The sequence below is a fragment of the Oryx dammah genome, unplaced genomic scaffold (genome assembly GCF_014754425.2).
Source record: "Oryx dammah isolate SB20612 unplaced genomic scaffold, SCBI_Odam_1.1 HiC_scaffold_23, whole genome shotgun sequence".
Classification (NCBI taxonomy): Eukaryota; Metazoa; Chordata; class Mammalia; order Artiodactyla; family Bovidae; genus Oryx; species Oryx dammah.
Window position 1 is genome coordinate 104,615,629 of NW_024070207.1, and position 72,089 is coordinate 104,687,717.

The 72,089-nt window shown below is 38.9% G+C and overlaps 1 protein-coding gene and 1 pseudogene across 1 annotated transcript; both read left to right on the top strand.

The window, feature by feature from the left end:
- The first annotated feature begins 9,351 nt into the window (after positions 1-9,351).
- On the top strand, positions 9,352-11,432 carry LOC120882326 (chromobox protein homolog 1-like). The gene has a single exon (XM_040266302.1). The coding sequence runs from the start codon at positions 9,550-9,552 to the stop codon at positions 10,105-10,107; it is 558 nt and encodes a 185-aa protein (XP_040122236.1). The 5' UTR covers positions 9,352-9,549; the 3' UTR covers positions 10,108-11,432.
- Positions 11,433-29,416: 17,984 nt separating this feature from the next.
- On the top strand, positions 29,417-30,379 carry LOC120881694 (annotated as a pseudogene).
- Positions 30,380-72,089: the final 41,710 nt, after the last annotated feature.

The following is a 72,089-nucleotide window of genomic DNA, read 5'->3' on the forward strand; positions in this document are numbered from 1 at the left end:
ACCATTGGTAATTACTCCCAAACAAGGTGCAAGCAATCTATAATGCACCTTCCCAGCAGAGCATGCAGAAGGTAGTTGAAGCCACTTAGCTCAATGAAAAGTTTCAAATTTTTTATTTCCTTATAGCTTTCAAGTGTTTGGGGTTTCTCAGTTGTTATCATGTTTTTCTATCTCCAAATACATCTTTTTGAAAACAATTTAATTGCACACTACTTGACATGTTGTGGAATCCCACTAAGTAAATATTTGGTTGAAAGAATGAATAGTTGAATGGATAAACAAAGGATACGAACATGGATGGATGGATGGAAAGGTAGACTGGGAACTATGCATTATTAAGTTCTTTCTGCAGGAGAGAAATCATTTATACTATCTTCACAAGCATGCTTTTGCAATTTATAGCAATAGAGAAATTGTCTGAAAGTTTATACCCTATGACCAACATCACCCCATTTTCCTCTTCTTCAAGCTCCTAGAAACTACCATTCTATTTTCAGCTTCCATGGATTTGACTATTTTAGATTCCACATGTCTTTCTGCATCTGCTTTATTTCACTTAGCATAATGTCCTCCAGGTTGTCCCATGTGGTTGCACCTTTTCAAAGGCTGAATATTATTTTTTATTTTGTATGTACTTTTTCTTTATCCATTCATCCACTGATGCACATTAAGATTGTTTCCACATCTTGGCTGTTGTGAATAGTGCTGCAATGAACATGAGAGCGCAGGTATCTCCTTGAGATACTGATTTCAGTTCCTTTGGATATATATGTATATACTCAGAAGTGAAATCGCTGAATCATACAGTAATCCTATTTTTAATTTTTTGAGGAACCTCCAAATTATTTACCATAGCGGCTACAACATTTTATATTCCCACCAACAACGTACAAGTGTTCTGATTTCTCCTTATCTTTGCCAACACTTTCGGTCTCTTGGTTTTATTTTTTTGCTTGTCTGTTTGTTTGGTTTTTTTTTATGCTAGTCACCCTAACAGGTGTGAGGATCTCATTACAGACTTGGTTTGCATTTCCCTGGCAATTGATGATGCTCTCATATAAGCTGTTGGTCATTTGTATGTCATCTAAGAGGAATAATTATTTATGAAATTATGTTATGTTCAAAACTTCTTGAAGTTACATGACTTCAGTTATCTGTAGCCCTTCCCTTTTTAGAAAAAGGGGATCTTGTTGTATCTACCTGTTATTCATTAGAACAACCCTGAATAAGTAGACAAATCAACATCATCACTATTCTCGGAAACATTAGCTTTTAGAAATGGCAAATGTCTGCTATTGTGTACTTTCTATTGTGTACTTTCTATGACTGCTAACATCATTACTAAATAAAACCATCCATGGTTGATGGGTACATCATGTAAGTACAGGTTAGTAAGACTCATGTGTAAGGATCATGAAAACCTCTACCTGTACGTTAGAGTCCCATTTACTTCCTCAAAATCCACATTGCCTTATCCTTTCTGTTTTTAAATCAATAAGGTGGTTTCTTTATTTTTTATTTTTACAAACATGGGGGGTTTTTATCATTGCTTTGGAGCAAGTGCTGCCGTAAAGTTAGTTAAGAAGGATTTTTCAATTGGTGTTTTGTCTCTACATAAACAAGTCCACTGTCTGAAATGTCCTATCTAATTGTTTTAGATTTTTTCCCTCTGTTTTTCTTGCTGCTTCACAAACATTTTGCAGCTCTAAGAAAAATCAATTACAATAGGACTCAGGTTTTCTAGTTTTGCTTCCATTAGGGAAATGCAGATTGTTTAAGGTTTCAGAAAGCAGGATCAACATTGATCTTCAAGCCTTAATGTAGTTACTTGTATCAATAAAATAAAATAAATGCAAAGCAATTCCAGCAACCATAAAATACTTTTCCACAGGAACTTTTTTCTTATGAAGACATGGAGGCCCAAGTGTACAATACACAAGCATGATAATAATTACTAGAGATGCTTAATTCCAGTATATAATGCTTTCACTGTAAAACCTAATCCCTCAAAGACCCACCTTTAACTTCAATCTGATAATTAGATTGGCCAGTGGATGATATGTAATAAGAAGGATGTTGGCTCCCATTAGTGAGCAAACCAGACTAAACAACTGACTAGAATTAGATAAAACCTGAAAAATAAAAGTAGTCATATTAGATTCTGTTCTTTTAAAATTATCCAGTCCTTAATTTCAGTCAATCTGCAAGAAAAGCACTAACAGAGAACCAAAGGATTACAAGTCTCAGCACATTGCATTCGGTCCAAGAGTTAGAATTCCTCAACACAACGTGTATATCCGCCGGGCCCTGATCAGTAAACTGATGATGTAGGAAGTCATTTTCATATTACTTTCTTTCAGATGGACTGCCAAGTCAAAATTTCAAGCAATATTTTCCTTGCCAGCTGAAAAAACAGAAGGGTGCTTTAATCTGATTGTAGCTAGTTTTTGGTTTTTCTATGAGCACCATTCTGCTGCTGTTTGTTATTAGTTTATGATGGATACTATTCCACAGTTGCTCTATGTGCACACAATTTCAGTGAGGAGCAACCTGATCAAGCAGATCTATTAAGGCATCATTTGTTGTTTGTGAAGGTCTACAGGATAGAAGAAGAAAGAGCAGGCATGTTCTGAAACATACCTGTGTACTGCTTCATTATATCATGTATTAAAATAGATATGATAGGGGACTTTCCTGATGGTCCACTGGTTTAAGACTCCATGCTCCCAATGCAGAGGGCACGGGTTTCATCCCTGGTCAGGGAACCAAAATCCCACATGCCACACAGTGCAGCCTAAAAAATAAAAATAAAAAATAATTTAAAATATATATGAAACAGATTATGTGAGGACCCTGTTGGTAAGATCATTGGGGTATAGGCATCAACATATTAGGAAGTAAGGTATATTGATTGTTTATTGAATGAACTGCAATTTCATAAATGCCTTTTGAATCAGTCCTCATGGTAACCCCAGTAGGTAAATATTAACCTAATTTTTAAATGTTTTATAAAAATAAAAATATAGGTAAATGAATACATTTTAATTATATATCCCCATGATTTTCCACAAACTGAACACAACTGTGAAAGTAGCAGTCAGATGAAGAAATAGAATATGATCAGCACTAGATCATAGAGGGTACCATTCTATTTCCTTTCCATCACAAATCCTTCCCCTTCAAGGAGACCAGTGCCCTGACTTCTAACGGTACATATTTGTTTTGCCATTTGTAGAATTTTACAGTAAAAGAATCATTAGAAAATGTACTTTTCTATTTCGACACCAGGTCTGTGAGATTCACTCATAAGATTGACAGTAGTAGTAGGCAGTTTATTCTCATTGTTATCCAGTTTTTCCATTGTATGGATATGGCATGATGTAGAGACAAGGTTTCAATAAAAGCCTAAGTTATGAAATCCACTACTCTACATATTTTAATCTCTAACAATAAAAGAAACATTACGGTCGTTAAATATTTTCTAGTTATAGGTCGCTCTCCACCCAGCATTTTCGAAAGCCTGGTCCAGTTTTCACCTTTTGTTTTAAATGTAGCAAACAATGAATTAATAGGACAATTAATCAATAAAAGAGACACAGAAAAATGGTTGGACAGTGTTTAATTTTTAGGACGAATACTTTATATAACCATACTTACACTAAAAATGAGGAACTGCTATACAAAGATATAGGTCTTAGACTTCAAACTCTGTCTACAGCAATGTGCCCACATATATTTTGGAGGTAATATATCCCAATTACCACAATTCACTCCCAAGTCATACCTGCTTAGGGTAACTAAATTAACTGTTTCCTCATTGCTTGCATATGTAAAGCTATCTATTAGCTGATTAATTTGATAACAAAGAGATGAATAGTGACTAATGAGTCAACTCATTTAACAGTTGGATGCATTTTCATCAAACTATTTATTGCTGCTAAGTCACTTCAGTCGTGTCCAACTCTGTGCGACCCCATAGATGGCAGCCCACCAGGCTCCTCCGTCCCTGGGATTCTCCAGGCAAGAACACTGAAGTGGGTTGCCATTTCCTTCTCCAATGCATGAAAGTGAAAAGTGAAAGTGAAGTCGCTCAGTCGTGTCTGACTCTTCGCAACCCCATGGACTGCAGCCTACCAGGCTCCTCTGTCCATGGGATTTTCCAGGCAAGAGTACTGGAGTGGGGTGCCATTGCCTTCTCTGAACTATTTATTGTGTACCTATCAAAACAATCAATCCTAAAGGAAATCAGTCCTGAATATTCATTGGAAGGATTGATGCTGAAGCTGAAACTCCAATTCTTTGGCCACCTGATGCAAAGAACTGATTCACTGGAAAAGACCCTGATGCTGGAAAAGAGTGAAGGCAGGAGGAGAAGGGGACGACAGAGGATGAGATGATTTGATGGCATCACCGACTTGATGGACATGAGTTTGACCAAGCTCCAGGAGTTGGTGATGGACAGGGAAGCCTGGCTTGCTTGGCTTGGCTTGCAGTCCATGAGGTTGAGAGTCAGACATGACTTAGTAACTGAACAACAACTGAAAATTCAGTGTTGTGAAATGGATCCAAAGAGACTCAAATGAGACTGGGCTAATCAGAAGGAGATCAAGAAGAAAGGAGTATTTTGTGATGAATTATAAGAGCAATCTTATAATTTATAGCTGGAGAGATGCCCAATTTACAGCTGTAGAGAGATGGTCATGAGCAGGAACTAGGGCCCTGCAGAAGCCTTCCCTTCTCTGGTATCCCTAGTCAGCAGCAATTTTCCTTGCTCTTATTTCCTGTAGCACTTGAATTCTGTACATAATTTAGGGCAGTTCTGCTTTGTTTACTAATTGTGTTGAGAATCTTGGTTCTTTAAATAAATCATTATCTCCTTGAGGGCAGAAAATTTTCCATAGCATTCTTTGGTATTTGTGACTCATCCATGTGAGTAGCCAGAACTTGTGATTTGGTCTTTAAGAGGCAACTTGTTTCCCTTAGAAATGGACCTGCTTGTGTTTCACTCTCCTGAGGCTATTAGAGAAGCTATGATGAGAATGTGAGGATACATAAAAGGTCTTAATTTCAACCATCCTGAAAATGCTAGTGACTGAAGTTAAAGTGGCTTTGAGGGGCCATTTTACACACAGAAGTAATAAGTCTCACTTTGACACAATATGCTATCCTGTGTGCTTGAAATATACATTGGTTTCCCCACTAATGAGAAGTTCCCACTAATGAGCAGCTATAGCATGTAAGTAGAGGAAAGATTTTCTGATAGGGCTACAAATTGGACATGCAGCCACCAAATGGGGAATAATGAAGGATAAGCGGGGGTGGGGTGGGGGAGCCAGAAACTATCCATTGCCAGTAATCTGAAACAGGAGACTACAATGGAAGCTTGATTTGCATACGGTGAGTTTATTGTGGTGTATTTGTACAACCAAGGGCCTTGTGAATATTTATAATGGACTTTTCCCCAACTAATGCCAATTTAAGTTAATAAGTATTGTAATGGTTAAACATTTTTTCTAGGATATAAAATAAGCATGCTCTTTCCTTTTATAGGTATTTAATGGACTCCCTGGTGGCTCAGATGGTAAAGAATCTGCCTACAAAGCAGGAGACCTGGGTTTGATCTCTGGGTTGGGAAGATCCCTGGAGAAGGGAATGGCAACCCATGCCAGTAGTCTTGCCTGGAGAATTCCATGGACAGAGGAGCCTGGTGGGCTACAGTCTACAGGACTGCAAAGAGTTAAACACGACTGAGTGACTAACACTTTCACTTTTCCTTTTATAAGCCTTGGTTCATCAATTTACTTCATCCCATTCTAATTCAGTGAAAATCAAATGAATGCTTTCTGTGGGCTAGGAGGTGTGTTTAGCACTGGGAATCCACAGGAGAGTCCTGCTGGAAGAAAATATCTGCTGATTTTATTGTGTAGGATAATTATGAGAAATCACACAAACTAGTATTTTTGAAACATTTTTTCTAAATCTTACACTAGTATAAAAATTTAAAGTTTTTAAGAGTTTATTTTTGTTCTTATTTCTGCCTTCAGACTGTTTCAGCTAGACACGCATCTATTAAAAAAAACACATTTGATTTTTGGAGGATACATTTTATTTGTGGTTTATGGGGAATCAGGTTCTCATACTGAGAAAGATGTGTTAACACAAAATAAGTATAGAATTCAATTCCAATAGTCAAGCTTTTATCAGTAACTAGTCGTTCTGTATCCATAATGTGGTTTTAAAACTGCTATGTTGAGAAAAAGTTGCCTTTTTCTTCATTGTTTTTATTTCAGTTGTATACATCATTTCACACTTTTGAAATGTTCACTAAGATGAAATCTGGCTTCACCATTTTACTGAAGTAGAAAAAGTCAAGTGACCTTGATTTCCTACTTTATGCCAAATGTCTCTCAAAGGTGATCATCACAAAACACCAGTACTTCTGACTCTTTGTAATGCATTATCCTTAATTGACATTGACATTCTATAGAAGAAGTTTATGCTTTCATGATTTCCTGAAAGTAAGTTTGTCATCTGTTTGTAGGCAAAAAGTTCTTCAAATTCCTTGGGTTTTTAAAAGCTACCACCTGAAGGATAGTTTATCAGTTACCTTTTTAACCTAGTAATGTTTATCACTTTCACATCTAAAATGAATTTAAAATATGCTCATTTTTCATATAAGTAGAGAAAGCTCAAGATAAGGAACTTAAAATCACTGACTTGAAACTCACTGTTGGGGGAAAAGCCATACCCATCAAGAAAGCAATTCGTTATCATTTTCAATACCTCTAATTGCCAAACTGGGACCACTGATGCCTTACTGTACCAGTATTTTAACTTTGGCTTTTTGCCTCTGAAAGATGCAGACAAGTCTCTATCACCATAATTACTATTATTTCTTGACAAAGATTATGTCCAAAACCCTCTGCAAGGTACAACCGCCTTTGACCAGCACTGAGGAAGTTATATTACTCAGACAGTCTATCCTTCAGACGCAGAAAGAGATGAAACTGGACTGCAAGGAGATCAAACCAATCATTCCTAAAGGAAATTAGTCCTAAATATTCATTGGAAGGACTGATGCTGAAGCTGAAACTCCAGTACTTTGGCTACCTGATGCGAAGAACTGACTTATTGGAAAAGACCTAGATGTTGGCAAAGACTGAAGGCGGCAGGAGAAGGGGATGATAGAGGATGAGGTGGTTGGATGGCATCACCAACTTGATGGACATGAGTTTGAGCAAGCTCTGGGAATTGGTGATGGACAGGGAAGCCTGGTGTGCTGCAGTCCACGGGGTCGAAAAGAATTGGACATGACTGAGCAACTAAATTGAATTAGAAGCAGCAGCTTATTTGGGATAAGCAAAGGGTTGCCTACCAAAACCAAATTTTTTTAAACAGATCAGTTCTTTCAGAATCTACTTTGACTTACATAAAACTAGCCATCAGACAGCAGATCCCACCCATCTTGGCTTTGATATTTTCCTTGAATAACACCCTCACCCTTCCAAACAGATTTCAATGCTAATTTGGTCTGTTATCAGTATCACTCAGGGTGAGAGAGGGTTTTTTTAAAAACAAAATTTATTTTTAATTGAATGATAATTGCCCTACAATATTGTGTTCAGTTCAGTTCAGTCACTAAGTTGTGTCCAACTCTTTGCGACCCCATGAATCATAGCACGCCAGGCCTCCCTGTCCATCACCAACTCCCGGAGTTGACCCAAACTCATGTCCATCGAGTCGGTGATGCCATCCAGCCATCTCATCCTCTATCTTCCCCTTCTCATTCTGCCCCCAATCCCTCCCAGCATCAGAGCCTTTTCCAATGAGTCAACTCTTCACATGAGGTGGCCAAAGTATTGGAGTTTCAGCCTCAGCATCAGTCCTTCCAATGAATATTCAGGACTGATTTCCTTTAGGAGGGACTGGCTGGATCTCTTCACAGTCCAAGGGACTCGCACAGAAAAACTGTACAAAAAAGATCTTCATGACCCAGATAATCACGATGGTGTGATCACTCACCTAGAGCCAGACATCCTGGAATGTGAAGTCAGTTTTTTGTTGTCTTCTCCAGCACCACAGTTCAAAAGCATCAATTCTTTGGCACTCAGCTTTCTTCACAGTCTAACTGTCACATCCATACATGACTACTGGAAAAACCATAGCCTTGACTAGACGGACCTTGTTGGCAAATAATATCTCTGCTTTTTAATATGCTGTCTAGGTTGCTCATAACTTTCCTTCCAAAGAGTAAGCATCTTTTAATTTCATGGCTGCAATCATCATCTGCAGTGATTTTGGAGCCCCCCAAAATAAAGTCTGACACTGTTTCCACTGTTTCCCCATCTATTTCCCATGAAGTGATGGGACCAGATGACATGATTTTACTTTTCTGGATGTTGAGCTTTAAGCCAACTTTTTCATTCTCCTCTTTCACGTTCATCAAGAGGATTTTTAGTTCTTCTTCACTTTCTGCCATAAGGGTGGTGTCATCTGCATATCTGAGGTTATTGATATTTCTCCCGCAATCTTGATTCCAGCTTGTGTTTCTTCCAGCCCAGCGTTTCTCATGATGTACTCTGCATATAAGTGAAATAAGCAGGGTGACAATATACAGCCTTGACGTACTATTTTCCCTATTTGGAACCAGTCTGTTTTTCCCTGTCCAGTTCTAACTGTTGCTTCCTGGCCTGCATACAGGTTTCTCAAGAGGCAGGTCAGGTGGTCTGGTATTCCCATCTCTTGCACAATTTTCCACAGTTTATTGTGATCCACACAGTCAAAGGCTTTGGCATAATCAATAAAGCAGAAATAGATGTTTTTCTGGAACTTTTTTGCTTTCTTGATGATCCAGCAGATGTTGGCAATTGATCTCTGGTTCCTCTGCCTTTTCTAAATCCAGCTTGAACATCAGGAAGTTCACGGTTCATGTATTGCTGAAACCTGGCTTGGAGAATTTTGAGCATTACTTTACTAGCGTGTGAGATGAGTGCAATTGTGCAGTAGTTTGAGCATTCTTTGGCATTGCCTTTCTTTGGGATTGGAATGAAAACTGACCTTTTCCAGTCCTGTGGCCACTGCTGAGTATTCCATATTTGCCTGGCATATTGAGTGCAGCACTTTCACAGCATCATCTTTCAGGATTTGAAACAGCTCAACTGGAATTCCATCACCTCCACTAGCTTTGTTCGTAGTGATGCTTTCTAAGGCCCACTTGACTTCACATTCCAGGATGTCTGGCTCTAGGTGAGTGATCACACCATCGTGATTATCTGGGTCATGAAGATCTTTTTTGTACAGTTCTTCTGTGTATTCTTGCCACCTCTTCTTAATATCTTCTGCTTCGGAGGGCCGTTGGCAGGGGCCTGCGGTACGCCGCTTCAGTGAGGGGGCTCGACAGTGGTCACTCGGCTTGTTGCTTTTCTGGTCGCCACTCCCCCGGCCGGCCGGACAAAAAGACCCGCCAGTAGCGCGGCACCGATTCCTCTCGGGCTTGTGGGCGCTGCTCTGAGCAGCGTCATCCTTTATATCAGAAAGCTGGCGGGCACTATGGGGAAAAAACAAAACAAGAAGAAAGTGGAGGAAGTGCTAGAAGAAGAGGAAGAAGAATATGTGGTGGAAAAAGTTCTAGACCGTCGAGTGGTAAAGGGCAAAGTGGAGTATCTCCTAAAGTGGAAGGGGTTCTCAGATGAGGATAACACATGGGAGCCAGAAGAGAATCTGGATTGCCCTGACCTTATTGCTGAGTTTCTGCAGTCACAGAAAACAGCACACGAGACAGATAAATCAGAGGGAGGCAAGCACAAAGCTGATTCTGATTCGGAAGATAAGGGGGAGGAGAGCAAACCAAAGAAGAAGAAAGAAGAGTCAGAAAAGCCACGAGGCTTTGCCCGGGGTTTGGAACCAGAGCGGATTATTGGAGCTACGGACTCCAGTGGAGAACTCATGTTCCTAATGAAATGGAAGAACTCTGATGAGGCTGATCTGGTCCCTGCCAAGGAAGCCAACGTCAAGTGCCCGCAGGTTGTCATATCCTTCTATGAGGAAAGGCTGACGTGGCATTCTTACCCCTCAGAGGATGATGACAAAAAAGATGATAAGAATTAACTTTCTTGAATACCAGCCCCTGTCACATCTGACTGTGGGTTTCAAGTGGGGAAAGAAGGAGTTCTCCTTGTCTTGACACCATGAAGGTGGCTTGAGAAGATGTCCTTTGAAGAGCCAGTATAGTTTCTGTGCCCTACAGCAGCCCAGGGCTTCAAAGCCGCTCCATGCTGTACAGTTTGCACACCCGTCCCGGTGGAGGGGAAGGAGGGTCAGTGTTTCAAGGCAACCCGTTCTGAACTTTGCTGAAAAAAAAAGCAAAGGGCCTTCTATGAAGGACAAAACATAGAATGGGATGTGGGAGAGCAAGAGATACTGTAGATCTTCAAAGAGCATCTCCACAACCCACATAGCCTTCTTCCCGATAGTGTTAACTCTGCATTTTTACAGCGTAGCATGTGTGTAGTTTTTGGCTATTACTGGTGTATTATTTGGGGTGGGTGGGGTGGGGTGGGAAAGAAGGGAGATGGGTTAGGATCGTTTTTGTTAAAATTTGGGGAAACGGTGAAACAAAGGAAAGGACAACTAATGATGATTGGGTTCAGTGTCCAGAATATTGTATCCTTTCAAAAAATGTCATTGGCAACCTAAATGAGGACTGAGAGAGACTGTTTAAAAGCTGTGAATGCCTGAAACTTAGAAGCCAAGGTATTCCCCTGCCTGAGCTTAATGCTATTCCCAACAAAGGAATAAGAAGCTACCAAAGCTGCCATTTTGGAGATGGAAACTGGTTGAGGAGGAAAAGTCTTATTGGAGTGTATACACAGGCAGATCATTCTGTCTTAGAGGTGCTACTCATGAAACTGACAAGAAGACCCTTTCTTTTCCTATTGTGAAGTTACAAATATCAGCTTCTCCATCCAAGCCACTGGTGAAATATTTAGGGAAGGGCAGAGAGTGGTATAGGAGCTAAGTGAGTAGGGAAAGACAAGGGCCGGTGCTCATAGGGTGGAAAACTCTTGGAGCCTCTGTTTTTTGAACTTTGAAACCATTGGTGGCAGGGTTCAGTCACTGACAGCACAAGTTCAAGAGTTGAATGATTTCAAAAGCCCTGGTCTCAGGAGAAGGTAAATTTTCATACTGGGGCAGTGGTTCACTTTAAAACAAAACAAGTTTTTTAATCCTAAGAACTAACTAAAATCCAAAACGCTGTCTTGAGTCATGAGATCCATCAGTTGTTGACATCGTCTTGATCTGCATCTAGAACTCCATTGTAATTTTTAGGCGTGTGTTAGGTTTTTGTGGAAACTTTTGTTTAAATGTAAACTTCATATCAACACTGTCAGTTTTTTGTCTTAATAAAACTATATAGATTTATAAAAAAAAAATCTTCTGCTTCTGTTAGGTCCATACCATTTCTGTCCTTTATCGAGCCCATCTTTGCATGAAATGTTCCCTTGGTATCTCTAATTTTCTTGAAGAGATCTCTAGTCCTTCCCATTCTGTTGTTTTCCTCTGTTTCTTTGCATTGATTGCTGAGGAAGGCTTTCTTATCTAGTTTCTGCCAAATATCAACATGAATCAGCCATAGGTATACCTATGTACCCTCCCTTTTGAACCTCCCTTCTACCTCCCACCCCATCCCACCTCTCTAGGTTGTTACAAAGTCCCAGTTTGAGTCCCCTGAGTCACATAGCAAATTCCCACTCTTTACATATGATAATGTATATGTTTTCATTCTAGTCTCTCCATATATCCCTCCCTCTCCTTCCTCCCCCCTACCCCACGTTCATAAGTCTGTTCTCTATGCTGTGAGGTTGAGAGAGGGTTTTGAATGTTGTCAGTTTTTCTCAGTAATTATGAATTACCTCCTACTACAAAAGCAGAAAATCATTCTGTAGGAGAGAAGATTGAGTTAAAAAAACATGTGAAAATATGTATTCCCTTAGTATTTGTGAAGAGAAAATTACTGGCTTTACTTCCTGAACTTATTTAGGCACATGTAAGTCCTGACTTGGAGACAAGCAGAGGGCTTCATGACCATTTCCCATTCTTCAGGCAGCACAGTCATCGAACGAGATATGCACAGCTTCTGCCTCCACTGTTGTCTCACCGAACACAGACCTTTTTTTCCAAGTCTCTAATTTCTTCCCCAACCTCAAACATGCAACACACATGTACTCCAAAACCAATCTCTCTTTCTCTTACTCCCCACTCCCTTCCCACCTCTCTCTCTTTTAAAGTGTTTCCATAGAGGGAGTCCAGTTATAGTGGCATCAAGGGAAGGTGTGAAAGAGTCCAAAATGTTATCATAGGCAGAATTACATCTGGGAAGAAGCAGAAAGTTATGAAAAATTTCCCTTGGGTTGATTGGCTAATTGTGGGGAAATGAGCTTTGCATTTTTAAAAGCATTCCTTGGGAATGCCACTCTTGGTGTATCCCTGACTTTTTTCAAACTTTAAACTTTTTATTTTGTATTGGGGTATAAATGATTAACAATGTTGTGGTAGTTTCAGGTGAACAGTGAAGGGACTCAGTCCTATATATACCATGGACTGTAGCCTGCCAGGCTCCTCTGTCTATAGAATTCTCCAGGCAAGAATATTGGAGTGGGTAGTCAGTCCCTTCTCCAGGGGATCTTCCTGACCCAGGGATAGAACCCAGATCTCATGCATTGCAGGCAGATTCTGTACTGTTTGAGCCACCAGGGAAGCCATACATGTATCCATTCTCCCCCAAACTCCCTTCCCATCTAGTCTGCCACATAACACTGAGCAGAGTTCCCCATGCTATACAGTAGGTTCTTGTTGGGTATCCATTTTGAATATAGCAGTGTGTACATGACTATCCCAAATTCCCTAACTATCCCTTCTCCCTGGCAACTATGTCATCACTGTCAGTTAAGAGGTCTCATTCATTCTAGATAATTAGTGGTTCTGACAACAGTGATCTTTATTTAAAATAATAATGTATTAAGAATGAAGAGAAATAGTATAATTTCAAGGGATTTCTTTGGGTGGGGAGGGTGGAAATCATTCTCCACCTGGGTATATCAGTTCAGTTCAGTTCAGTTGCTCAGTCATGTCTAACTCTTTGCAACCCCATGGACTGCAGCATGGCAGGCCTCCCTGTCCATCACCAATTCCTGGAGTTCACTCAAACTCATGTCCATCGAGTCGGTGATGCCATCCAACCATCTCATCCTCTGTCATTCCCTTCTTCTCCCACCTTCAATCCTTTCCAGCATCAGGGTCTTTTCAAATGAGTCAGTTCTTCACATCAGGTGGCCAAGAGTTAAAAGAAAGTACCAGTTTTTTTTTCTTGCCTTCTACAATCAGGATTTATGCAGACCTTTTATTGGGTGGGATGGTAGGAGTTTAATTCATGACATTTCTTTATTCATCCATACATCATGGATCACTGTCACAGCATTGGAAGTACTTGTGGGAGGGGTGAGCTTCTTGTTCTGAAAATGGAGAAGTGGCTCCTATTGGATCAGCCTTACCACAGAAAACAACTTGAAACTCTGGACATGATAAAAGAAAAATTGACTTAAAGTCAATGGAGAATAACTAAAATCAGGCAAATTTTAAAGGAGAGTATACAATTGAAAGTAGAAAATGGAATAGGGTAAGTTTCCCTTTTTACAGCTTTTTTTTTTTTTTTTTTTTTGCTGAGGGCAGGCTACAGTCAGTCCCAAGTAAGGTGACTAAAACTAGCATCTGGAAAGTACAAGAGAAATATCAAAGAGGAGACACTCAATAAAGGGAACTCCAAATTCTACATATAAACTCCATCCTGAACTATGCCTGTGCAAGACTGAGGCAAAACTAACTGAAGAAAGACTCCAGCTGCTGCTCACTAAGGAGGAGACATGGTTTGGATTTCAAGTCCTGCCAAGTCAACTGCCCATTAAACCCTTTTAAAAAATCAATATTCTCTGAAATAACACAACAGAATCTACAGTCTGAACATCCCATTTTTCATAAAGTCCACAGTACTAGACATGAACGAACAGAAAAATGTGACCCAAACTGAAGTGAAAAAGGCGATGAATGCAGATGGACCACAAGACCAGACACTATACTTAGCAGAGATTTTATTGGACTCTATTATTTAAAATCTGATTTCTTCAGGTATTTTGGGTTTCCAGCATTTTTGTTATTCTCTGCCTTCCCACACTTGTTCAGTCCATTCTGCAACTTCTTGGGAAAGCACTTTAAGATTTTCCTGAAGATGAGCAATTTTGCTCAATCCACACATTATTTGCCTCTTATTCTGAGATGCTTTTAAGATGTCTTTGGTCTCAATAACTTGCAATCGGAGGGATTCTGATGATTCTTGGAGTAACCGTGTCTGTGCTTCAAGGCGAGTTATTATCATGGTATGAAATAAAAGTTTAGGGAACTTACTTTTAGGTTCAAGAGAGTCCCCAGATGAAGAGGTGAAACTCTTCATACCTTTGTGAAATACGGCCAAACACAGAGCTTGTAACTTTAGAGGACTGTCTACCTTTGGAGGTGGCTTCATGGTTTCATAGGCTTGTGTAAACAGGCTAGTCTTCTGACTAAATTTGCCATATTCTTCAGCTTGGTCAGTAAGTTGTTGGGCCGCCTCTGCCGCCTGTTTTTTATTTTTTAGAGTACATAGTCTCTTTACTATAATAACAACCACAGCAGCATACACCAAGATCTCCCAGGAAAACTCCAAGGTTCTTGGAGCTTGGGTCAAATATCTGGAGAACACCATCAAAGCACCATATAGTTGCTCCATTACCAGTTGGAGAAACATGTTTATGACAACCAGCATACCATCCATGGCTCCAGAGGACACTGCAGCTCTATCTCTGACTTCCAGTCTCCTGTGGGCCACAAGTGACCACAGAGATCTTGTAGAATGTTCTGATTCTTACCTAAACAAGTGCCTGGCAACAAGGACAGAGCCAATAGGAGGGGCTGAGAGGAGGAGGCAGCAAGGTTCTATAAAAGAGTACCCTAAGATTGCTCTGCTCTCCAGAAGAAACAGAGTCACATTACTCATACCCTGCACTTAGCATTTGGAAATGTGGAAAGAGCTGATGGTTGCCAGAGGAGGCCAGCCAATGAGTTCCGACCACACTAGTTCCCACCTGACCTTACAACAGACCTGGGTCTAGCCAGTCCCATGCCAACACTCCCTTGAGCATGTTAGGGCATAATGGTGATAGATGCTGTAGTATAGGACTCATGGGCCCACATCTTTGGGTGAGGATCATTGTCCTGATTTAAAGTTTCCTTGGGCAACAAGGAAGTCTGACCTTGCTTAGTCTCATCAAAGATAGTAACTAAGAGAGCTGTTTTTCAGTTGTAAGGACCTGGGAAAAATCAACTGGAACTGGCAATGTCCTAATATTTCAGGATTTTCTGTGGAGCCAGTGTTTTCCTATTTAATCCCAATGTCCTGGAAGACAATGACTCTCCTCTAGTGCTGACTCAGGAATCCCATCTCCACCCCTCACGTGGCCCTGGCTCTCTCCAGCACACGACTCCCAAGGTTGACCTGGAGACAGTCTCTACTCCATTGAGTCATCTTCAGAAGAGAGGCCTTTCTTCCCAAAAGGGAGCTGGTCCTACTTCTAGCTGAATTTGTCATCTTTTATTTTTTTAAAAACTACATCTCACTCTCCCTGTATTTCTCTGGCAAACTCTGCTCCTTGTCCAACACTTGGGATTGCCATGGGTGACTCATCCCTGATATTTTTATTTGTATTATTATTTTTCATCCTCAATAATTTTACTATGAGGAATCAGTAGGCTTGTCAGCCAAATTCTGCTTGGGGGCCTTAGAGGGTGCTGGGCTGCAGGTCTTCCCATGGATGTGGAGAATAGATGTTTTGATCAATGAGGAGAAGGCAGCCAAATGCCTAATGTAGTGATTTTTAAAATTGAGATAATGTTTTATTGGACTTCCCAAGTGGCACTTGTGGTAAAGAACCCACCTGCCAATGCAGGAGATGTAAGAGACTAGGGTTTGATCCCTGGGTCGGGAAGATCCCCTGGAAGAGAGCATGGCAACACACTCCAGTATTCTTGCCTGGAGAATCCCATGGACAGAGGAGCCTGGCGGGCTACAGTTCAATATTATATAAGTTTGGGGTGTACAACATTATATTTCTACTTCTTTATACACTATGGGGTCGCACAGAGTTGGACACGACTGAAGTGACTTAGCAGCAGCAGCAGCAGCATACACACTACAGTGTGCTCACCACCAAAATTTTGATTTCTACCTGTCACTATACAGTACTTTACCCATATCACCTTCCTTCCCTTCCCCGCTAGTAACTACTATTCTGTTCTCTGTGTCCACATGTTTGTTTTTGTTTGGTATGTTCACTTTTTTTGGGGGGGGGTTGCTTTTTTTTTTTAATATTCAACATACGAGAGAGATCATATGGTATTTGTCTTCTCTGATTTATTTCACTCAGCATAATACCCTCAAGGTCCATCCATGTAGTCACAAATGGCAAGATTACATCCTTTTTTATGGCTAAGATAGTTTTTTTAAATATAAATTTATTTATTTTAATTGGAGGCTAATTACTTTACAATATTATATTGGTTTTGCCATACATCAACATGAATTTGCCATGGGTATACACATGTTCCCCATCCTGAACCTCCCTCCCCATACCATCCCTCTGGGTCGTCTCGGTTGCACCAGCCCCAAGCATCCAGTACAGCTAAGATAGTTTTTCCTTGTAATAATTTTAAAAGGAAGTGGTCATTTTAGAGTTAATAACCTGTTTGGGAAGAGAATAAACTCAGTCACTGTTGGGATTTAAAGAGAGGGAGTGATTAGAGAGGATTTTAGACAGAACTCTTTCAGTTGCCAGTTACATGTACACCACTGGAAGTAGCTTAAGTCAAAATAGAAATCTGGGGTGCAAATAGTGGAGGTTCACAGAATGGGAGAACTGTGTGAATCAGGGAATCCTCTGGAGCCTTGAGTCAGAAGCCACTCCTAAGAGTTACTCTGTCTCTTGTTCTTGATTCAGGAAAAAAAGAAAAACCTCTGGGTGTCTGTGGGTTAGCTCTACATTCTCAGGTCTCTATGAGTGGTAGGAACATGGCTGCCAGTATCTCTAGTAGACAAGGAATTTAAATCAGCTATTATAGCTCTGATGAAGGTCACAGGAAGCAGCTGTGGAGGTTTTCCCAAGAAGGCCCCATGTCTATGGGAAGTTATCAAGCACTTCCTCAACTGCCTCCCCCTGTCTTGCTTGAGAATCCAAGGCACTCAGGATTATGACTATAAGCAGAAGCCACGGGATTTACCAATAGCTTCTACAGCAACCACCAATATGTACAGTTCTATTCCTTGGAAGGGGCTCTGCCAAGGGAACTCTAGTGTGTCTGTCTATGCAGTGACATCTCAGCCTGGAATCTATGGACTTGGTAAGTCAGAAGCCATTGTTCTCTGTAACACCGAGGGATTCCTGAGGCCATCTCTGGTATCAGAAGGTAGGTGGTAACCTTGCCTCACAGCTGCAGACTGCTTATCCTTGTACCCACGGCAGGCCGGTATGGTGACTCTGTGATTGAGCATAGACAGTGATACATACAGAGAGGTCAAAGTAGAACAAACATGGTGCACTGATAAGATGGTGGAATAATCAATTTAACTAGGCAGAGATTACTAAGATGTCCATGTAAGCAAGTGTGGCAGCCCATGGGTTTGCTCTCGGAGACAAGAACCACCACATAGACTGAAATAAGCTCACTGGCCTGGGCATACCCTCCAAACCACTGATTTAGGCACATATCAGACACCTGACCCAGAGAAGGCAATGGTACCCCACTCAAGTACTCTTGCCTGGAAAATTCCAAGGATGGAGGAGCCTGGTAGGCTGCAGTCCATGGGGTCGCCAAGAGTCAGACATGACTGAGTGACTTCCCTTTCACTTTTCACTTTCATGCATTGGAGAAGGAACTGGCAACCCACTCCAGTGTTCTTGCCTGGAGAATCCCAGGGACGGGGGAGGCTGGTGGGCTGCCGTCTATGGGGTCGCACAGAGTCGGACACGACTGAAGTGACTTAGCAGCAGCGCAGATGCCTGACCAGATCGGTGCTCGAAAAAAATCTGTCATGTTTCCAGTGAAGATTTAAAGAGTATCTTTGATAATCCAGTGTTTAAGACAGTGCCTAGTACATGGTAGGCACCAATATCTGTGGAATGACTAAGCCAATACTCTAGGGGAAAAAAGTGCTGTCTGAGTGAAGAGATGATGATGACAATCATGGGATCAGCATGCAGCAAGTGTTTGCTCTATGCCAAACATGGAGCTAAACAGTTATATGAATTATCTCACTTAATTTCCCCAGCATGCCTACGAGTTAGGTTCTATTATTGTCTTCATTTTAACATATGAGGACAGTGAGACACAGGAAGTTTCAAGAGATGTATAATCTGTTGTTTCTGCATCCTTTTGGCTACTTGATCCACTAAAGCTGAATAATAAAGAGCATAAACTGGAATCACGGCTCCCAGAGTCTTGCATGGGCGTGTACCTCCAAATGGGACTTTGCAGGTAACCATTCCACTAGGTAAGACTGGAGTCCCCTAAAACTGTGCTCAGTAATAGAAAATGGAATATTCATGAAGACACTGAATGAAAACACAAAAACCACACTCAAATAATAAACCGGGGGACAAGTTATTATACAGCAGAGCTGAGAGCTGCTGGGGTGGGGTGGGATGCTAGTGGGATGCCAGGAGAAACTCTTTTAAATGCCAGGAGAAACTATCATAAAGAATGCTTTTGAAGCAGAAATGAAAGGACACTTCCCTACAAAGGCATTGGAAAGAGCATAAACCAAACAGCTGAGTCACATACTACAAATTCCAACTGCAGCTCTGAAATAAAAAGAAGCTTTCAAAGAGATGGTGGGAAAAGATAGGCCTTTTCTGTCGTATCCAGTGGCAAGTTCAATCAGCAGTAACGTCACAATCAGCCACAGACTCGAGTCTAGAGGCTGAGTGGTCACCGAGGGAGCACCCCAAGGTCGTTCTTGGTACTTTTTATAAACAGAATGCTAAAGCATTGAAAACTAACTTGGCAATAGGGAAGAGAGGACGGAGACCTAGATTTACTTGACTTGAATGATCTGTACTATCAGAGATGGCAGAGATTTAGATGCTTGCATTGAAATCAACACGTGAAACTTCCTGCCATAATAAGTATGACTTTAGTGTTTATTTCTGCCTTTCATACAAGAAAGGCTTTGAAGGCCAATGCAGTACAAATGCGAAGTAGCTTTAGGCAAGCATTGTCCTGTGCGGCTATAGGGTTATAAATCATTTGGCACTGGCTCTCACACTAACCTGGGACAACTCTGATCACTCTAATTTGGCAAAACTTCAGTTTCACACAGCACTCTAGATCAAGGACCAATCATTTTTTTCCTATAAAAAGCCTGTAAAGATAGTAAATAGTTAAGGTTTTTCAAGACTTATATTGTCTATGTTGCATATTCTTCATCATTTCTATTTTTTTTAAACCCTTTAAAGTGAAAGAAATTGAAGTCGCTCAGTCGTGTCTGACTCTTTGCGACTCCATGGACTGTAGCCTACCAGGCTCCTCTGTCCATGGGATTTTCCAGGCAAGAATACTGGAGTGGGTTGCCATGCCCTTCTCCAGGGCATCTTCCCAACCCAGGGATTGAACCCGGGTCTCCCGCACTGTAGGCAGACGCTTTATCGTCTGAGCCACCAGGGAAGTCTAAGTCCCTTTAAAAATATACAAAACATTCTGAGCTCAAGAGCCATACAAAAATAGGTCACTGGCTGGATTTGGTCCTCAGGATACAGTATGCCATCCCTTTACTAAATCACTGAGAAAGTGGATGTGTGGGTGAGAAGTGTGCATTGAGGTATATACATAATATACCTAATTGAAGAGACACATGCTTTCACGTACATGTTAAGTATGTGAATTTTCTTTTTTTCTCTTTTCCTTTAGAAAATAAATTCTTCTGGTGCAGAGACTTCACTAGCATTTTTACAGTTCTCCAAAACAGCAAGAAATGAATTCTACACAAAGCAGATCTCAATAAATACACACTGACAGACTACTATAAAGAAAATAGCCTATGTTAACAGACCATGGCTGGGGAAAATCTCAGTTTTCCTTTTTCAGAAGAAAAAATGCCAAGTTTTCTTTCTACTTAACACCTAAGGATATGTGATGTGTGTTGTTTCAGTATATGTGCACCTAGTAACACTATTATCATCATCAATATCAACAGTACAATTTTAACATCTTATTTCACGTATTATGGTTTTCAAAACACTTTCTATGCATTATCCTATATTAGTCTTGACATCAGAAATACTATGCATTTTCACAGATAAAATTTCCACATTAAGAGAAAATATTAAACAGATTTCAAAACTCCAAATTTCCCAGTGCCAAAATTTAACTAGACTAACAGCTCAAAATCTACTATCTAGCATGATAAAGAACAAAGCAAAGAAATATGAAAGATTTTTTTATGTAATTATCTGAGTATCTAATTTGATCAAGGAAAAGGACTGAAGAGCTCAGAAGACAAACTATATATACGAACTAGAGTCTCACAAACTTTCCATTTTCTAGATCTTTTTTTTTTTTTTGGTTATACTTTTTTTAAAATATAAATTTATTTTAATTGGAGGTTAATTACTTTACAATATTGTATTGGTTTTGCCATACATCAACATGAATCTGCCACAGGTATACACATGTTCCCCATCCTGCAAAATCTGGTTGGGTTTTTCTGCCTCTGGCTTTATTTATTTATTATCACTGCATTGAAGGGCCATGTATTCTCATCATGCATTTTTAAAAACTACTGCTGAGACATTTTCACATTCAGTACTGTAATAAACATTTTATTATTGAACTCCAGTATGTTCTCCTTCCTTCTAAAGATACCTGAAGTTATATATCACTGGGGATAAAAATATAGTCTTCTTGCTGCAGAAAGTTTTTATTTACTAGAGTTCAAAATGCCAGCATTATGAGATAAGCTATTATACAAGATGTTGACAAGAAAAGTCAATATGCACTACCCAGTTTATGCTCCACATTTTTTTGTGCTGTTACCCATAGTTGGGGCATGCGGTTCTCATAAACTTCCCTTCAAATTGCCATCTCATTCCATTTATGGCTTCAGAGGCAATTTTCAAGGTTGAGAAATGAAAGGAATGGGACACAGTGATAGGACAACTCTATCTCATCATTATTCTCACTTTGTGGTAGTTCTTGGTCTTACTCTGGTACTAACTTTACCAATGTATCTTTTTACCCAGTTCTACAGTCCAGAAATTCATGTGTCTCCTTCTTTTCTTCTGTCCCCAAAGGTACATAAGAAGTATGTTTGTAATATATACTTATAAACCTTTTACACAGTAGAAGTTCTCAGTTGCTTCCCAAACTAAATAAATACCCGTTTCTTGTTTTCAACAGTTTTTGTAATTTTTGTTTTAAAAATTGACATACAATTGACACATAACATTATATTAGTTTCCTATACACAACAATATGATTAGATACCTGTATATATTGAGAAATCTCACCACAATGAGTCTAGATAACATCCATTGCTACACAGTTACACAATTTTTTCTTGAGAACTTTCCAGATCTACTCTCTTAGCAATGTTCAAATTTGCAATATAGTGTTCTTATCATGTCTGTATAGTACATCCCATGACTTAATCTTCTTTATATCTTTTAACTACTTTCACCCATTTCACCTAAGCCCCACTCCCTGTCTCTGACAAGGTCTTTCATAACTCAGTGATTCTTGCTATTTAAGTTAGGAAATGGAATGAGATGGCAATTTGAAGGGAAGTTTATGAGAACCGCATGCCCCACTCCAGTACTCTTGCCTGGAGAATCCCATGGAGGGAGGAGCCTGGTAGGCTACAGTCCATGGGGTCATAAAGAGTTGGACACGACTGAGCAACTTCACTTTCATACATAAACCTGGTAAACCTTGTAGATCTTGAAGGTAAAGTTATATCCTGAGAAGAGTCTCACTATCAACTGCTGATAATGGATATAAGTTGAGTTCAGAATCTATTAGAGGAATGAGAACAAATAAACCACCAATAGTCTTTTCCCATGCCATCACCCATTTAGTACAGAAGAGGCATATCTAGGATAAACACCTATGAGATCATTCTCCCTTCTGTCTCTTCTTTTCATTTCTAAAGGTGACCTCAGTCAGGGCTCTGGGTCCATTCCAGAAGCTGTGACTTCAGATCTTCAGAGTGAAACATCCACAAGTCATATCATATTTTTCTTGCCATGACAACTATATAGCTTCATTTTAATGTGCCATTATTCTAACAAAGTCTCTCTTTGTTCTAATAAGTAAAAAAGGTGAAGAACATCTTGCCACATTCATCTCCAAATAACCTTTCCACTTTGTTGGTATGATTACATCATGGGCATCTGAAGGCTTTAGGTTTATTCTTCATTTATCAGCTTAGTTCATGTGTTTCCCTTTCCCAGAATCCCTCTTCTTCTGCATGTCTTCCAGTCCTTCAGAGCCTAGCTCCACATCAACCCTCATGGAAACTTCAGTATCAGTTATCTATCATTGCATAACATTCAGCCCAAACTTAGTGGTATCAGAAAACATTTATTATGCCTGAGATTTTATGGGTCAGGAATCTGGGCAGGGACCACCAGGGATAGATAGTTTTCATTCCACAATGACTAGGGTCTTAGTTGGGTGGTATGAATGCCTAGAGAGGCCTGTGATGGCTCAGTTAGGGTCTTATGTCTGAGGTTTCGGTTGTGGCTACTGGCTGTCTGTCTTCCTTATCTTGCACATCACCTTTGTTGCAGCTGGAATGTCTAACAAACCTTCTCCATTTTCATGTCTGGTGTCTCAATGGCTAGAATGCTGAGGCTAAAGAAATATGTTTTCATGTAGCCTTTCCATGATGATGCTGATGCTCCAATACTTTGGCTACCTGATCTAAAGAAAAGACTTATTGGAAAAGACCCTGATGCTGGGAGCCAGACATCCTGGAATGTGAAGTCAGGTGGGCCTTAGAAAGTATCACTATGAACAAAGCTAGTGGAGGTGATGGAATTCCAGTTGAGCTATTTCAAATCCTAAAAGATGATGTTGTGAAAGTGCTGCACTCAATATGCCAGCAAATGTGGAAAACTCAGCAGTGGCCACAGGACTGGAAAAAGTCAGTTTTCATTCCAATCTCAAAGAAAGGCAATGCCAAAGAATGCTCAGACTACTGCACAATTGCACTCATCTCACACGCTAGCAAAGTAATGCTCAAAATTCTTCAAGCCAAGCTTCAACAATACCTTAACTTGAACTTTTAGATGTTCAAGTTGTATTTAGAAAAGGCAGAGGAACCAGAGATCAAATTGCCAACATCCATTGGATCATCAAAAAAGCAAGTGTTCCAAAAATCCTGCTTTATTGACTATGCCAAAAACTTTAACTGTGTGGATCTCAACAAACTGTGGAAAATTCTTCAAGAGATGGGAATATCAGACCACCTGATCTACCTCCTGAGAAATCTGTATACAGGTCAAGAAGCAATAGTTAGAACTGGATATGGAACAACAGACTGGTTCCAAATCGGGAAAGAAGTATGTCAAGGCTGTATATTGTCATCCTGCTTACTTAACATGCATAGTACATCATGAGAAATGTTGGACTGGATGAAGCACAAGCTGGAATCAAGATTGCCAGGAGAAATATCAATAACCTCAGATATGCAGATGACACTACATTTATGGCAGAAAGCGAAGAAGAACTGAAAGGCCTCTTGATGAATGCAAAAGAGGAGAGTGAAAAAGTTGGCTTAAAGCTCAACATTCAGAAAACGAAGATCATGGCATCTGGTCCTGTCACTTCATGGCAAATAGATGGGGAAACAGTGGAAACAGTGGCTGACTTTGTTTTTTGGGCTCCAAAATCACAGATGGTGACTGCAGCCATGAAATTAAAAGATGCTTGCTCCTTGGAAGAAAAGTTATGACCAACCCAGACAGCATATTAAAAGCAGAGACATTACTTTGCCAACAAAGGTCCATCTAGTCAAATCTATGGTTTTTCCAGTGGTCATGTATGGATGTGAGAGCTGGACTATAAAGAAAGCTGAGTGCTGAAGAATTGATGCTTTTGAACTGTGGTGTTGGAGAAGACTCTTGAGAGTCCCTTGGACTGCAAGGAGATCCAACCTGTCCATTCTGAAGGAGATCAACCCTGGGATTTCTTTGGAAGGAATGATGCTAAAGCTGAAACTCCAGTACTTTGGCCACCTCATGCGAAGAGTTGACTCATTGGAAAAGACTCTGATGCTGGGAGGGATTGGGGGCAGGAGGAGAAGAGGATGACAGAGGATGAGATGGCTGGATGGCATCACTGACTCAATAGATGTGAGTTTGGGTGAACTCTGGGAGTTGGTGATGGACAGGGAGGCCTGGTGTGCTGCAATTCATGGGGTCACAAAGAGTCGGACATGACTGAGCAACTGAACTGAACTGAACTGAGTGACAAAGAATTGATGCTTTTGAACTGTGGTGTTGGAGAAGACCCTTGAGAGTCTCTTGGACTGCAAGGAGATCCAACCATTTCATCCTAAAGGAAATTAGTTCTGAATATTCATTGGAAGGACTGATGCTGAAGGAGAAACTCCAATACTTTGGCCACCTGATATGAAGAACTAACTCATTTGAAAAGACCCTGATGCTGGGAAAGATTGAAGGTGGGAAGAGGAGGGGATGACAGAGGATGAGATGGTTGGATGGCATCACCAACTCAATGGACATGAGTTTGAGTGAACTCCAGGAGTTGGTGATGGACAGGGAGGCCTAGTGTGCTGTAGTCCATGGGGTCACAAAGAGCTGGACACGACTGAGTGACTGAACTGATGCTGGGAAAGACTGAGGGCAGCAGGAGAAAAAGACAGAGGATGAGATGGTTGGATCACCAACTTATTGTATGTGAGTTTGAACAAACTGGGAGATAATGAAGGACAGGAAAGCCTGGTGGGCTGCAGTTGATGGGGTTGCATAGAGTCAGACATGTGAACTACAAATTGGCACTTAGCAAAAGCATTGCCAAGGACTGAACAACAAAGGCATTAGCCATCTGCTTCTAGGGAGATTGAACCCCATGCTGGTATAGCTGGTGACTTCAACAACCCCTGGGGGAGTTCAGGGTGGAGTGAGGCACTCTGTGCTCCAGGGAATGTGGTGGGACTGGTCTTTATATAGTTAGATGTTTTTAGGAACAGATTTTATTATCTCAATCTTTGAGATCTCAATCTCAATCTCCTCATATCTAGGAAGCACTAAATCCCTTCATGGTGACATCAGATCCTCATGACTAACAGAAACATTTTGTAAAATGAGAGATTCGTGGTATTGAACTCCCCCTTCACCAAAACCTTATATATTGGCTTTCCCCCACTGCCACTTTGGAGCAGTCTCTCAGAGCTGAGATGCTGCCTCCCAGGCTGCAGTCCTCATTTTGCACCAAGTAAAACTTAACTCACAACTCTCAAGTTGTACATCTTTTTTAGTCGACAGTTATGGTGACTGACGAAGTGACCCAGAGTGGACTTCCTTCCTCCGACTGGACTCCACAAGGAACTGGAGCTTTGGTACCAGCAGCAACCCCTTGTGCCCATCTGCCTCCTCAGGGAGTGCAGACGAATTGGGGTCTCTCCTGGTTCTCAAATCTCCCATATTGGTTGAGATTCTGAGTTTTATTTAGTGGTGGAGCAGGTTACCTGCCCCCTCCCAGTAGGAAAGATACTGGGTGGGGCCTGGGTGAAACATCTGGGGCATACCCACTCATGGCCTAGACACTGAGTGGGGCTCAGCTGAAAGATACAGAGAAATTCCCACCCAGGCAAAAGATACTGGGGGCGGGGGCTGGCTGAAAGATGCCAGGAGAATTGCCCACCCAGTGGAAAGACACTGGGTAGTGGGGCTCAACTGGGGAAAAAAAAAATCGAGGAATAACTGGGGCTCGGCTGAAAGATGCCAAGGTTGCTCCATTGTAGGTGACTGAATGGTCTTGGCTGAGTGGTTAAGAGGCTGATCTGACACTTCCTCAATTTGACTGCCATTATAGAATTTGTCAGGGTAAAAGCGAGGAAAATAAATGAGAGCTTTGCTCTAAAGAAAAGGAACAAGACTCCTCCCAGCCAGTTTTGGTATTCTCAGGTGACTGAGAAATTTATGGGAGTGGTGGAGGCCTAGTCCTCATACCACGCAGTGGTCCCATAGGGAAACCCACTCATTAATTAAAATACTTGCTCGTCTAGGGGTTGCACATAAGAACTGGCCATTCAGCGACCTGAGAAGCCATGGTGGTCTTACATTGCCAGAGGCACAATCCGAACACATAAGACGAACTGAAACGACTCTGGGGTGACTCCTGGAGGAGTTAAAGCTCACAAGCAGCACATGGGCCCACTACACAAGTTCACTAGCAATTTTTATGCCTGAAAAATTCAGCTTAAAATGGGAAACAGAATCTCTCAAAAACAGAAACAAAGGGGTGTCAGAAAGCCAGCCTCTGACTAACACTCCAGCCAGATTCATGTACAATATGTACGGACCTCATACTTGCAAGTACCTAGTTAATTGGGGAAATTATATTAAAAGAGATCTCAACCTAAAATGGCCAAATTGGGGTTCTTTTGATATTCTAAAATCGATATTTTTGCACACACATTTAGAAAAGGCCAGCCGTGCTTAATTTGACTGGTATCTAGAAGCTTATAAAAGAGGAAATGGTAGAGTAACTTCTTTGCAGAAAATCAACAAGAAGTTGCTTGAAACTATATCAAAACTAAAAAGGCTGCTAGCACTGACTTTGCCAGGTCACAGGTCTAGTGGAACTGGGAAGTCACGTTTGGTGTTTATGCCATTTGGCTTTTGATTTCTGGGCGTTACTTTACCATCTTTTTGGGGCACTCCTGCCACCTGGCTCTTAATTTCTGGGCATCTCTTTGCCTTTTGTTTCATTTGGACTGTGACTCCTGGCTGGCGAAGTTCTGGTTTGGTTTGTTGGTTTGATTTGAGTGCACAGACATCTAGTACAAACTGCTTGAGTTAATATGGGAATTGCTCACTCTAAGATTCCACACTCCACCTGGGAACCCCTTGGGGAAAAAAAAAAACAAACACATTTTTTTGACTGGTCAATCTATAGCCATGACCCACTGACAAGAAAAATGGCCTAAAAATATTAGCTCTTTATTGACATAAGATAGGAAAATGGACTGAATTTCCCTTATGTCCAGGACTTCCTCCTGTAATCAACAGCCTGGGGCTGATCAAACTAAGACTCCCCACTTCCCCAAGGGAAAATCCTTGCTGGGACCAATCTGTCCTTGATATTAGGGCCAAATTGAGCACTATCTGATCTAAATTTTGGCTATAAAACTATGATCACAGAAAAAGATGATTTTTTAACAATGTGGTCACAATATTCTTTAGACTCCAGAGAAAGCTTGAAGAAAAAAAAAATCTGTATAAATATTTTTGCCCTGAGGAAATAACTCCTTCTATACCTTTATACCAGAGCTCTCTGGATCACTTATCTAGACTCTCTCTAATTCCTGAAACCAAAAGGAAAAAAAGGGGGAATAAAGCCTTTTAAAATCTTATTCCAACCATTTTTTACAATTAGTGTGTTTTGTATTGTGATATCTGATTCATAACTAAGTTTGGAAAACAAAGCTATAGGATCTCTTGTGTCTATCTGGAATATGTATGTTTCAGTGTGTGTCTTTGTTTTTTGGATAATATTGCTGATATCTGTTTGTAAATGAGCTGTAATCTAATTGGCCTTAAAAAAAAAGTAAGCACTTACAAATAAAATAATTCTAAACACAGGAGAAATTAACCTAAATGAATTTTAGGTTCATGTGAACTGGAAAATATTCAGTATTAAATACCTGATAATTAATGTTTGTTTATTGATCTAACTAATGTAGACATGTCTAAGAGTAATTAACATTAAGCAGAATATTTTCATTGTACCTAGGTTTAATATAAGTTAAATATTATTATATGTTACAAGTTTGTCAGCAAGGAAATTACCTTGAGTGAAGAAACTTCTAAAAAATGTAAATGAGATATGAGCTTTTAGATAAACTCTATTAAGAATAATTATGTTTTAGGAATATCTGTCTAAAGTAGTCACTCCAGATTGGGGTAACTTGAATTTCTAAGGGTTGTGCTAAACTAAGTGTTGGAAATCTAGGTCATTTCCAAATAAAATAAGATTTTGAAACATTTACTGCTGCTGCTGCTAAGTCACCTCAGTCGTGTCCAACTCTGTGTGACCCCATAGACGGCAGCCCACCAGGCTCCCCCGTCCCTGGGATTCTCCAGGCAAGAACACTGGAGTGGGTTGCCATTTCCTTCTCCAATGCATGAAAGTGAAAAGTGAAAGTGAAGTCGCTCAGTCGTATCCAACTCTTAGCGACCCCATGGACTGCAGCCTACCAGGCTTCTCCATCCATGGGATTTTCCAGGCAAGAGTACTGGAGTGGGGTGCCAATAGCCTTCTCCTGAACACTAATTTTCTCTTACAGAGAAACTAAAGAGATTTGGGATTAAAAATGAATGATGTTTGGTGCCATCCTAAAATGTTCTCTCTAAGAAAGCAATGGTTTTAGAAATTATCACTGGTATTTATGCTCACCAATCTATAAAATGCTAATATAAAAGTCAGTTCTTGGTTGCTTAAGGGAAGTAGGAAGTGTGTTTTCAGTAAAGAAGATATGAGGAATGGAATTGCATTTTGTGAAAGGAAAAGGAAGTAAGCCTGACTTTCGGATAGAGGAACGCAGTAATGGGTACAGAAAGTGATAAAGTTTGTGAAAAGTGAAACACGAGGAAAGAGTTTTGTATATGGTTAGGACTAAGTTTAAAATAAAGTTAATTAAGTTTACCTTAAAGAAAGCTGGTGTAAAAATTTGAATTTAACTTTTCTGTTACGATAACACCTTTTCTTCAGATTCTGAACTGCCTTTAATAATAGATTTAAGTTTATCTCTTAAATGGGTGTTCATTTGTAGGACTGATGTTGAAGCTGAAACTCCAGTACTTTGGCCACCTGATGCGAAGAGCTGACTCATTTCAAAAGACCCTGATGCTGGGAAAGATTGAGGGCAGGAGGGGAAGGGGACGACAGAGGATGAGATGGTTGGATGGCATCACTGACTCAATGGACATGGGTTTGGGTGAACTCCAGGAGTTGGTGATGGACAGGGAGGCCTGGTGTGCTGCAGTCCATGGGGTCGCAAAGAGTCAGACATGACTGAGTGACTGAACTGATGGCATCTGAAACCCACAATGTTAAAAAACGCAACTTTTGTAATAATACTGAGGATCATTCCACTGATCTTCCTAGAAAAAGGACCTCTAATTTCACTAATAAGAACATGAAGGAGGTTAAGAAATCTCCAAAACAGTTGGCTGCTTACATAACTAGAACAGTTGGACAAGCTGTGAAAAGCCCAGATAAACTATGTAAGGTGTATAGAAGAAAGAAAGTTCATCATCCTATTCAAAATCCTTGTTACAGAAAAAAGCAACCCCCTAAAAGTGGGGGCTGTGTCATGGCAAATAAAGAAAATGAACTGGCTTGTGCAGGCCACCTCCTTGAAAAATTACAGCATGATGTCAAACATATTTGATTAACTCCAGTGATTCTGGTTCTTCACAGACAGAAAGCTCATCATCAAAATATAGTGGCTTTTTTTCTGCGGTTTCTCAGGACCATGAAACAATGGCACAGGTTTTATTCAGCAGGAATTTGAGATTGAATGTAGCTTTAACTTTCTGGAGAAAGAGAACTATCAGTGAACTTGTAGCATATTTGATAAGGAACGAGGACCTTCGAGTTGTCGTGGATTGCCTCCCTGTGCTCACCAAGAGTTTACAGGAAGAAAAACAGTACATCTCACTTGGCTGCTGTGTAGATGTGTTGCCTCTAGTAATGTCACTACTTAAAAGCAGATTTGAAGAATATATAATAATTTGATTTAAACAGGCTTCAAGCAGTCATAAAAAGGTGGTGGTCAGAACTATCATCCAAAACAGAAACTGTGAATGATGGAAATATTCAGATTTTAAAACAGCAATTAAGTGGGTTGTGGGAACAGGAAAACCATCTTACTTTGGTTCCAGGATATACTGGTAATATAGCCAAAGATGTAGATGCTTAATTATTACAGTTGCATCGAGAGACCTCATCTATAGCATTTGGCTATTCAAAACATCCCTGGACTATATGATTTCCCCAAAAATATCCCATCTGAGAACTATGGAAGAAATCAAAACCATTTTTTCCTTTAAAAAACCGCATAATGAAACCACTAATGAAATGCTACCAAGCTACTTCACACTGAAGTGGAAAAAGATCCAGAAGGACCAGCTTCAGCTTCAATGAGGTGAAAGTGCACTACGAGATTGTTCATCTTTGCTGCATTTGGGATTTATATGGTTATTTCGCAATATTGTTTAAGAAGTACTGGGTCTTAATGCAATCCTGCATAAGAATATACTATGTGAAAAATAAGACAGGACTTATTTCTAGGAATCACAAAGACCAATCATCATTACTTTTTTTTTTAAAGAATGTGTTTTAGAAGAAAACACTTAAATGTGTGCAGCTACTATTTTATGTTGAAAAGACTTTGAAAGTTTAAACCATTATAGAAAATAATCAGTACTAAAAATTTTTTGTTGACACTGAGATACTCTGTATGCAAACTGCCTTAATTATTAATAAGCCAATGTGTATGATACCAATATCTGTTTAAGAAAAGTGAAAGCAACCATGCTTCTGGCATGATAAAATCATGGAATTAAATCAGAGGTTTCCATTCATGTAGAATGTTGTTGTTAAAACTTATTCCACACCATTCTTAAAACTTGAGAATATTTTCAGTATCTCTGATTTTTTTTTTTTGCCAGAATCATGTCATGTATGTATGTATGTTATTCCTATATGTAAGAAAAAGATGAATCTTTATTTGTATGAATGCTTAGCTGGAAATGTCTATGGAACTGACTAATTTATATTCACTATTATATATAGATTTCTGATATTTTCAGTTCTGTATCATTGAAGTTTTCTTCATTTGAGGAAATTCACTAAATATTTCTAAAAAAAAAAAGAGTGTAAAAAGGCCATCAAAATAGTGGTAGAAAATAGTTCCAATACTTATAACTTAGAAAACCTCTTATCTTAAGTATGTTTTAAAAGCCACTATAAAGCCCTAAGAAAAAGAGAGACAACCCAATAGAAAAATGAGTAAGATAATTGAATGGGTACTTCACAAAACAGAATTACATAATGGCTATTATGTCATGCCTTTTATAAACATATAAGAGAATTTAAGCCTCATTAATCAGTGGACACAATATGATATCACTAGTCACCCATTAGAATAGGTAAAGTGAAAAAAGATGGAAAACAGAGAATATGAGGATGTGCAGAAGCTGGAATTCTCATATACTGCTGGGGACAGATAGACCACAAGCACTGTGGGAAACAGCCTGGCCTTCCCTATGAGCTGGCAATTCAACTCCTTGAAAATAAATAAACCATAGTTATATGCCGCAACATGGATGACTCTCACAGACAGAATGCAGAGCATGAAACAATCTATGCTGTATAATTCCACTTAAATATAACTGAAAAGAGTCTTCCTAGCTATCTACGGTATTTAAGTGAAGTGAAAGTGAAGTCGCTCAGTCATGTCCGACTCTTTGCGACCCTGTGGACTGTAGCCCACCAGACTTCTCTGTCCATGGGGTTCTCCAGGCAAGAATAGTGGAGTGGGTTGCCATTTCCTTCTCCAGGGGATCTTCCCGACCCAGGAATCGAACCCACGTCTCCCGCATTGCAGGCAGATGCTTTAACCTCTGAGCCACCAGGGAAGCCCACGGTATTTAAGGATTCATGAATAAGCTGAAAAACTATAATGAAATACAAAGAATAGTTATCCTAGGAGTCAGGGTAGTGGTTATTTTTTGGGGGAAAGAAAGTCATAGGAAAAATGAGGGTGACTTCTAGGGTCCAAGCGATATTCCATTTCTCAGACTGGCTGGTGGCTACATGGATGTTTGATGAGAAACTGTTTAGCAGCACATTCATGCTGTGTGCATGCTCTAGTAAGCATGCTCTATTTGATAACTAAGAAAATTAAAAATTAAATTTGAAAAATTATTCTTGTTTTTTCTTGTGTTGTCTCTGGATATGTGCCACATTTTATATTACTTTATTATTATTTTTTCGCTTCTGAGATTGGTCTTCCTGGCTAGCTAATTGCAAGGGGTTCCTGTAGGTGGGGACGGAACAGATAACATTCTAGTTTAGCTGGTTTTCCCTGCCACTCTTATCACTTGCTGTAAAATCTGGTTGCCTCCTAAAAATAAGTCTTGCTCTAATGATTCTCCATGGAGCCTCAACTGCCTGGTTTCTGTGAGCTAACTGAATCCAACAAGCAGCAGGACCTGGGAGAGGGCATGGAGAAGAATCCTGCTACCACCTGGGTCTCTCACAGTCTGCATTCGGTTTTACAAAGGAAAGTAGCTTTTGCCCTTCGGCATGCATTCCCCAGTCTTGCTAAGTGTCTTTTCTGTAAGTGATTTCTGAGAAATGCAGTGAGTGCGGCCACACTCACATCAGAACATAAATCTTAGACATGAAAAATAGACCTAGGGGTTGATTTTGTCTCAGCTCTTCCTAGCTGAACATGGGAAATTCCTTCACTTCCATGTGAAGTCCTTTTTACAAGAACTTTCCCAACCATTGCAAGTGTATTTTTTTATTTAGCTAATTCTATCACAGAGAAATTTTCAATTTACTTTGAGAAATTTACATTTAAGAAAAATGCAATGTATCTACCATCCAGTAACTGACAGTATATAACCACCAACAAAGTGCATATTTTTTCCCTCTTTATATTTTCTTGCAGGTTTCTTATTGAGAAGAGGCTAAACTGAGACCTAGAAGAATTACATTTAGAACATTTGATTGTTTTTCTTTTCAAAGAAAAACATGTTCGTTAAATCCTGATGATAGTAAAAGAGCAGATGTAAGAAGAGAGCTAAATGTTAAGACCTTGCTCTGCATGGAGATTCTCTTGTTGCACATTATTGTTTGTTTAATCTAATCTTTTCTCTAAGTGTTCCCTAAAATAGAATAACTTTCATTGTAAATATTGGACTGGTGGGCCACACCATTCCTTTGATTAAAAGAGTCGGGGGTATAATGAGAAGAAGCTATTAGGGACAGCTATTTCTATACCAGAATATTTGTCAGAAGCAATGTTTTATGGGAGAACAAACATCTACATGCTGCTATGAGTGGCGGTTTCTTTGACAGTGAAGTGATGATGCTTCCACAAATGGTTCCTTTTAAACTTGTCTATTTGCAGTGATTTTCACCAGTTCTACCATAAGAGGTAATTAAGGTGTGGTTCTTGATGCTGTTATATGAACTTGGTCCATATGTGAGACTAAAGACTTGAGAGTATGGGCTCTCAAGTCAGAGCAACTGGGTTTAAATTCCAAGTCAGTCACTAGCTGGCTGTGTAAGAGATAGTAACTATGGTAACTTGATCTCTGAATCTCAGTTTCCTTATCTATGAACTGAAGAAAAACCTATTTTGTGGATCATTGAGAGCAGTTCAACTAATAAGACAGGTATGTATATCTTTTAGCCTGGTGTCTCGCACCTAGTATGTGCTCGATCAGTATGTGCTCAATCAACGTTGGTTCTTACTATTTTGTCTAATATGGTTATTGTTACAATAAGTTGATTCATTGTGATAAGCAAGCTCATATAACAAAATTCAGTTCAGTTGCTCAGTCATGTCCGACTTGGCGACACCATGGACTGCAGCACGCCAGGCTTCCCTGTCCATCACCAACTCCCAGAGCCTACTCAAACTCATGTCCATCACATCAGTGATGCCACCCAACCATCTCATTCTCTGTTGTCTCCTTCTCCTCCCACCTTCAATCTTTCCCAGCATCAGGGTCTTTTCCAATGAGTCAGTTCTTCCCATCAGATGGCCAAAGTATTGGAGTTTCAGCTTCAGCATCAGTCCTTCCAATGAATATTCAGGACTGATTTCCTTTCGGATGGACTGGTTGGATCTCCTTGCAGTCCAAGGGACTCTCAAGAGTCTTCTCCAACACCACAGTTCAAAAGCATCAATTCTTTGGTGCTCAGCTTTCTTTATAGTCCAACTTTCATGTCCATACATGACTACTGGAGAAACCATAACTTTGACTAGACAGACCTTTGTTGGCAAAGTCAACAAAATAAGACCCCCAAATGACAGCACCTTAACCCAACATGGACTGTTGGACTAGAAGAGATCAAGCACTGTGAAGGATCTGAGATTTCATCCTACTTGCAAGCTAACTGGGTGGCTTGATGCAGTTTTGTAGATGTTGGCAGATGGCACAAGATTCCTGAATCAGAAAGACTGATTTTTACTTTACTACACACAGCACAGTGGGCAGCATGAGCATATTTGGATCCGTTTCCTTTGTTCCCCTCCCCGACCCCAAGCCTCCTGAGGGCAATGTGGAGCCTGTCAGGTGGATGCCTGTTTGCAGTGAGTTGGCAAAACAGGAAAAATCCTGTGTTTAAGCACTTCAAATTTTTTAGAAGGGGTCGAGAGGAAACCTGCCCAAACTTTGCCCCGATGGAGAGGTTATCTTTACTCTTCTTCATTGCTAACAAATCTTCCCTCTTCCCCAGAGGGAGATGCCATCTCTATTGCCCAAGATTGCTGGCTTACAAACATCCTGGAAAAGCGAGTTTAGAACAAAAGCAAACAATGCCTCTACTCCAAAGATGTGCAGACACCTGAGAGAAACATGAAACATGGTCCCCTACAAAGACAAACACAGAGTGGGTTTGAAGAGGAAATAGGTGAAAAGGAGAGGGTAGGGTAATGTATAATAAAGTTTCTTCTTTGATATTCTTTTCTCCTTTTTATTGATGTATAATATACACACAGGATGATGCATGTATCATATTTCTACAATTCAACTTTCAAAATGGATCACAACCCAGATCAACAAAGGGCTGATCTCCTGCTCCCAGAACACCCCTTGTACTCTCTTCTAATCAATAACCACTCCCCAAGGGTTAACACTATTGAAGGGTAACTACTAACCATAGATTAGTTTTGCTTGTTTTTGAACTTAATTTAAATGGAACGATAGGATATATACTCTTTGTGACTGCTTCCCTTTGCAACTAGTTTTTTGTTTTACTTGACAATATTAGTGGTGGTGAGTATTTATAAATAGTATTTATCCATACTATTATATGTATTTTCCATGGTTTATTTCAATGCTGAATAATATTCCCCTATGTGGCAATATGGCACTTATCCATTCTACTGTTGATGAGCATTTATTTAAGTCCTGGCTTTGGATTCTTACAAATATTGCCGCTATGAACATTGCAGTATGAGTCTTCTGGTGAGTATATATTTACATTTCTGTTGGGTATATACCTATGAGGAAAAATTCTAGGCCTGAAAGTTTTGAATGGGTTAAAATAGGCTAATGCCAAGCCCTGCTTTTAGAATAATAATTTCTCCTGGTTCTTTATTATTTGTCTCCAAAGAGTACATCTGCAGCAGCTTGAAACAACATGCCACTCTACGTCCATGATTAAAATAAAAGTTTTTAGAAGCCAGTTTAAATTAGACATTCTCATTGGCCTACATGTGAAGTTTTAATTAAAATACATTCACATTAAGACTCCATCAGTTGAGCTATTCACTTTTGCTGCAAAACAAGCAAGGAGGCAAAGATAGACTTGAGGCATTTGCAGCATGCATACCCAAAAGCAGAACAGACAATACAGAAGTGGAATCTAATATGGAAAGAAAATGTCTGTGACAGAAAGTCCCAGTCATGCTAGAAGAGCAGCTTAAGAAGAAATTGGTATGAATATATTCCCTATATTTGGAATACTCAATTGGCTGTGTGAGCAAATAAAATGGTGTGAAAAGAGTGGGTTTACTGGTTAGATTCACTGAGCCAGGCGAAAATAGCAGGTAAAAACATTAATCCACAGAAGCAATTCCCTAAGCAGTAAGATTCTATCTGCCAGAATATAGAAAAATAGGGAAGTTTTAAGAGCTATAGCCAAATCCAGAGACATGAAAGGCAAATGAGAAAGCCATAAAGGGTAGAAATCAGGCCAGGTCTCTAAGGACATCTTTAAAAAAACAGCAATCCACGAACCACATATATTTCTTTATAGGACAAATGCAAGAAACTACAATCTGAAGCAAAAGAGTAATGCCACTTGCAAAAGATACTGAAACGTCTACTGATAAGTGTTCATTAAATATCCAGAGAAATGGATCACACTGATGGAACTGACAGGGGAATCCAAGGAATCTATCTATTCAGCTACTTCCTCTTTAAGTTTTAATGTTTCCTCACTGCCTCACTGCATTTTGGTTTCTCTTTTGAAAAGACGTGCAGAGGAAATGTTCCAAGAAAAATGAAAAAGGAATAACTTAAGCAGAATGAATTTCAATCACCAAAAGCCAGTGATGGGAAGGCCCTTCCCAGATGGAGGAGGTTTGTGTCAACTTACAAACGGGCTGGGGTGAAGGAGGACAGAGGTGTCACACCTGATCATTTTCCCCACAGTAGCTGCCGTAGGGACTGAACACACTGCCTTAGGGAAAGGGGCACGTTTTAGTAGTAGTAGTAGACTCAGTGCAAATGCTGTAAAAAATCATAAAGTTTAATTTTGTAATTTGTATATAATTTATGTTTACTAAATTTATATTTACTAATATGAGTGTGCTCTAAGCAATGGTTTTCCAAATTTGGTCCCTGGACCAGTGATGTGAACATCTCCTGGGAATTTGTTAGAAATACAAACTACCAGTTGGGGCCCAGTCATCAGAGTTTTACCAAGTCCTCCAAGGGATTCTGAGTCATGCAAAAATTTGAGAATCACTGCTGTAAAGTACTCAAAGAATTCAGAAGAAAGAGGAAAATCAAAAGTTTCCATTCACCAGTACCCACTTCTCTGCAGGTAGCCTTGTGACCTGATTTGGAGTAAGACCTAATAAAACTTTTCTAGGCTTTAACAAAATCCACATTCAAAACAGGTGAAGATATACATATATCACAAACATATTAGCAGATCTTTTTTGCTCTTGGTACCTCTGGTTGGGATTCTGTAAGATATTAACATGTTGTCTCATAAAAGGTGAAAGCCTTTAAGGAAAGGCTCAGTCTTGTTATGTGAATTTCAGAAGCCTGATTGTAGTGTAACCTAAAGGTGATGACTCAGAGTAAATTTCCTTTGACCCAAGGATAGATGAGATTTTCTAGGTGAAAGCAGAGGGGAGCCAAGAGGAGAATTGCTGAGAGTTTATAGACTAGAAAGTCCTGAGAAGGGGTCCTATGCCCTCAACTCTCACCCCAGCCCTCAACCAAACTCCTGGCTCAGGGGGATCAGGGTGTAGAAACCCTTGGGGGTTTTTTGTTTTGTTTTGGTTGGTGGCGCTGAGAGCTTGGTGGCGCTGAGAGCTTGGTGGCTTCTAGGAGCAAAAGAGCTATCTCTATTTTCTGTCCATTCATGGGGCTTGCTACAGTCTCCAAGGATTCCCTATGCCATTCTACGGTATGGTTGTGAAAGAAGGGCCCATGTTCTTGAGTGGGGTACCCTAGACTCTAGAGTGGTGTAGGATCTCAGAATGTCTTCCGTGTGTATGAGAGTGACAAAGACATGGCACAGAGAGTGGGCGCATGCAAAGAGACGTTACTGGCAGGAATGAGTCAGGATGCACAGACCTAAGTTACCTGGACCATAAAATATGCCCAGGGAAAGAGTGTGGCGATTTATTTCAGTAAGGACACTTAAAGAGAGTGAAAGAAAGCGAAGTCGCTCAGTCGTGTCCAACTCTTTGCGACCCCATGGCCGACTCTTTGTGACCCCATGGACTGTACAGTCCATGGAATTCTCCAGGCCAGAGTACTGGAGTGGGTAGCCTTTCCCTTCTCCAGGGGATCTTCCCAACCAGGGGATTGAACCCAGGTCTCCCGCATTTCAGGCAGATTCTTTACCAGGAAAGCCACAAGGGAAACCCAAGAACACTTAACATGAGATCTATTCTCTTAACAATATGATCCAGCAATCCCACTTCTGGATATTTAGGCAAAATAATTGAAATTAAGATCTCAAAGAAATATTAACATGCTCATGTTAATTGCAGCACTATTAACAATAGCTAACATATAGAAACAATATAAATGTCCATCAATAGATGAATGGATAAATTGTAATAAGGGTAATGAATATAGACAATAATATTGTACTATTATATAACTATCTAATGTGATAAATATCACTACAATAGCATTTACAATATATAAATGTATCAAAGTAACACATTGTACACCTTAACTTTACACAATGTTATGTGTCAAATATATTCAGTAAAAAACAGAAGTCAATTCATTTAAAATTAACACAAATATTTGTGAGAAACCAAAATAGTAAATTACTACATTATGACTATCTTTGCGATTATTTTTTTCCTTTTTATTATTATTATTATTATTTTTTACTTTACAATATTGTATTGGTTTTGTGCTTTGCAATTATTAATGAGTGGATAACTTTGGGACATTAAAGACCTGGGGGTAATGTGAAATATACATGCAATAGAACATTACTCAGCCTTACAAAAAAAAAAAAGGAAATTCTGCAACATATGACAACATGGATGATATTTGAGGACAGTATGCTAAACTAAATAAGCCAGTCACAAAAGGATAAATATGATAAGTACAACTTATATTATGTATCCAATTCATAGACTCATAGAGCAAAATAGTGGTTGCCAGGGTTGGGGGGTGGGAACTTGGAAATACTGTAGAATATTTTAAATCTGGTAAGATTAATTCTCTCCTCACTTCTTTCTTTTCCCAATGAAGTGAAGTGAAGTGAAAGTCGCTCAGTTGTGTCCAATTCTTTGTGACCCAGGCCAGAATTCTCCAGGCCAGAATACTGGAGTGGGTAGCCTTTCCCTTCTCCAGGTGATCTTCCCAACCCAGGGATCAAACTCAGGTCTCCCGCAATGCAGGAGTATTCTTTACCAGCTGAGCCACAAGGGAAGCCCTCTTTTCCAAATATCTTTGGCTATTATGTTTCAACCTTTCAAAAGAACACAAAATTTAACTTGTCATACATTATTAAATATCTTATTAAGAATTTTGTTTGCTACTGAATCCATGTAATAATTTGGTATATTTTTGAGGCATATTTGAAATTGCCTCAAAAGTTTTCAAATTGAGGTATAATTTACATATAACGTTATGTTAGTTTCAGGTATATAGCATAATGCTTTGATAAGTGTAAAATTCATTATCACATAGTTAAATTTTTCTTGTGATGAGAACTTTTAAGACCAACTCTCTTAGCAACTTTAAAATACAGAATACAGTATTTTAACATGCTGTACATTTATATCCTCAGAAGTTATTTAGTTTATAACTGGAAAATTGTAACTTTAGACAACCTTCACCCATTCCTCCCACCCTTCACCCCGCCTTTGGCAACCATCAATCGATTCTCTGTACAGTTGGTTATTTTTTAATATTCACTCTTAAATTCATCATCATAGTATGACTCTTATTTAGATTTGCTTTTATGACTTTCAATGTTTTTTCCTAAAATAGATCTTGTTTTTAATCTTATTCACAGGAGATTTTTGAAAACAGTTTTTCTTGCTATTGTGAGTGGGGTATTTCTTCCATAGCATTTTTTTTGTTGTTCACTCAAGAAATATTTATTGATAGGTGGTATGAGTCCACTGTATTTGAAAGTGGTTATTTCTGATGCATAGCAAAACTTTAAGGACTTTGGTATTCTTATTGTATATCTGGCCACCTTTATGGGTTTCCTAATTGGTTTTATGGGTTTGTGGTTGGTTCTCTTGGATTCATAGTGTCAGTAAATTTTCATAATTTTTTCTTTTCCTTGCTAATATTTTTAGTTCTTCTTACATTTTAATGTCCCATTATATTGGCTAGGCTTTCCAGAACAGTGTTGTGGAGATAATGAGAATTCTTGTCTTGTTCCTACTGATAATGAGAATGCTGTTCAAATTTCCCTGTTAACTATGATGTTTACTATAAGTTTCTGGTAGGTAGTCGTTCTCAAGTCAAGAAATTTATATTCTTAAAATTACTGAGAATTTTTATTAGGAAAGTTTTTGAATTTTATCAAAATAATTTAGTATTGAGTAGAAGCAATATGATTTTCTATTTTGTTAATGTGATTAATTATATTAACATAGTTCTTAGTACAAATTATCCTTGCATTCCTGAAATGAACCCTTAGATCTAATATTCTTTCACTCTTGTAATTTTTTTTGCTCAAGTTTCATTTAAGACTTCTACGTTTATTTTTGTGAAATTGGCTTACAAGGTTTTATAAGACTTGAATATCAGGGTTATGCTAGCCTAATATATTGGCAAACTTTTCTTCATTTTTTTTATACTCTAACAAATTTTAAGTGGAAAAAAATATATTCTGTTCTTTATGAGATTGGTAGAATTGACCTGAAAAACTAATTGGGCCTGTTATCTTTTGAAGGATGGCTATTTTTATTACTTTCTGAATATTTTATAGCTATTTACCCTTTCAGTCTCTCTTTGTCTTCTTCAGTCTGATTTGGGAATTTATATTTTTCTAGGGAATCATCCATTTTATCTGAAAGGAGCAGGAAGCTTGCTGAGGATCCTCATGATTTCCAGTGTAATAAAAAATTTTCTTGGGCCTGAAAAAGTTTAGTGTTACTCCTTCAAGGAACTGATTTTCTTTTTTCTTTTTCCCCTTCACATTTTTCCTCAGTTTGTTTCTGATGTCCAAAAGTTGCCAGGCTCTGTTCTGCATTTTTTTTTTCCCAGCCACAACTCATGCTGCAGAAATCCTCCCTTCAGCTCTTTGGAATTGCAATTTACTCTTCTTGTTCCTCTCTCAGTCATCATCCAGTCTCCTTATTCCAGAAATCCCTTCACATTTTGACCACTTTTGCAATTCCTTTTTTTGTCTTTTCCAGTACCTGATAGCAGTGCTTGTCAAACTTTGAGGTGTATACAATCACCTGAGGATCTTGTCAAGATGGAGATTCTGCTTCAGAGGAGCTGGGCTGGACCCAAGAATCTGCATTTCGATCAATCCCAAGTGCTGCTCTGGGTCCTTGGACCACATTTTGGGTAGCGTTGAAAGGAGCCTTGAAGATCCCTTGATGTAATTTTCTCAAGGGTTAAACCAACAGATTCATAGTGGTTAAGAGCCATGTATCTTTAGTAGTGGTTAATCCAGGTCCTACTTAATATATCATGTTGCTTTCTACCAATTTGCCTTTAGGTCTTTGCAGATAAAGTCAAGTGAAATGAGAGTATATCCCATTTACATGTAATGCCTTTTTAGTTCAACCATACACTATGTATCTCAACAAAAGGAGTTTTGTTACAGCCAATATCTTCAAGGATAACAGTAAATTTGTCTTCATGCTCCTACCCTGATGAAGGCCACTTACAGAAGAAAGCAATGCTGCTGGTGTTAAAAAGACTAGATTACCATCACCATCATCCTATCACTAGTACCATTCTCATGCTAAAGCATGCTCCCCCCACTCCTGACCAATCTCTCAGTTTGTTTCTATACTACATTCCAGTAACTTCACTGTCATAAACCTATGCATGCTGGAAAGTGAAAGTTGTTCAGTCGTGTTTAACTCTTTGCAACCCCATGGACTATACAGTCCATGGAATTCTCCAGGCCAGAATACTGGAGTGGGTAGCCTTTCCCTTCTCCAGGGGATCTTCCCAACTCAGGGCTCGAACCCAGGTCTCCCATATTGCAGGCTGGAGTGCCTAGCAAATAGTAAAGGATCTTTGTTGAAAATATAAAGGTAAATTTAAAAATTGAATTTTCCCTATTGTCAAAGGGAAAGTGTTGTCTTCTCCTGCTCCATTAAAGCACTCCCCTGAGAAATCTAATATCTGTGACTTCTTTCTCTAACTCTTTGATATGTATGCAAATCTTTGCAAGGGCTAGGTAAACCTTATGTCAACTTTACAACTAAGGGATGTTTTTGTTAAGGGTCTAAGAACCATCTTTTTGAAATGTAAACCTTAAGGAAGACAGTGCCTCTATTTTTCTGTTACCTTGTGAATCTAGCTTAGGTGCTAGATTCTCTCTGAGCTACAAACCATTTCCTTCTCATAGAGATAAGATAAATTTTGGTATTCCTTTGGATAAAAGCAATTAGCAAAAAAAAAAAAAAAAATGGCTGCCTCAATTACCAGGTGAACTCTGGATGAACTATGAAAGAATGCATAGCAGAGGGTGCTGTCAAGTTTTCTCATAAGAAGAAAAGTTACCATTAATGTAGTGAATATGTATCTAATAGATTTTAACTGCTTGGCTATATAAAAAGAATAGGATTTCTTTCTTTCTATTCTTATCTGATTTCCTATGAAGAAGCACACTGTAATCTGACTTAATACTTTTTCAAAAAATAAATCTGTTTTCTTTCTTTTCAACATTTTGTGGAGAGGATTTTTGGGGTTGACAGGATTTAAAATGTTCCCAATAAAGGAGAAAAAGGGACAGAAGGAAAAATAAACCAGAATAGGAAGTCAGCAAAGGAAAGGGGGGGAAGAAGAAAGGGAGGAAGGAAGAAGGGGAAAAAAAAAAGAATGTAGATACAGACCTTATACCCTTTACAAAAATTAACTCAAAATGGGCCAAAGACCTAAATGTAAAATGCAAAACTATACAACTCCTAGAAGATAACACAGGAGAAAATCTAAATGACTTTAGGCATGGTGATGATTTGTTAGATATAACACCAAAGACATGATCCATGAAAGACAGAACTGATGAGACAGGCTTCATTAAAGTAAAAACCTCTGCTCTGTGAAAAACAATGTCAAGAGAATGAGAAAACAAGACAGAAAATAGGGAAAACATTCATAAAGATGCATCTGAAAGAGAACTGTTATCCAAAACATACAAAATACCCTTAAAAGTAAATAATAAAAAAGTGAAAATCCAAATATAAAAATGGGCAAAAGAACTGAATAGGTGCTTCACCAAAGATACACAGATGGCAAGTAAGTATATGAGAAGATGTTCAACATGATATGTAGGGAATTGCAAATTAGAATGACACATTATTCTACACCTACTTGAATGGCCAGAGTCTGAATACCAAATACTATTGAGGATGTGAATCAACAGGAACTCAATCAATATATTGATTGACAGGGGGAATGCAAAATGGTATAGCTACTTCAGGAAACAGTTTGGCAGATTCTTACAAAAGTGGGAAAAAAAATAAAACCTTTACCATATGATCCTGCAATTGTGCTTCTTGGTATTTATCCAAATGAACTGAAAACATGTCCATACAAAAATCTGCACTTGACTGTTTATGGCAGCTTTATTCATAATTGCTAAAACTTGGAAGCAACCAACACGTCCTTCAGTACAAGAATGAATAAATAAATTGTGGTATATCCAGACAATAGAATATTATTCAATGCTAAATAGAAAAGAACTCTCAAGCCACGTAAAGACATGGAAGAACCTTAAATGCTTATTACCAAGTGAAAGAAGGCAATCTGACAAGGCTACATACTCTATGATTCCAACTGTATGACATTCTAGAAAAAAACTATAGAAGCAACAAAAAGATTAGGGGTCATCAGTGATCGGTGGGGAGAGAGGGATGAGTAAGCAGAACAAAGAGGATTTTTAGGACCATGAAACCAGTCTGTAGGATATTATAATTGTAGGTACATGTCATTATATATTTGTCCCAACCTATAGAACGTACAACACCAAGAATGAACCCCAATGTAAACTATGGACTTGGGGAGACTAACATGAGTCAGTGCATGTTCATACATTGTAGCTATCTTAATAAATTAAAAAAATCTATTTAATTAAAATTCTAAAGCCTCACTTGGCATGAAGGATGGGAGAAAAAGTGACAGAAATGGATGTACCTTGGCTTTGAGGAGTAACTGTGTTTTATTTGTAGCATGCTCGTCCTAGGGAGACCAAGAGGAAAGGCCAAGCATGAGCTGTAGTCTTTGTCTCCAATCTCTAATCAGATTTCTGATCCACTAGAGAGGAAATGGCAACCCACTCCAGTATTCTTGCCTGGAAAATCCCATGGACGGAGGAGCCTGGCAGGCTGCAGTCCATGGAGTCATAAGAGTCGGACATGACTGAGCGACATTTATTTTACTTTTATTTACTTTTAGAGAGGACCAAGTGTGAGACAGAGACTGCAAAACAATATGTACTGCAGAATAATAATAATAATAATAAAACTTTGTGCTTTTCCTTTTTTCTTTTCCTGATATAAAATAGGAAATGACAGCATGATGATCTATATATAATATTTACCTTTGACAACTACAAATTGGCACTTACCAAAAACATTGCCAACTGAACAACAAAGGCTTTTGCCATCTACCTCTATGGAGATTGAACCCCATGCTGCTATAGCTGGTGACCTTCAACAACCCCTGAGGGAGTTCAGGGTGGAGGGAGGCACTCTGTGCTCCAGGGAATCTGGTAGGACAGGTATTTAGATGATTGGATGTTTTTAGGAACAGATCTTATGATCTCAATCCTTGCAGCTCCTCACATCTAGAGAAGCACTAAATCCCTTCATGGTGACATTAGACCCTCATACTAACAAAAAAAACCTTTTGTAAATTGAGTGCTTCATGGTACTGAACTCCCCCTTCACCAAAACCTTATATATTGACTTTCCCCCACTGCAGCTTTGGAGCAGTCTCTCAGAGCTATCTGAGATGCTGCCTCCCAGGCTGCAGTCCTCAGTTTGCCCCAAATAAAACTTAACTCACAATTCTCAAGTTGTCATCTTTTTTAGTTGATACCTTGATTTCTTTATCAAGGCATAAACAGATCATGTATGTTTTGCCTGGTTTTCAGTAAAAATGCTTTAAACAGAAATGAATGCAGCGGGGTAGGGGGAGAGGCTCAGCAGGGAAGGGATATGTGTATACTTAGAGCTGATACACATTGTACTGCACACACCAACATAACATTATAAAGCAATTATTCTCCAAAAATTTTAAAAAAGAAATAAATTATGAGCTGAAACAATCCTTTATATCAAGGAATATTTTGATGCTAGAATACAAGTTTCACAGAGAAGTCTGTGATTTGAGGACTTTCAGAGATAATTAGAAAAAATATCTATAATCTCTTGTTTTCTAGTAGTCAATTATTTAGTAGTAAGTAGAAATATTTTTATTTTTAAATAAAGTGTTAAATTCTTAACCATGCCTTTAATGTTCTCTACATATGTATCTTTTAGGGGTAGAAAGGAAACTCTTTTCTCTTGTCTATGAAAGATAAATGGTCATGTATACTTGTGAAGCTCGCTCAGTCGTGTCTGACTCTTTGCGACCCCATGGACTGTAGCCCACCAGGCTCCTCCGTCCGTGGGATCCTCCAGGCAAGAATACTGGAGTGGGTTGCCATTTCCTTCTCCAGGAGATCTTCCCAACCCAGGGATCGAAGCCAGGTCTCCCGCATTGTAGGTATACTTAATGCCTTCTTTAGGAAGTACTGGAAGAAAACGCCCACAGTTCTTTCTACCTCACACTTGATCCTCTTTGGTGGATCAGAAACCTGATTAGAGAGATTTGAGATAAAGACCATACCTCATGCTTGGCCTTACCTCTTGGTCTCCCTAGGGAGCATGCTCACAAACAAAACAGTCATTCTTCAAAACCAAAGTACATCCGTTTATGTCATTTTTCTCCCATTCTTCATGCCATGTGAGGCTTTAGAATTTTAATTAAATAGACATTTATTTATTTAATTTTTCTGCCTGTGAAGAATGCAAGCTCCCTGAAGGCAAAGATGGTGTCCTTTTATTGACTGTCCTTTTAATGACAGCACAGACACTTGCAAAATTCTTTACTCATACTATATGTACATAGTACAAAGTCTGTTGCATGCTGAAAATAATTCTCTTATCCTATGTTTTGTCAACTCAGACTTCCGGCTTTCCCTTGAATATTCTCTAGGTTTTCCTATTGCCATGTCTTTTTAATGTTGTTTCCCCATGTAATGCTCTTTTCCATTAATTCCTACCCTTGGTCTCATTTTTTCTTTTTGAAATCTTACTGATCCCTCAAGGTCTATCTCATTCTCAGACATCCTCAGTGATTTCTCTCCTGATAAACTCAACCAAAATGATCTACTCCTGTTAAACCTCACAATACTTTTATTTCTCTGAAATAGTTTACCATGTTTAAACTGACATTTTATTCAATTATATGCATGCCCTCTCCCTTCCTTTTGATTATAAGCTTTCTAAGGATAAGAATTATTTTTTGTGGGGGGTGAGAGGGAGGTTCAAGAGGGAGGGGACATATGTATACTTATGACTGATTTACATTGTTATAAGGTAGAAACCAATACACTGTAAAGCAATTTTCCTCCAATTAAACAAAAAGGAACTGTGTTTTAGTCATCCATCTCCGACAGCACCTGAAACTTAGTGGATGATTTGAAAATGTTCTTTTTTGTTCTGATATTACCAGTATGACTCTATTATTTAAATTTATTTAATCCATAGATTCAATAGCAAGTATATTAACTGATTACCTAAGTCACAGTCTGATTTATTTACATTACTAAAAAACAGGTATTGAGTTTACAAACAAATGGCATGACTTACATATTTAGTAGTTCATAAAATATGATTTCTACTATGCTTATAAATGTTGGTTCAGCTTTCCAAGTGAAAAAGTTGTGTACCAATTTTGATATGACTATAGAGTGGCTGTACCATTAGCCTAATCATAAGAATCCTTAGATATGCAGATTTACTTTTCCAGACTACTGAAGAGCTATAGTTAATATGCTATAGATTTTTATAATTTTAAAAACTTAGGAGATGAATTATTTAAGATAAAAATGTGAAATAGTTATGAATGAACATTTTATTTTCTCCTTTATAAGAACTTGGACTCCTTAAGGTATCTGGTAAATATAAAAATGTTACTTTCAAAAAGCTGTAAGGTAAAAATTCCTAAGTGCTGAAGGTTTAATTTTATTAGAACATGTAGCACCAGATAATGTAAGGAAGGTCTATATTCTGCTTAAAGCCTCGGACATTTGAATTATTGCTCCCTGTCAGAGTAGAAGTTGGCACCCTCTGCTTACATAGGTCTATTTTACTAGCATTGTAAAACAGTACAGAGAATGGACTGGTTGTAAAATCATTCTTCAGCCTTATTATTTGGTTCTTTTTGACAATTATACCCAATCTTTTAATGCTAAGTCAATTTCAAATGCCAAAAATACAATGAATACTTGTACACATGCTTTACTACTCAAATACAGGAGTGCTTATTTCCACTAAGACCTATTCATCCAAAAAATGATGGAGATGATTTAACTTAAGTGGGTATACTATAAAATTCCAATTGCACTTAGGATCTGTACAATGTTTGAGGCTTTTCTGAGAACTAATATGCTACAAATTGGTAAAATAACACTGGTCTGAGGCACCTGCATGTTCTTTTGCTCATCTTTTAAAACTTATAAATAGGGACCCATTTTCTCTTTTTTAAGGCTGGCACATGTTATACATCCTCTTTTGACTTTCATTAAAGGGATTTTGGGCTTCCCTGGTCGCAGTGGTAAAGAACCCACCTGTCAATCAATGCAGGAGATGTGGGTTTGATCCCTGGGTTGTAAGATCCCCTGGAGAAGGAAATGGCAACCCACTCCAGTATTCTTGCCTGGAGAATCCCAGGGACAGGGGAGCCTGGTGGGTTGCCATCTATGGGGTCGCACAGAGTCAGACACGACTGAAGCGACTTAGCAGCAGCAGCAGCAGCTGCTTGATTACTGGAGAGTTTCTCTTGAGGATTTTCAGCCCTCTTTGAGTCCAGACCTGTTGGAGAATTTGGGTTTTCACATTAGTTTTGGACTATGATTTTTTTTTTTAAGAGAGGCACAACTAAATCTTGAATTCCTAGTCAAAGTCTACAACACATCCTGGCACCCATCAGTTCAACTCTATCACCTGTGCTATTTCCTCTATGGAAATCAACACCCACAAAACTGAATCAAAGGTTAGCATTCCACTCTTGCAAATAGCTGGGGAAATTTTATGACATCCAGTAATCTGTAAAATATTCTTATATTTTAATACCAGTTTAGGCTGTGCATGGAGCCTTTCATGACCCACTTTCCTTCACTCTCTGGCAGTAATCTCCTTGTAACCTTTTCCCTTTGGTCAGAAAAGGGAGGAAAGGGCCAACATGATTAGCATGCCAGTGTCAGTCAATACTTTGCTGCCAAACAGCTTTTTCATTTGAATTGATGAAAACATGGTCAGCTGTGTCAACAATGGGGCCCTCAGCACTGAGAGGCCACAGCCCACGGCAGTGGAAGAAAATGGCCAACTCTGCTTTCAAAAAACGTGTCACAAAAGAATAACTTTCCCTAAGATAGGGACAGGGTTCAGCTTCTCATGCCTTTCGTGTTCCTTGGGCAAGCCAGGTGTGCTGTCTTTTCGGATCACTCTATTATAAAATTACACTCTCCACAGACAGATAAGATGCCCTTGAGCTATTTCACCCAAGTCAACACAGCTCACATTACAGGAACATCTACTGTGTGTCAGGTTCTGCGCTAGGTGCTAACGATAACAAGATGAATGTCACACTGCTGACAAGGACACCAATGCAAAAACAGACAGACACACAAATGGTTAGTCCTTGTGGAGCTGAGAAGAAGGAAAATGCAGTCTTCACTGCAGAGATAAGAGCTGTTTGGGGCTAGATGGTTGCTGTTGTTTAGTTGCTAAGTCATGTCTGACTCGTGATATTGAAGTGCAAATAAATATGGCATTCACCAATGGAGAAGGGAGAAGAGGAACTTTCAAGCAGAAGTGATAATCAGTGCAAATATTGTGTGATTATTTACAGAGTGAAGACAGTACAAAAATCATCAGACCAGTAACTTCAGTAGGAAATGAATTACCATTAATATGTATTGTTATATTAGGAACAGAAAATGTTTTCCATTTTCTATAAATTCTCAGTGTCTATCACAGAGCATGGCATAGTGTAGGGATTTAATAAATGTTGAATGAAGGGTCATTAGGTGCCTTTAAAAAATGTTTTTAACTCAAGGTATAAGCATACCATAAATTTTGAAGTGACCTGTAGAACTTATAATCTTTATCAAGATGAATTGGACTACATAGGAAATGATCATTTATTTGATAGTAAGTCTGTCTAGTCAAGGCTATGGTTTTTCCAGTGGTCATGTATGGATGTGAAAGTTGGACTGTGAAGAAAGCTGAGTGCCGAAGAATTGATGCTTTTGAACTGTGGTGTTGGAGAAGACTCTTGAGAGTCCCTTGGACTGCAAGGAGGTCCAACCAGTCCATCCTAAAGGAGATCAGCCCTGGGATTTCTTTGGAAGGAATGATGCTAAAGCTGAAACTCCAGTACTTTGGCCACCTCATGCGAAGAGTTGACTCATTGGAAAAGACTCTGATGCTGGGAGGGACTGGGGGCAGGAGGAGAAGGGGACAACAGAGGATGAGATGGCTGGATGGCATCACGGACTCGATGGATGTGAGTCTGAGTGAACTCCGGGAGTTGGTGATGGACAGGGAGGCCTTGCGTGCTGCGATTCATGGGGTCGCAAAGAGTCAGACACGACTGAGCGACTGAACTGAACTGAAGGAACACTGGGGGCTTCCCAGGTGGCTCAGAAGGTAAAGAATCTGTCTGCAATGCAGGAGACCCGGATTCAATCCCTGGGCCAGGAAGATCCCCTGGAGAAGGAAATGGCAACCCACTCCAGCCTTCTTATCTGGAGAATTCCATGGACAGAGGAGCCTGGCAGGCTACAGGGGAGTTGCAAAGAGTTAGACATGATGAAGCAGCTAACACTTTCACAGTCAAGGGAATATTGAGGAAACATAATAAATTAGGATTAAAAAAAAAAACACACACTTTTTCCTTTGTATTGGAGTATAGCCAGTTAACCGTGTTGTGATAGTTTCAGATGGACAGTGAAGGGTCCCAGCCATGCTTATATAGGTATCCATTTTCCCCCAAAACTCCCCTCTCATCCAGGCTGCCACGTAATTTTGAGCAGAGCTCCTTGTGCTATACAACAGGTCCTTGTTGGTTATCTGTTTGAAATATAGCAGTGTTCACCTGTCCATCCCAAACTCGTTAGGATTTTTGATGTGGCAGGTTCACATGTGAAGTCTAAACATTTAGGATTAGGAAGCATCAAAATAATCTTCAGATCCCTACACATCCAATATTCAACCATCCCTTTCATATGAATCAGTGAGTTCTCTATGGAGCCTGGTAGAGTTTACTCTGGGATGATCTCTAGTTCTTCCCACTCTGCCTGAGGCCAGCAAAAGGAGAGATTATGAAAGTTCCGATGCAGGATACAGCACGCTTGGGGCTGGTACACGGAGATGACCCAGAGAGATGTTGTGGGGAGGGGGGTGGGAGGGGGGTTCATGTTTGGGAACGCATGTACACCCGTGATGGATTCATGTCAATGTATGGCAAAACCAATACAGAATTATAAAGTAAAAAAAAAAAAAAAAGTTCCCTGGAAACTGTGCCTGAGCAGCACTGTTCTTGTCAGAGTCTGCTGCATGTTTGAAGAATATACCAGATATATCCTTTGATATCTGTAAATTTCCACCGCAGAAACACTCATGTGTTCACATACTGTGTTGTGTTAGGTGACCCTGTTTCTTCTTTCTGAGAAAGACACCTTTTGGAACCATAGATGCTACAGTTTAAGAGAAGCAGGTTAATGCTCTTCCACCTGACACAAACCTACCTGTCCTGATTGACAGTGGTACCAGTAAAACTTAAAGACTCCCCTACAGAGGGAAAGAGGAGTGACATAAACAAAAAGAATAAGCTATCAGAGGTGCACTCGCTAAGAACAGCAACAAGCTTGGTATGTTTTAGAGACTGGGTAATGAGAAGGCCGGAGGAGCAAAATGAAAAGAGAACTGTTGGAAGAATGTTCAATAATGCATTTGCTCAGATCCACAGATTGGAAGCTCTCAAACACTGTGGTGCGAATTAAAGATATGCCAAGCAAAGGAAATTAATTATTAACAAAGTCAAGGCAGCACAGGAATCATAAGATTAGTGACTTCAATTTTAAAGTGGAAGAAATTACAAATAAACTGTATCCATAATGTAAATAGAGGAAGTAGTTGAAATTTCATAGCTCCTATGATGCCATCCCACTGAGTGCCAAAATTCCTCCAAACTGTCCTCCTACTTTCCTCCAAAAATCGTAAAGACTATGTTGCTGTTGTTGTTAAATCGTAAGTTTTTAACAGTTATTTTTGTATTTGAAAGCTCAAGGAAAACTCTCTAACTGAACATGTAGTAAAGTTCCTTACAATTTGATAGCATGCAAAAAGAACACATAAGAAGTCAGTTTATCACAAAAACAATTCAGCAACACGAGGTGAATGGGACAAGAAAAATTTGGGGAGCTAGAGTACAGGTTCTTTAGGGATCAGGGCACAGGGACTGGGCACTTCCAGGGAGAACTGGAACAACTAAGGAGGTACATCAACTGCCAAAGACTGTCTGAAGCAGAAAGAGGACAAATAACCATCCTGGCTTCCTCCCTTGTGCCGTGCTGTGCTAAGTCACTTCAATTGTGTCTGACTCTGTGCAACCCCATGGACTGTAGCCGGCCAGCCAGTCTCCTCTGTCCATGGGCTTCTCCAGGCAAGAATACTGGAGTGGGTTGCCATGCCCTCCTCCAGGGGATCTTCCTGACCTAGGGGTTGAATCCACATCTCTTTAGTCTCTTGCACTGGCAGGTGGGTTCTTTACCACTAGCACCACCTGGGAAGCCCCTTCCTCCCTTGTATAACTCTCCAATGCCTTCCACTGGCTGCCCCTCTCCAGAGCCATAAAGCAAGAGGTTCTGGGGAGTGTAGTGTGCAGAAATACATAAGTGCCCTGAAATATAGGTAAGAGAAGGCAAAGAGCGAGGGTTGGACCAGTGCAAACAAGCCAATGATTAGAGAAGGGAAACTACAATGGTTTTAAAACATGTTCATAAATTCTTTGACACTTCCGCTACCAAAAGTGGAGTCTAATGCCCCTCCTCTTGAATATTGCTGGCCTTAGTGACTTACTTCTAAGGAACAGAAGGTAGCAAATGTTAATGCATGAATGCATAAAAGATAGAGTCTCCACCTTGTTCTCTCTCTTGCTCCATCCTTGGAACCCAGTTGTTTGAGGTGCAGTCCTACAGAGGGAATCTAATATAGGGAATTCACTGCAAATCATAGTTGACAAAAGACTTGAAAACTTAAACAAAGGGCAGAGAGGCAGTCTAGGGATTAGCAATAGCCAAGCAGAGATGAATAAAGAACATGTGCAGGTGGTCTGGTCACAGCCCCAGCTGAAGTTCCAGCTGACAGATGGAAATGAGGGCCAGACACGTGAAGGGGTGAACTTTTAGGTGATTCTAACCCCAGTATTCAAGATACCCCTGCTGATGCCACATGGAACAGAAATGAGCTGTTCGCAAATTGCAGATCCATCAGCAAAAAATAAATACTTCCATTGTTAAAGCCACTAAGTAGTGTAATGGGCTGTTAAATAGCAGTGGATAACCCCAAGAGGATCTGAGAGCAAACAAGCCAATGACTTGCTCAACATCATTCTCATTTGCTCATTTCTGCTTCAGCTAACATTTGAAGGTCTTGGTCAGATCCAACCACACTTCAATTTTATGGCCATTTTAGATATTTATTGGCCAGTGTTACTAGCAGTAAAAACAATTTTTCAACTCATTAATTCTGATTATACGTCCAAAGGAAGAATGATTGTTAGTTGACACCCTGGTTTATTCCTCCATTTAGAAATATTTCCATATGAAGGTGTTGACAGAGCTTGCTCTCCTCATATGAAATATAAGACGTGAAACTTTAGGTCAGTTTAGTTCAGTTCAGTCACTCAGTCGTGTCTGACTCTTTGAGATCCCATGGACTGCAGCACATCAGGCCTCCCTGTCCATCACCAACTCCTGGAGTTTACTAAAACTCATGTCCATTGAGTTGGTGATGCCATCCAACCATCTCATCCTCTGCCGTCCCCTTCTCCTCCCACCCTCAATCTTTCCCAGCATCAGGGTCTTTTCAAATGAGTCAGCTCTTCACATCAGGTGGCCAAAGTATTGGAGTTTCAGCTTCAGCATTAGTCCTTCCAATGAATATTCAGGACTGATTTCCTTTAGAATGGGCTGGTTGATCTCCTCGGAGTCCAAGGGACTCTCAAGAGTCTTCTATAACCCCACAGTTCAAAAACATCAATTCTTTAGTTACATATGTGAAATTCAATTTACTATTATATACTATTAATTTGAAACAAAGGCCAATTTATTGACTAAAAAAATCTATTTGAAGAGAATTATTGCATATACAATTAATTTGATAATGGTTTGTGACATTTATTTCTTTTATTTATTTATTTTAATTGAAGGCTAATTATTTTATAATATTGTGGTGGTTTTGCCATGTGAATTCACATGAATCAGCCATGAGTGTACAGGTGATCCCCATCCTGACCCTCCCTCCCCATCCCATCCTTCAGGGTCATCCCAGTGCACCAGCCCTAAGCACCCTGTCTCATGCATCGAACCTGGTCTGCCGATCTATTTCACATATGATAATATACATGTTTCAATGCTATTCTGCCAAATCATCCCACCCTCAACTTCTCCCAGAGTCCAAAAGTCTGTTCTTTACATCTGTGTCTCTTTTGCTGTCTCACATATAGGGTCATCGTTACCATCTTTCTAAATTCCATATATATGCATTAATATACTGTATTGGAGTTTTTCTTTCTGACTTACTTCACTCTGTGTTATAGGCTCCAGTTTCATCCACCTCATTAGAACTGATTTAAATGCATTCTTTTTAATAGCTGAGTAATATTCCATTGTGTATATGTACCACAGCTTTCTTATCCATTTGTCTGCTGATGGACATCTAGGCTGCTTCTATGTCCTGGCTATTGTAAACAGTGATGTGATGAACACTGGGGGACACATGTCTCTTTCAATTCTGGTTTTTTAATAGCTGAGTAATATTCCATTACTTTGTCAACAAAGGTCTGTCTAGTCACGGCTATGGTTTTTCCAGTGGTCATGTATGGATGTGAGAGTTGGACTATAAAGAAAGCTGAGCGCAGAATTGATGCTTTTGAACTGTGGTGTTGGAAAAGACTCTTGAGAGTCCCTTGGATACCAAGGAGATCCAACCAGTCCATCTTCAAAGAAATCAGTCTTGAATATTCATTGGTATGACTGGTGCTGAAGCTGAAACTCCAATACTTTGGCCACCTGATGCGAAGAGCTGACTCATTTGAAAAGACCCTGATGCTGGGAAAGATTGAGGGTGGGAGGAGAAGGGGACGGCAGAGGATGAGATGGTTGGATGGCATCACCAACTCAATGGACATGGGTTTGGGTGTACTCTGGGAGTTGGTGATGGACAGGGAGGCCTGGCGTGCTGCGGTTCATGGGGTCACAAAGAGTTGGACACGACTGAGCAACTGAAATGAACTGAACTGAACCACAGCTTTCTTAGCCATTTATCTGCCAATGGACATCTAGGTTGCTTCCATGTCCTGGCTATTGTAAACAGAGCTGCGATGAACACTGGGGTACACATGTCTCTTTCAATTCTGGTTTCCTTGGTGTGTATGCCCAGCAGTGGGATTGCTGGGTCATAAGGCAGTTCTATTTCCAGTTTTTTAAGGAATCCCCACACTGTTCTCCATAGTGGCTGTACTAGTTTGCATTCCTACCAACAGTGTAAAAGGGTTCCCTTTTCTCCACACCCTCTCCAGCATTTATTGCTTGTAGACTTTTGGAAAGCAGCCATTCTGACTGGTGTGAAATGGTACCTCATTGTGGTTTTGATTTGCATTTCTCTGATAATGAGTGATGTTGAGCATCTTTTCATGTGTTTGTTAGCCATCCGTATGTCTTCTTTGGAGAAATGTCTGTTTAGTTCTTTGGCCCATTTTTTGATTGGGTCGTTTATTTTTCTGGAATTGAGCTTCAGGAGTTGCTTGTATACTTTTGAGATTAATTCTTTGTCAGTTGCTTCATTTGCTATTATTTTCTCCCATTCTTAAGGCCGTTTTTTCACCTTGCTTATAGTTTCCTTTGTTGTGTAGAAGCTTTTAATTAGGTCCCAGCATTTAATGTTTGTAGACTTTTTGATAGCAGCCATTCTGACCAGCATGAGATGGTACCTCATTTTAATTTGCATTTATCTGATAATGAGTGATGTTGAGCATCTTTTTATGTGACATTTATTCTGTATGTTACCCTTTTACAGTTATCAGGAAAGGTACAGAAAAAAGAGATGAATGAGGAGAGAAAATAGAGGGCATACTGGAATGAGGGAGGAAAAATTGCAAGGTGAGGGCATAGGAGAGAGAAACGCACTATTGGAGATACTGATACTCGTCTACTTTTACAAGCATGCTGATTCAAAGCCCTTTTCACACCATGGAAATGTTTTGTCAGTGGAAGAGAAGAAAATAAACATAATCAGTACATTTCCCAATATGTTTTTGGAGACAGCAGATTCAGGATGGTTTGCTGGAAAACAGACCAGCAGGAGACCAGACTATGCCACTAACAATTCATATGACAGTCAGGTCACTTATTGTCTTTGTTCTTGTTAGTTTCTCCATGGTGGGGGGGGGGAGACATGCATTATACCAGATGGTTTCTAAAGTTTGTAAATTTCAGCAATAAAATTATAAAAATGTATTAGTAATGGGGACCTTTCTCTTGCCTGAATGACTCTAGATTCTGATGCTGTGCTTAATCCTAGAGTCAAAGAAATGTTGGACTGATAAAACTGATACAAAACAACTTGTCTCAGCCTGATCATCTCCTGCACACCTCACTGTAAACTCTAGAGTAGCAACAAATCCCAGCTCCTGTATTTATTTTGATTTGAATTCATATAGGAAGTGAGGGAAAACTGCCTCCCACACTTATGGTCCTGAATATTTTAAAAATAGGAGAAATGAAGAAACTAATTAGCTACACACACTTCTATCCTATAATATTCTCACATACTTACCTATGAATAAAAATTAGTGAAATTACCCCATATAATTTGGATTTCTCTGAAAAAAAAAATCCTTGTCTTGAAACAGAGCCTCTACAAAGATGGAAGGAAACATGAAGAAATCTATAATGCATGCTCAGCTTTCTCCATGTTAAAGAATGAAAGAAAGGAAACTGAAACAGAATTTCTTCCTGGTACTTTTTCACAGGATGAGTTGACTGCAAATTTATAGAGTACAATTATTTTCATGTACAGCTTATTTCTTAAGTGCCAACATATTACAGACTTATGTAACAACGTATTGCCTAACAGAGATATAGAATTACCCACAATAGCTTGTCAGTTTGCTCCAGTATCTGGTATGTCTGACATTTTTGACATACAGTTTTTCAACTATCACAGAGTCAGAAAATGAAAAGAGAAAATCCTTTACTCATTAGGCTACTTCTTTGCCACTTTTCTTGTGTTTATGTCATCTTCTCACTTAATTATAAGCTCCTTGAAGACAGGAATTGAATCAAGCTTCCTGGTAATCTGGTAACCTAACATAAACAATGCAAAGCATCTAGTATATGTTAAATCCATATGTATTGGCTGTCACAGATAATAGGCATTCTCCTACTTGATTGAGAGAACTGATCTTGGTTACTTAGTTTGGGAAGGCCTCGTCACGGCCCTTGCAGAGATACACAGTACTTTCAGTTGCATTTGTACCACCAAGGTATAAAAGAGTAATTTCAACAATCCTGATTTGGAGAGGAATAGACCATAACTATAGTGGAATACTATCATCAAAATGGGCATCATGAAAATTTTGCCTGAAAGCTTTCAGCTATTTCCATTGCATGATACCTATACCATGGGTAAAATTGTAGTACTACTATTAATAATGGGTACTTTGGCATGGCGTTTGTGCTTCAAATGTCTTGTGATGGTTAAAAGAAAAGAGCAGTCCCTTTGAGAAAATATATCTTCAAAGACAGACTGGAGTTTAAAACCAAACTCCACTGGCACCAACGTGTCTCAGATACTTGTTTGTCCTGACACAAAGGTGAGAAAGAAGTAAGGATCTGAGACAAAAGGAAAACACTGTAGACGATTCCAGCATTATCCTCCAATAAAGCTGATGTGCTATGAATAGGCAGACTGGTGGGTAAGCTGGCACTTAGTGGGTTATTGTTGTTCAGTCGCTCAGTCATGTCTAATTTTTTGCCACCCCATGGACTGCAGCAAACCAGCATTCCCTGTCATCTCCCAGAGTTTGCTCATGGCAATTTTAACATGTGTTTAGTTTCATTCAAACTAAGGGTAATTTTTGAGATTTAATTTATAAACATTAAAACACAGAGATCGCAAGTATACATGATATGTTTTGACAAATGTATACAACTATGAAACCAATATTTAAATAAGATAAAGAATATTCCCATCACCCCACAATGTTGTCTCTTTATCTTTCATCAGTCTCCTTGTGGAAGAAACTAATTACTCTTCTGAGTTTTTTCACTATAGATTACTTTTACTTGTTATTGACAATATCTGTAATTTATTTATATATTAAATTTCTTTAAGAGATATTCACATACTCAAATCTGCTACTTCTTGAGAGTAGAAATGGTGAGTTGTATTTTTCATGGAATTTGTCAATTTCATTTAGTTTATTGAGGTGCTCCCTGGTGGTCTAGTGGTTAGGATTTGGTGCTCTCATTTACCTTATTGAATATATTGGCATAAAGGAATTCACAATGTTCTCTTATTACTCTTTTGATTTCTGTAGGATCTGTAGTAATAGTCACTCTTTAACTCACGATATTTATACCATGTATTGTTTCTTCAACCTTAGTTTGACAACTTTGCTTAACTTTTTAAGGAATCAAATTTGGCTTTACTTTATCTTTGTTTTCTATTTTATTGATTTCTACTCCTACTATTCTTATTTTCTACCTTCTTTCTATACACTTTGGGTTTTTATTTTTCTGAATGATAAATAGAAACTTCATTGATTTGAAAACATTCTTGCTTTTCCAATGAAAGTGTTGGTTGCTCAGCTGTGTCCCACTCTTTGCAACCCCATGGACTATAGCCCACCAGGCTCCTCTGTCCATGGGGTTTTCCAGGCAAGAATACTGGAGTGGATAGGCATTCTCTTCCCCAGGGGATCTTCCTGACCCAGTCCATGGGGTCACAAAGAGTCAGACATGATCGAGCTGTTTGTACTAACCATTATGATAATCTCTTAGAGTTTAATTTATATTTAAATTAATAATAGACATGGTTGAGTTTACCTCATAGGGCAGCATTAATTTTGCTACTGTTATCATATAGTTTATTTCTACATTTGTCATAAACTCCAAAATAAATTATTGCTATTTTTTCTTTAAGTAAACTGTCATTTATAAAAATTAACAGAAACAAAATGTACTTTATAATTTACCCATAAAATCACCCCTTTGGACTCTTTCTTTCTCCCTGTTTTGCTGAGTTTCCATGTGGTACAATTTCCTGTTAGAATGAAGATCTTCCCTTAACATTTCTTATAGTACTGATCTGATTTGTAATTTTTTCAGTTTCAACTTATTTTAAATATCTGTATTTAATCTTTTAAAATATTTTCACTAAATATAAAATTCTAAATTCACTCTTCCTTCAGCACTTAAAAAAAGTCCATTGTCTTCTAGCTTCTACTGTTTTTGATAAGAAGTAGTTTACCATAATCTTTTCCCCACATGTAATCTATCTTTTTTTTTTCCTTTGGCTGATTTTAAGGTTTTTCTTTTTATCTTTTGCTTTTAGCAGTTTGACTAATGTGTCTGTGGTTATATTCTTATTTCTCTTGCTTGGAATTTACTTGTTGAATTTGTGTACTGATGTTTATTCTTCAAATTTAAAAAGTGAAAGTGTTAGTCATTCAGTCTTGTCCGACTCTTTGTGACCCAATGAACCATAGCCTGTGACCCAATGAACCATAGCCTGTGACCCAATGAACCATAGCCTGTGATCCGATGAACCATAGCCTGCCAGACTCCTCTGTCCATGGGATTCTCCAGACAAGAATACTGGAGTGGGTTGCCATTCCCTTCTCCAGGGGATTGTCTCAACACAGGAATTGAACCCAGGTCTGCTGCACTGTGGGCAGATTCTTTACTGTCTGAGCCACCAGGCAAATTTAAAGCTACTTAAATTTTTTTTTCCTGCACCGTTCTCTTTTTTCCTAAAATCCAACTACATATACATTAGTACATTTTATCTTGTTCCTACTCATTGACGTTCTATTGTTTCCTAGATGGTTCATTTTGGATACTTAATACGTCTCAAATTTACTGTCCTTTTTTTGTACCTAATAATTTGTAAATTTCATGTTATTTTATTTAAAAAAATTCATTTTGTCACTAAAAGTACAGATGTGTTTGATAAACACTGACTATTCTACCCTGATAAAGTGAAAGTGAAAGTCGCCCAGTTGCGACTGACTCTTTGCGACCCCATGGACTATACAGTCCATGGAATTCTCCAGGCCAGAAAACTGGAGTGGGTAGCCTTTCCCTTCTCCAGGGTATCTTCCCAAACCAGGAATCGAACCCAGGTCTCTGGCACTGCAGGCAAATTCTTTACCAGCTGAGCCACAAAGGAAGCCCATTCTTCCTTAATATACCAAAGCAAAAAAAGAAATGTCTTAGAAGGACATCAAAATAGTTTGGGAAAGACTAGACATCAGATAGCTCACTGTGAAGAAAAAATATATATATATATAGCAAGTTATATATATTTTTGATTTCACATATAAGTGATATCATATGATATTTGTCTTTCCCTTTCTGACTTACTAGACTTACTATGGTAATCTCTAGGTCCATCCATGTTATTGAAAATGGCATTATTTTATTCTTTTTATGGCTGAGTAATATTCTATTGTGTGCATGTACCACTATCTTCTTTATCCATTCATCTGTCAATGGATGTTGAGGTTTCTTCCCTGTCTTGGCTATTGTAAATAGTGCTGCTATGAACATTGGGATGCATGCATCCTTTTTAATTATAATTTTGTCCAGATAGATGCCCAGGCATAGGGTGCCGGATCATATAGAAACTCTATTTTTAGCTTTTTAAGGAACCTCTACATTGACTTCCATAGTGGCTGTACCAATTTACATTCCCATCAACAATTTAGAAGGGTTCCTCTTCCTTCACACCCTCTCCAGAAATTACTACTTGCAGACTTTTTAATGATGACCATTCTAATTGGTACAAGGTGATACCTCATTGTAGTTTTCATCTGCATTTCTCTAATAACTAGCAATGTTGAACATTTTTCCATGTGCCTATCAGCCATCTGTATGCCTTCTTTGGAGAAGTGTCTGTTGGGGTCTTCTGTCTGTTTGTTTTTGTGTGTGTGTCTTCTTGTTTGGGTTTTTTGTGTGTGTGTTTTGTTAATATTGATCTGTATGAATTGTTTATATATTTTGGAAATTAAGCCTTTGTTGGTGACATTGTTTGCAAATATTTTCTCCCATTCTTTGAGTGTTCTTTCATTTTGTTTATGGTTTCCTCTTCTGTACAAAAGCTTATGAATTTCATTAGGTCTCATTTGTTTAGTTTTGCTTTTATTTGTATTGCCTAAGGCAGACCTAAGAAAATATTGCTATGATTTACATCAGAGAATGTTTTGCCTATGTCCTCTTATGGTGTCCTATCTTCTACTTAAGTCTTTAAGCTGTTTTGAGTTTACTTTTTATAGTTTTATTTATTAAGTGATTTATTTTTGGCTGACCTAGGTCCTCGGTGCTGTGCGAGCTTTTCTGTAGTTGTGGTGAGTAGGGGCTACTCTCTAGTTGTGATGCACAGGTTTCTCATTGTGGTGGCTTCTCTTGTTGTGGTGCATGGGCTCTTAGGCACGTAGACTTCAGTAGTTGTGGCTTCCAGGCTCTAGAGCACAGGTTCAGTAGTTCTGGTGCACGGGCTTAGTTGCTCTGTGGCATGTGGGATCTTCCCAGATCAGGGATTGAAACCATGTCTATTGCATTGGCAGACAGATTCTTTACCACTGAGCCACCAGGGAAGCCCTTGAGTTTATTTTTGTGTATGATGTGAGGGAGTGTTCTCACTTGATTGATTTACAATTGGCTGCCCAGCTTTTCTAACATCGCTTGCTTAAAATAAATTAATTAAATGTGAACAAGTTACCTATCTATTAAAAAAAAAAAGAGTCTATCTTTTCTCCATTGTTAATCTTGTCTCCTTTGCTGAATATTATTTGACCATAGGAGTATGGGTTTATTTCTAGACTCTCTTTTCTGTTCCATTGATCCATATGTCTGTTTTTGTGCCAGTGCTATACCATTTTGATTACTAAAGCTTTACAGTATTGTCTAAAGTCTTGGAGGGTTATGCCTCCAGTTTTACTCTTTTTCCTTAGGATTGTTTTGACAATTATGGGTCTTTTATGGTCCATATAAATTTTAGGATTACTTTTTCTTGTTCTATAAAAAATGGATTGGGTAATTTGATAGGGATCAAATGTATATATTACTTAGGGTAGTTTGGCCATTTTAACAATACTAATTTTTTCAATCTAAGAGCATGGGATAGCTTTCCATTTCTTTGAGTCATCTTCAATTTCCTTTATCAATGCTTTATAGTTCTCAGCATGTAACCCTTTCACCTTCTTGGTCCACTCCTAAGTATTTTACTTTTTTGATGAAATTTTTAAAGGGACATTTTTTTTTACTTTCCCTCTCTGATATTTCACTGTTAGTGCAAAGAAATGCAATCAGTTTCTATAGGTTAATCTTGTATCCTGCTACCTTGCTGAATTTATCAGTTATAACAGTTTTTTAAAATTAATTAATTTTTTATTGAAGGATAATTGCTTTACAGAATTTTGCTGTTTTCTATCAAACCTCAACATGAATCAGCCATAGGTATCAGTTACAGTTTTTGTGTGGAGTCTTAAAGGTTTTCTATATAGAGTATCATGTTATCTGCATATGACATTTTTACCTCTTCCCTTCCGATTTGGATACCATTTATTTCTTTTTCTTTTCTGACTGTTGTGGCTAAGATTTCCAATACTAGGTTGAATAGAAGTGGTGAGAGTGGGCATCCTTGTCTTGTTCCAGAGTTCAATGGGAAGGCTTTCAGCTTTTCAGTGTTGAATATTGCATTGGCTGTGTCTTTTTCATAGTTTTTATTATGTTTACATATGTTCCCTCTGTACCCATTTTGGCAAGAGTTTTTAATCATGAATGGATATTGAGTTTTCTCAAATGCTTTTTCTTCATCTATTGAGATGATTGTGTGGTTTTTGTCTTTTGTTGATGTAGCATATTATATTGATTTATTTGCATATGTTGAATCATCTTTGCAATCCTGGGATGAATCCAATTTGATAATGGTATATGATTTTTTTTTTTACCCATTTTTGCTTTCAGTTTGCTAATTTTTTGTTGAGAAGTTTTACATTTATATTCATCCAAGATATTGGCCTGTAATTTTCTTTTTTGGTAGTGTCTTTGTCTAGTTTTGATATAAGGGTTATAGTGGCTTCATAGAATAGGAAGTGTTCAGTCTTTCAGAAGAGTTTGAGAAGGATTGGTATAAGTTCTTTGCATGTTTGGCAGAATTGCCCAGTAAAGTCTTATGGTCCTGGACTCTTATTGTGGGGAGGATTTTTTATTCTTATTTTAAATTACAGATTCTATTTCACTTCTAGTGATTGGTCTGTTTCAATTATCTATTTCTTCTTGAGTCCATTTTGGTAGGCTATATGTTTCTTGAAACTTCATTTATTCTAGGTTGTCCAATTTGTTGGCATAATAATTGCTCAGAGTATTCTTTTATGTTTTTCTATATTTCTAGGGTATTAGCAGTTCTTTCTCACCTTACAGTTCTCTTTTAGTTAGGTCCTTTCTTCTTGGTGAGCCTGGCCGGAGATTTGTTGATTTAACCTTTGGTTTACTCTTTGAAAGGGCTTCCCTTGTAGCTTAGTCGGTAAAGAATCTGCCTGCAGTGCAGGAGACGCAGGTTTGATCCCTGAGTTGGGAAGACCCCCTGGAGAAGGAAATGGCAACCCACTCCAGTATCCTTGCCTGGAAAATCTCATGGACAGAGGAGCCTGGTGGACTGCAGTCCATGGGGTCACAGAGAGTCGGGCACAACTGAGCGACTAACACTAACACTTACTCTTTCAAAAGAACCAGCTCTTGAATTTGTTCATTTTCTACTGTTTTTCAATCTCTATTTCCTGATCTTTATTATTTCCTTCCTTCTACTGACTTTAGCTTTAGTTTGTTCTTCTTTTACAAATTCTTTTAGGTAGTAGGTTAGGTTATTTGAGATTATTCTTATTTCTTGAAGAAGGCCTGTTTAACTATAAACTTCTCTCTAAGCATTGTTTTTGTATATCCCATAGATTTTGTATAGCTGTTTTCATTATCATTTGTCTCAAGGTATTTTTTAATTTCCTCTTTGATCTCATCATTGATATATCTGTTTTTTAGTAGCATGTTGTTTAGTCTCCATGTAATCTTTTCTTTCTCATTTCTTTTTCTGTGGTTGATTTCTAGTTTCAGCTTTTTAGTTAGAAGAGATACTTGAAAATTTTCTATCTTCTTAAATTTGTTAAGGCTAGTTTTTTGCCCTAGTACAAGGTCTATCCTAGAGAATGCTCCTGGAGAATGCTCCAATTGCATTTGAAAAGAATGTGTATTTTTTTATTAATGTAATATCTTAAAAATATTAAATAACTGTTCTGACATTTAGATTTTCTGTAACCTTATTCACTTTCTGTCTATAAGATCTGTCCATTGATATGAGTGGGATGCTAGATTCTTCTACCATTATAGTATTTCCATTAATTTCTCCCTTTATGTCTGCTTGTATTTGTTTTATGTATTTAGGTGCTCCTATATGCCTCAGGCAGAGGGCGGTAAATCATCCATGGTTGAGAAACACTCTCCTAGATAAAACAGAAATATGATATTGGCAAACACAGGTTCTCTCTTCTATAAGCTTGTATTTCAATCTTCTACCTTACATTTGGTTTTCCTTCAAGAAAGACTGAAATTCTCTCAACATAGACTAAAATTCTCTCAACATTTCAGTAAGGATATTGAATGTTAGACTGTGTGAGGTGTGCCAAAGAATTTTTCAAAAGTGCATTGGCTATAAAGAATCAAAGGAGAGGCCATATTTAATTGTTACTGAGTAGCTGAATAGTCATTTAGAGTGAGTGCGCACTATATGCTGCTGTTTATTTTTCTTTTAAATTAGATATCATTTTCATCACCAGGAGATATTAGACTGGGCTATCAGAAAAATATACTATATAATGGATGAGCTTGTAATCAACAAAACATCTTATTTTCAAATTCAGTTATAAACTAATTCTACCTCAACTCACTGGAACATAATATATAGGAATTCAAACCAAACAAAATGTCTAATATTGAATCACTGTGCTCCTAAAACAACAAAAGTTTCAACATCTTTGTTGTCTCTGCTCTTCTCCTAACCTTTGTCTTATTTTCTGATGCACTTTGGGCTCATCATGCAAAACATGTGGCACAAATAGGGAAAACAACCAATGACCTAGCAAGTGAACAGCAGCACACTACTCAATGAAGCCCCTTGCATATGGTGGTCCCCTAGCCTGGAGACAGCAGGCCTGTGACAGCCCAGCTGGTTCTCTCATTTCAGCTGTATCAATAACTAATATTATTACTACAGCAGAACAGGCTGTTAGTGATTCATCTGGAATGTATTTCAGTCTTTAAATTTCACAAGGACTGTATATATTGCCCTGAAATAGATAAACTTTACATTCTAACACTTTATTGGACACTTGTCTTTCTAAAATACTATCAACAGGGACTTTTCTGGAGGTCCAATGGTTAAGACTCTGTGCTTCCAACTCAGGGGGTACAGGGATACCTGGTCAGGGAACTAAGTTTCTACAAGCCACATGGTCAAAAGAAGAAATAAAATACTATGAACATAAAAAAACACCACACACACCAAAAATCTAGCAAATCCAAGCATTTAGACTACCTTACCTAGAGGATATAATCCTTCTTGCCATTTTAGTGCTCTTATCACCCCAAGATCCATTCACTATAATACAATGCCTTTATCACCATGAATTTGGCTCACCAAATTGGGCAATGTGGTTGAACATCATTAGACCAATTAAGAAAAAATAGTCTCCTTTACATCCCTGGAAGGAGATGGATTTGGCTATTTTGTCTGCTCAGAAATTCACCCACAGCCATTTTCCTTGACCTTCTTACCAACCTCATTGCCATGATGCTGACTTTGCTCCACAGTCACCAAAGAAAACCTTTACTATAAGAATGTCTTGGTTGACTGGAGCTTTATGAAGATTATACTGAACTCGGGAGTCTTTTCCATACTATGCATTATCCTTGTCTAAGGAAAACTCAAAATCAACAATGAGAGAACAAAATTTCTATTTTATAAATGGAAAGATTGAGAACTACTTAAGGCAAAATACTTAGCAATAACAATAAAATGCAAAAGCCTTGTCAGATGGGTTGGAAAATATTATTTCCATTTTACAAATGAGGAAAAAAAGAGGTTGTGAATGTGATAAATATGAACACTGTTAATGGGTAGGTAGAACTGGAGACACATATTTAGAAATTCTGGAAATGAGTCCAGCACTATTTCCTCCATATCATGCTGTAATAAAAATAAATGGAGAGGTATGGTAGCATTGTAAATAAATATTGTATACCTAGCAATAAGATTTCATACAATTCACTCATCACTAAAGAGAAAGAAACATATCCTGTTTGGATTTCCAAGGGGTATTATCTGAAAGAAAACATCATTTTACGCCTCTTTTTGTAGAAGAAACAATTGCATTCATGTAAGCTTGATTCCTGAGAGTCTGACAGGGTATGAAGCTCATGAATAGACCAAGAAGTCAAAAACACTGGAGGGTGATAATTGAATCAGTGGTACACGTACACAGACAAACACACACTGGTATCATTCTTCTATTCTGAGAAATAAAAAAAATCAGAGAATATTTTACTTTGGAAAGAAAACGCAGAGAACAAAAACAATTTCTAAAAAAACATTTGCTGCTCACTCACTCCTGGAATTTTTGAAAAATCTAAACTCCAATAAACCTTTTAATCCACAGTAATGCCCTCCTCCATCAAAAGAAGATAAAGCCTACAGGAAATATTAACATGATAAGCATGTTAATCCTACAGCTCTCTGTGAAAATATGAAGTACCTGTTATCTGAGTGTGACCTCTCTTTCCAGAACACTGAGATTCTTTCAAGACCCAGACAAAACAGTTTGTTGCTTTTGCTTGAGGTTTGAATGACTTAATAATCTTAAAAAAAAAGCAGCAATTTATATTAACATAAGGCTGTATGCTATTATTCAATGGCATATTCAGTGGTCTGTGATCCTTGGTGACCTTGCCCCATTCAGGAAACTAGAAAATACAGGAACTATATCTGAAAAAATGGATGTTGCAAGAGGAGCGGAGAACTTTTAATAAAAGGATTTGTGACAGAAAGATTACATAATGGTTATCTCTCCCAAGGTTATCTATCCCAAGACTAGAAAAGATACTCCAGATTAATGGGATTTCAGAAAATCTCTTTGGAAAACATTAAGGAAGTATAGTCATTGTGGGTCCCTCAGAAAGGTTAGACTTGAGCCTTACACCTCTATTAATATCAAGTTCAGCCTCATTGTGAGGTGGGGTGTGAAGGGAAATCCTGATAAATTTGAGATTCAAGAACATAGGGAGGCTTGACTCGCTTTTCCAGTACAATATAGAGAGGCAGCAAGCCTAAAGAGGTTTAGAAATGTCTGCACCGGGTGCCTAGGCCAATGAAACTTAGAGCTCTGAGTAACTGTGCCCAAAGGTAAAAAAACAAACAAACAAAAAAAAAAAACAACAAGATAATTTCCATGCATCCACAGTGGCATACAAAGAAGCAAACTGAAGGTGGCCTGTAGTTGGGAGTGGGACTTGGCTATGACTCATGGGGACCAATGAACAGATGGGAATAAGGACCACTTGGAAGACACCCAGATGCAAAGACTACTCAGGCCAAAGCCTCTTTCCTATGCCTTGGCAGTATATAATCCCCCTCTCATTAGATTGAACCCTGAAAGAAAAATAGGGATAGGGGAAGAAATGAATGAAATTAAATTTCCACTACCCAGTAGAAACAAGTAAATAAAATTCTTTCACCTTTCCATCACACATCAACATGTGGATTCAGTTTTGTACCTACCACACCAGCTTTATGGTAAAACAGATTAGTTTTATACAGACTGCAAAGTTGCAAAATAATCTTCAGTGGCAGGCACACATTCGTGTCCTCATTTCTAGCCCAGAAATAAGGTATTTTAGGCTGATATCAAACTAGGGAAACTTTATAGGAAAAAAAATCTTTAACAATAATTTTGAAAGTGAAAAATTTTATAGTAATTTGTATATTTTTAATTAATTAACTTTAATTGGAGGATAATTACAATATTGTGATGGTTTTTGCCATACATCAACATGAATCGGCCACAAGTATACATGAGTCCCCCCCATCCTGAACCCATCTCCCACCCTATCCCTCTAGGTTGTCCCAGAGCACTGGACCTGCATCACACAACAAACTCCTACTGGTTATCTGTTTTACACATGGTAATGTATATGTTTCAATGCTATTCTCTCAAATCATCCCACCCTCTCCTTCTCCCACTGAGTCCAAAAGTCTGTTCTTTACATCTGTGTCTCTTTTGCTGCCCTGCATGTAGGATCTTTGGTACCGTCTTTCTTACATTGTTGATAGGAATGCAAACTGGTACAGCCACTATGGAGAACAGTGTGAAGATTCCTTAAAATATTGGGAATAGAACTGACAAACGACCCAGCAATCCCACTGCTGGGCATACACACTGAGGAAACCAGAATTGAAAGAGAGACATGTACCCCTGTGTTCACTGCAGCACTATTTACAATAGCTAGGACATGGAAGCAACCTAGATGTCCATCGGCAGATGAATGGATAAGGAAGTTGTGGTACATATACACAATGGAATATTACTCTGCTGTAAAAAGGAATGCATCTGAGTCAGCTCTAATGAGGTGGATGAACTTGGAGCCTATTACAGAAAGAGAAAGACAAATACTGCATATTGGTGTATATTAATAGTATCAAAGTATGCAGAGCTAATTTTAAAAGTTTCCATCTCTAAAATTATGTTGTAGTATATCTTAAAGAGATGTACCATACTTGCTTGGTTTCCCAAAGTTCCAACTTGTTGCAAAGAATGAGAGTTCTGCTGTAATCAGTGTGAAAAGAGGTTTGTAGATACAATACCAGAGATGTGGTCATCACAAAAGTTTTGGGCAGATATGATCAAATATAAGAATGATTTTAGGTAGGCCTTCATTCCACTTTAGAGTAGGATTTAGCCTAGCCATATTACAAACACTACATTATTTTGTTCATGCCCACTCTTCTGCTTCCTTCCTAAGGCATGTCTATAGAGCTGTGCTTCTTTCTATCAGAATAACTATTCAATGAAAGTGTGCACCCCACACTAGGCTGCAGTTCTACTGGAGCAGGGGCCTTCTCTGATTTACCTCATCCTAGTAACTCCAAGCTTAACATTTGCTACATAGTTAATGAAAAAAATATATATATATTTGCTAAATGAGCTGCTGCATTCATTAACTGTTCATTTTACCAGTTTGCTTTTCAAACACAGTACTTGGTAAGAAATTATTCTCCCTCTGCTTTTCCCCTCATTCTCTACAATTTTGTTCCCTTGGGGGAACAGACAGAATGATACCAACCTAATTCCACAACCTTTTTGCTTTTCTGACTCTTTTTCTCTCCTCTGGGCTAAGAAGCCAGAATAATCAGAGTAAGATGAATGACTCATGTTCCTGTCAATGCCAGGTTATAAGTCTCTGAAACCATTCCATCTCTGACTGCTCTCTCAGGTGTATTATGAATCTGGCCATGTGGTGATGGCACCCACAATGGAGTTTTGAGTGTTAATGGTCATCTCAAGGTTGTGCAGGAGGGTACACACTCTACAGCTTGTCTCAGAAAAGGCCAAGTTCCCCCAGGGTCCAGATCTGATATTCAAAATTACTCTGGCTGGCTGGTCAATGAGGTTAAGAACAGATCCATCCGTACTGATATACTGTAACCTGTATGGTAGTATGTCTAAAGAAACTGCTTCTATAGTGAACTCCTTATAATAATTTAGTGGAAGAGGCTGTGACAGTACCTATGCAATGCTAAAAACAGCTGCTTGAAAAGTGAGAAACACATAGAAACATCCCTAAGAACCAAAAATACATTTATCTGATTTCCTAAATGTAGTCATAACATGGAACTACCAGAGGCCCTGGATGAGTTGATTGGTCTGTTCAGCCATAAAACGAAACAAAACAAAACAAAACTCATTTGGCTGTTTTGTTTTTCTGACTAAATTGCAATGGGCTTCCCTGGTGGCTCAGATGGTAAAGCATCTGCCTGCAGTGCAGGAGACCCGGGTTTGAACCCTGGGTTGGGAAGATCCCCTGGAGAAGGAAATGGCAATCTACTCCAGTACTCTTGCCTGGAAAATTCTATGGACTGAGGAGCCTGGTGGGTTACAGTCCATGGGGTCGGAAAGAGTTGGACACGACTGAGCAACTTCACTTTCACCTGAGAATAAGATGTCACATGATGATGTATATCCTAAAAGTTTTACAATCAAAAAAAAAAAGAAGCAGCAGCAGCCGCCCCATACTTCTCATGTCTTTCTTTTTTTTAATGGAGTTGCTCAGCTGTCTGACTAGATGTTATATAAGTGAAATATATATATGTACATGGGTTTCCCTGATGGTTCAGTGGTAAAGAATCTGCCTGCAATGCTGGAGATGGTTCAGTCCTGGGTGGGGAAGATCCCTTGGAGGAGGGCATGGCAACCCACTCCAGTATTCTTGCCTGGAGAATCCCATGGACAGAGGAGACTGATGGGCTACCGTCCATGGTTTGCAAAGAGTCGAGACACAACTTAGTGACTAAATGACTACAATATATATGTACACACCTGTACATATTGTTTATCTCATCTATTTATATATGTTTCTCTATATGTGTATCTACATATGATCTACCCAGAAAAGATTTGTGATTTAATTACTAGCCCCAGGCCTTCCTTCCAATTACCTCCAGGCTGCTAAAGATACCATCAGGAATTTTTATGATCCCTGTGTGGACCATTTAGGGAATACAACTGTGGCCTTTTAAACAGCTCACTTCACTGCTCCCTAGCAACTTTAGTCTGTGCAAGGCAAAGCTCTGAAAGGCAGCTGGGCAACACCATCTTCATTCCAAGTGCTAATTTGCTATCTGCATAATTTAATCCCCTCATTCTAAATACCAAACCCTGGTTCCAGAAGTTAATTGGTTTTCTTTCCTCTTTGTTTTTTTTTTTTTTTTTTAAATTCAGATATATTAACAGATTTTGTTTGCATTTTAATTTTCTCAGTTTTGGCAAGGTCCACATTTCAATTATAATTATTTGGGCTCACCATGGGATTTATATATTTTAAAGATTACATTAATTAGCTCTCAAGTAAAAAATAAATTCTATTCCTCATCAAGAGTATTATCAGCAAGCATATTCAAATGACTTTCCGGCAGTTTCAGGGCATTAGTAATTCAGAGAACAACAATGACCATTGTATTTTTATATTAAAGACCTAATGTATTGGTGTTAATTGACTCAATGTGTAGGATCAAAAACGATTTAGACCTAAATATACAGATATACCGCTTATCTGCCTCTCTCTCCCTCAAATAAACACATATCCACACACATTTACTCTTGGTGGTAACATTGGCCTTAGCTCCATAATGGCTGCAAGCCATTGTTTTGAAGCTCCACAGTCATTAGGAGAAAAATGGGGGCAACTGTAACATGCTACCATGTTATGCTACCATAATAAGCACTTGACCTTTAGCTCTGTCTAAAGTCCTATTCCTGATACAATCATTTGGGCCCTTCTGGAGTACATCTCTGGAGTATTCACAGGTGTCAATGTGGCCTTCTCTATGGCAACATAGAAATACCTTTCCTCGGCAGTAATGTCTGCTGCTAAGACCTCCCAGGATGCTCTTCCTCCCCTCAGCTGTAGCTGCTCTGTGACAATTGCCACCACCCTCCTGCTGCCAACACCAACAGTCAAGCCCTAGTTTCTGGTGGTCTGTGCTGCCTGGCTGCCGCATGTGATAATATGGCCCTGGCCCCGGAGCAAGACTGGCGGCTGTGGATACTAGGCAGTGCTGAAGTGTAAGCCTCAGTGCAGTAAGCTGGTGCAGTAGGGATCCTTCCCAACCTCTACCTGTGTCAGGCTTTATTACCAAGTAGTGCTCCTGATGTCTCTGAGATTTTTGTGAGAAAATTACCCTTTGAGATTTTACCAATGGAAGCCTCTGTCCATTCACAGGAAGGATTTCAGATATCCATTCACAGGAAGCAATACATCTCGTCTCTGATCAACACTACCTTTCTCTCCAATTGTAGGAACACCTACAATGGAACAAGCTGATTTTTCCAACTATTTCATTGAAAGAAAGTGAAAGTGTTAGTCACTCAGTCGTGTCCGACTCTTTGGGACCCCATGGACTGTAGCCCACCAGGGTCCTCTGTCCATGGGATTCTACA

Bases quoted from the DNA above. Each gene is read 5' to 3' on its own strand.
- LOC120882326 (XM_040266302.1), top strand. From the start codon at position 9,550: ATGGGGAAAAAACAAAACAAGAAGAAAGTGGAGGAAGTGCTAGAAGAA.